Source organism: Oncorhynchus mykiss, chromosome 21, assembly GCF_013265735.2.
Source record: "Oncorhynchus mykiss isolate Arlee chromosome 21, USDA_OmykA_1.1, whole genome shotgun sequence".
Lineage (NCBI taxonomy): Eukaryota > Metazoa > Chordata > Actinopteri > Salmoniformes > Salmonidae > Oncorhynchus > Oncorhynchus mykiss.
Window position 1 is genome coordinate 45143393 of NC_048585.1, and position 60948 is coordinate 45204340.

At 41.0% G+C, this 60948-nt stretch overlaps 3 protein-coding genes, 1 long non-coding RNA gene and 2 pseudogenes across 4 annotated transcripts in view; all 6 read right to left on the reverse strand.

Annotated features, from left to right (window-relative positions):
* The window catches only part of nitr1 (novel immune-type receptor 1), a 2267-nt gene extending 762 nt beyond the window's left edge, over positions 1-1505 (reverse strand). Inside the window, 4 exon segments of the mRNA NM_001124298.1 lie at positions 90-221; positions 420-770; positions 917-1279; positions 1439-1505. Coding sequence (NP_001117770.1) covers positions 90-221; positions 420-770; positions 917-1279; positions 1439-1496 — 904 coding nt within the window. The 5' untranslated portion in view covers positions 1497-1505.
* Positions 1506-19910: 18405 nt separating this feature from the next.
* Positions 19911-24011, reverse strand: LOC110500865 (annotated as a pseudogene).
* Positions 24012-34623: 10612 nt separating this feature from the next.
* Positions 34624-36691, reverse strand: LOC110518041. The gene is made up of 6 exons (XM_036957954.1): positions 36610-36691; positions 36096-36458; positions 35590-35940; positions 35265-35381; positions 35068-35117; positions 34624-34907 (listed from the first exon to the last, which is right to left on the reverse strand). The coding sequence occupies exons 1-6, from the start codon at positions 36647-36649 to the stop codon at positions 34752-34754; spliced, it is 1077 nt and encodes a 358-aa protein (XP_036813849.1). The 5' UTR covers positions 36650-36691; the 3' UTR covers positions 34624-34751.
* A 1081-nt stretch (positions 36692-37772) lies between these two features.
* LOC118942806 lies at positions 37773-49947 on the reverse strand (annotated as a pseudogene).
* A 473-nt stretch (positions 49948-50420) lies between these two features.
* On the reverse strand, positions 50421-51377 carry LOC110500554. Its single transcript, XR_002470129.2, has 3 exons — positions 51292-51377; positions 50919-50956; positions 50421-50816 (listed from the first exon to the last, which is right to left on the reverse strand). It is a non-coding gene; the product is annotated as an uncharacterized LOC110500554 (long non-coding RNA).
* Positions 51378-52898: 1521 nt separating this feature from the next.
* Positions 52899-55075, reverse strand: LOC110500868. Its single transcript, XM_036957955.1, has 6 exons — positions 54994-55075; positions 54479-54847; positions 53982-54332; positions 53742-53870; positions 53591-53640; positions 52899-53489 (listed from the first exon to the last, which is right to left on the reverse strand). Exons 1-6 carry the CDS (start codon positions 55031-55033, stop codon positions 53418-53420), a joined length of 1011 nt encoding a protein of 336 aa, XP_036813850.1. The 5' UTR covers positions 55034-55075; the 3' UTR covers positions 52899-53417.
* Positions 55076-60948: the final 5873 nt, after the last annotated feature.

Genomic DNA, 60948 nt, shown 5'->3' on the forward strand with positions numbered 1-60948 from the left:
GATATTTACAGAATGTACATTGCATAGAGATGCATGAAACATTAGATACATCACCTATAACATCACATACATTAGATATAAAGTAATACCTCTGCTATCTCTGTTCAGAGTCTTGCACAGCGCCCAGACAAGAAGAAGGGTCACTATCCCCAGAAAGATGTTGGAGATGACCAATGACAGAACAGTAGGACTCAGATCAAATGGAGAATGATGTTCTGGAACTGTGGAAAGGGTATCAGTGAATTCATATTGTATTCATGAGCACTTAGGAAGATCATCAAACAGTAAAATATAGAATCAAAAGCTGATGGTGATATTGTATAGCTTGTTGAGACAAGATAATGAGATAATTTGGAGGTAGGCTGTTTGCATGAATATACAGTGTTGTTGGGGATATTTACAGATTAAATGGGATTTACCTTGAATGTCCAGCTTGGTCCCGTTCCCAAACAGAATCTCCCCACATGAGGCCACAGCACAGTAGTAAGTCCCAGCATCAGAGAGGCTGAGGTTCCTCTTGGGGAGGTTGTAGACACAGCTCTGTGTAGGAGACCAAGCCTCAGGGCTCTTCTCACACTGATCACTCCTGTTTCCATGGGTGTAAATGACTCCTGGAAGGGATTCTCCTGAGGCATGTCTGAACCAATAGACACTGTGTTCTCCTGCACAGGTCTCAGTGTGTATTGTACAGTTCAGAGTCACAGAGTCTCCTGGCTGGACTGACTCAGACACAGGGTGCTGGAGTACAGATATGTTTCTGGACCCTGATCCTGACAAGAAGATCAATAAACCCATTGAATCTCTAGAATATTACTGTAGACTGTGTTCAAACTCAACATTTTCTAAATAAAAATCTAATCTGATTAAGATATTAACCATATATCTGTATATTTTCACCATATATCTATAAAAGTACCTTTTACTAAGAGAATGGCTCCTTCTCCCAACTCCACCTTGTTGCCATAAGAGCTTCCACAGTAGTATGTACCTGAATCAGAGAGCTGCATGTCTGAGATCTTTAGGTGATTCTTTTCTTGGCCGTTTTCCACTGAGAATCGAGGGTTATCCCTAAACTCATGGTAAAAGGTTGCGTTCCTGTCAAACTTATAGACAGTTGAGCAGAGTTGAAGCTTATCTCCAAAGGGTTGCTTGTACCAGGAGAAATGCATGGCTATGTGGCCTTTATAGAAGCAGTGCACAATCATTGCGTCGCCAACGTTGGCTGATGTGAAACCACTGTCCTGAAGTATAGATGAGGACCCAGTACCAGTTACCACATCTATTAAAGAACATGAACAATACAGTATATTTTCTGTAACTTACCCGAAACACAACTTAGAATATTCAAAGTGTCTGTAAAGTATTACATGTGATATCTCAAGCATCCAAATCAAGGGCGGACATCTCAAAAGCAGAGAAATATAAAAGTTGGACTTACCCATCTCTACAAGAAGTGGAAATATCAGACAAAGTGTGATCCTCTTTGAAGTTGTCATCCTCCCTTCAACTTGTCTTGAGTGGAAAAAGTCCACCTATGTAGACAACACTTCAACAATGGAGTTACAGGTGATTGGTCGAACTGGACGCATCATTTTTGTTGACGCCTTATTCAGGAAGGACAATCTTCTTCACATTGTACAGAGTCACAGGCTGGACTGAATCAGACATACAAAGAGTGTATTATATTCTTATCATTGTATATTTAGTAAAAATGCTGTATTAATCATTCAAATTTGCCAGCCCTCATTCTTAATCACCACATCTACTGTTGTCTACGTCAAGAGACCCATAGTTGTGAATTTGTTGGGAGCACGCATAGATGACACTGTCATCCACTAGGGCTTCTGTCACCACACAGTCACTTCACCTCACTAAAAAACATAAATGGAAAAAAGTCTCTCATTCAGAATTTACACTCATTTGGATTGGATGGATTGAATCCATTCCCATGATGTTGTTATTGAGGAGAAAGATTCCTCTAGGCCTATAGGTGATGATAATACTTCACTAAACTGGGTTTTTTGGCTACAGATCTAGAACTACAGATCTAGTTGAAATAACCAAAAAAGTAGCTTATTGTCTTTTTTCACAGATTTCAGTCGACTATGTATAGAACAGCTGCCTCATCAAAAGAGTTGGTTTACTGTTGTTAAAATGGTCAACTTGAAGAGCAAGTAGTATAGTATACAGAATGAGAGAGCTAAGAGTTCTGAGACATCCGGCTGAAAACCACAGAAAGAAAGAAACAGAGAAAGAGAGAGAGAGAGGGACAGAGAGAGAAAGAGAGAGCAAGAGAGAGAGAGAGAAAAAGAAAGAAGAGAGAGGGAGACAGAGGAGAGACAGAGAGAGATTGGAGGGAGAAGTAGAGAGAGAGAGATCAGAGAGAGAGAGGAGAGAAAGAGAAGAGCAGAGAAAAAGAGGGGGAGCAGAGGGTCCTGTGTACAAAGCCAACAGGCCCTAACAAAGCTCAGATACATCCTCATCTCGTGTTCATCACAAACCACAGAGTAACTGTAAATATGTTGCTGTGTGTTTGAGGGTGTGTTAGTGGCATGAGAACGGTTTAACACTACAAATTAAAGCTGTAATACGTCACTTTATTTGGCAACCTGACCAAATTCACATAGACATGTGAGTTATAGATATGTCATTCTCATTGCAAGCAAGTCTATGAAGCAGTAGTTCTGTTCTATGTGCGCTATTTCTATGCTTTCCGTTCTTAACGCAACAATGTGTAACTTTCGTGTAACTTGCGACCCAACCAAATTCACATCGAAATTTGAGTTATAGATCTTTCTTTACTGACATTTTCAACCTGTCCCTGGCCAAGTCTGTAATACCTACATGTTTCAAGCAGAACACCATAGTCCCTGTGCCCAATAACTCCATGTTAACCTGCCTAAATGACTACCAACCCGTAGCACTCACGTCTGTGGCCATGAAGTGCTTTGAAAGGCTGGTCATGGCTCACATCAACACCATCTTCCCAGAAATCCTAGAACCACTCGAATTTGCATACCGCTCCAAGAGATCCACAGATGACACAATCTCTATTGCACTCAGCATTGCCCTTTCCCACCTGGACAAAAGGAAGACCTACGTGAGAATGCTGTTCATTGACAACAGCTCAGCGTTCAACACCATAGTGCCCTCAAATCTCATCACTAAGCTAAGGAACCTGGGACTAAACACCTACCTCTGCAACTGGATCCTGGACTTCCTGATGGGCCGCCCCCAGGTGGTAAAGGTAGGCAACAACACATCTGCCTCGCTGATCCTAAACATGGGGGCCACTCAGGGGTGCGTGCTTAGTCCCCTCCTGTACTCCCTGTTCACCCATGACTGCATGGCCAACCATGACTCCAACACCATCATTAAGTTTGCCGACGACACAACAGTGGTAGGCCTGATCACAGACAATGATGAGATAACCTACAGGGAGGAGGTCATAGACCAGGAAGTGTGGTGCCACGACAACAACCTCTCCCTCAACGTGATCATGACAAAGGAGATGATCGTGGACTACAGGTAAAGGAGGGCCAAGCATGCCCCCATTCTCATCGACAGGGCTGTAGTGGAGCAGGTTGAGAGCTTCAAGTTCCTTGTTGGTGAAGGGCTTGTGAGTAAGCATTTCACGGTTGTATTTGGCGCATGTGACAAATAAAAATGTATTTGATTTGATTAGTTCTCAATTAACGCAAGTCTAAGAAATGGTAGACCTGTTCTATGGTCTCTATTTCTAAGCTTCCCGTTCTTAAGTCTAGTTTTTGCGTATTTTTCTTTGGTTTTGTACACCAGCTTTAAACAGCTGAAAATACAATATTTGGGGTTATTGAAAATATATTTCAAAGGAGTTTAGATGGTACAATGATTCTCTACACATGCATTGATGGCTTTGTCACATAAACTGAAACTAGGTGAACTATTATAATTTTTGCAACCAGGAAATGGCGTAGTGATTTCTGCATATTGCACCTTTTAAAGATTCCTGAGTTTGGTCTAAACAAATACATTCAACTTCCTTTGTCTTGACTGTTGTAAAATGCTTTATTCATCTTGTCACAAGCAAGTCCATTTAAAATGAGTTTGGCAGAGAAGCAATGCACTTAATTCAAGTAGCTACAGTAATTATATGTTACAGTAATACAGATAATAATGTTAATAAAGGGAGAGTTGATACAAAGATAATTCATTGGACTGTTTCATTCATCCAGTTCTAATGTCTGATCCCAGCATACACCACTGTCTCCATGTGACCTCTTTGTCTTCCAGACCTGTTCTTCTTGTTGCTCAGATTCAGAGCTACGTAATGGAGACTGTCTCCATCTTGGTTCTGTGAGAAACAATTATAAAAGTGGGAGGGGGAAATAATTCCATATGTTATTATTTAACATAAACATTTCCATACATATTTCTATGGTAATACAAAATGTAAGGAATTCTACTTACCCCTGCATCTGTAGAAGAGACTGCTGGACATGGTGTCAGAGAGACGGATCCTGAAAAGAAACACCTCAAAGATAAAGATGCAACTCCTTCTTCCCATGCAGATACATCTGTAGACGGTAATGTTAAAGAATAGCAACTTCTAAAAGGTTGTCACTTACCTCTGCACTGCAGACACTTTCTCTGGTTCATCTTGTACATGATGCAAGCAAGGACAATGATCAGGATTAACAAGAAAGTCATTCCTACACCCAGGCAGTACGCCAAGAGAAGAAGATCTGCCCTATTGCCTGTGGACATTCAAATATTGATAGAGGACACTCAGAATAGCAAGTAAATTAATATTCTACACTGTAGATTAGTAAAACATATCAAAAGTTGCAAGCCGTATCACCTACCTTGAATGTCCAGCTTGGTCCCGTTCCCAAACAGTATCTCCCCACATGAGGCCACAGCACAGTAGTAAGTCCCAGCATCAGAGAGGCTGAGGTTCCTCTTGGGGAGGTTGTAGACACATCTCTGTGTAGGAGACCCAGCCTCAGTGCTCTTCACACACTGATCACTCTTGTCTCCATGGGTGTAAATGATTCCTGGATGGGATTCTCCTGAGCCATGTCTGAACCAATAGACACTGTGTCCTCCTGCACAGGTCTGAGTGTGAATTGTACAGTTCAGAGCCACAGAGTCTCCTGGCTGGACTGACTCAGACACAGGCTGCTGGAACACAGTCATGTCTCTTGACCATGAACCTGACAAGAGGATTTATAAGTCAGTAAATCTGTTCCCAATGTTATGTCCCAAGTTAACATTGTTGAAATCATACACAGTAATTTCTGATTATGGGAATACAGCATTATTAAGCCATTGTATCCAAAACATAAAGTGGTAAAAAACAAAAGATTGTAGTTGCAGAACATAAGATACTATTTCCTTTGTTTGTAGAATGTTTATAAGTCAGTACAACTGTCCCCAATGTTGTGTCCCAAGTTAACATTGTTGAAATCATACACAGTCATATCTGATTATGCAAATACAGCATAATTAAGCCATTGTATCCAAAACATAATGTGGAAAAATCCCTTAACATTATAAGTTCAGAAAATGAGTTACTATTTCCTTTGTTTGTAAATTCAGATGTTGTACCTTTCACAGTGAGAATGACTCCTGCTCCAAACTCCACCTGGTTGGCATACGAGTTCCCACAGTAATATGTGGCTGAATCAGAGAGTTGCATGTCTGAGATCTTTAGGTGATTCATTCCTTCACCGCTTTGCACTGAGAAGCGAGTGTTACCCTTAAATTCATGGTAAAATGTTGCATTCTTGTTATACTTGTAAAAGACTGATAAGAGTTGAGGATTGTCACCCATTGTTTGCTTGTACCACATCAAGTACAGTGCCAGGTTGCCTTTATAGAAGCAGTGCAAAGTCACAGTCTCTCCAACATTGGCCATAATAAGATGCATTTCCAAGGATTGTGCAGCAGCTAAAATACACACAGAGACATGATCCATTACTTACACAAGTCCTTAATATACCCAAAAAATACCTATATGAATTGCATCAATTAAGCACCTGAGTCTACATCCCTTAAGCAGAGAAATATCAAAGTTGGACTTACCCATCTCTACAAGAAGTGCCAGTATCAGACACAGTGCAATCATCTTTGACGATGTCCTCTTCACAACCTGTGTCTTGAGTGGAAAAAGTCCACCTACTGTATGTAGACAATACTTCAACTATGGGGTTATTGGTGATTGGTCGAACTGGACGCGTCATTTTTGTTAACACCTTTTTCAGCCAACCATGGTCTTCGTAAGTGAAAATCACTCATATAATCCATGCAAAGTGAACCAATGCTTACTGTGTAGGATATTGTGTAGAGGGTGGGTGAAGCATACACACTTTGTGATGTCTAGATGATAATTATATATATTTTTTCAACTTTGTATAGTTTGCTATTTAGGCACCAGTTGAATCAAATATGTCCAATACTGAGGCAGTGTTTAAAGAGAATATATGAATATCCTTAATTTAATTGGATGAAAAGTATAATGTTATCTGGTAAGTATGCAGTACATTTTCAAACATACATTACACATACATATATATACCTGTATCCTCTTGTTATTAAACTCAGTTGTGTGCCTAAGATAGATTTAGCCCCTCCCCATGTAACAGTTACAGGCAGTACTCCTGATGACCTATAGGGATAGAACATATCCTGACATGAAGGGTGAACAGGGGTGGAGCATTACTGTGAGGGTGTGTGGAGGAAACGCCTACAGAATGAAAGTCAGTCTCATCCCTGTCATTCAGGTACTAACTCAAGTGTAGGCTACTAGTTGAGTGTTTGGTAGGGGTGTACCTCATGGGTAGGCCTCTTCACTGTAGCCTAGTATACATTATAAAACAAAAAATAACTCAGTAAACAAAATTGTAGTTTGAATGAATTTGAATGAATTAAACCTATGATCTTGTAAGTGACAAGATATAGGCTACATGACATACAGTATACAGTATATCTAAGTGGACTGTGTTGCTTATTGTCATGGTTGTGAACAACATTGAAAGAATGAGAGAAAACAGAGTGACACCACATAGACATCCTGCTGAAAACCACATAGAGGCCCTGGACTGTGTAAAAGGCCAGCAGGCCTGTCCAACGCGTAGAGATGGCCTTGTTTTGTGCTCACAGCAGACCGCAGTGTGCAGGTACCTGTGAACATCTCGCTGTGTGGGTGCATGCATGGGTGGGTTTAGCATTTATCAGTAGGTTGAGTCTGCAGAAGCCCTCTGCACACATTCATACAGACATACTTTATGTACAGAACACAAGAGAAGAAACAAGTCTATTTCAGTCAGTATCAGTTGTTTAAATGGATATTTATTAATGCTATAAGAAGCAGCATATACAGGGGATTTCAGAAGAGTATTTAACCAACTGACATCCAACTTTTTAAACAAGGTCACAGGCCATTAATAAAAAAAATGCAACATGAAACAACTCAGCAATCTCAACAAATACAAATGTTCAATACATAGTGATGATATTTCCGACTTTTACTGCAAAAGTCCATCGACATTTGTCTTAGATTGATCTATTTCCTGGTGGTGTAGATGATGATGAAGATGGTCAGACAGCGGATGAGAACTCCAGTTCTTATGACAGAGAGAAGGACCAGGATTCTCATCTGTGGATCATCAGAGTGACCACACTCAACATCCAGCTTGATCCCATTCCCAAACAGTATCTCCCCACGAGTCCACAGCACAGAAGTATGTCCCAGCATCAGAGAGGCTTACCCATCTCTACAAGAAATGCCAGTATCAGACACAGTTCCATCATCTTTGAAGATGTCCTCTTCACAACTTGTGTGTTGAATGGAAAAAGTCCACCCATGTAGACAATACTTCTACTATGGGGTTATTGGTGATTGGTCGAACTGGACGCGTCATTTTTGTTAACACCTTATTCAGCCAACCATGGTCTTCGTAAGTGAAAATCACTCATATAATCCATGCAAAGTGAACCAATGCTTACTGTGTAGGATATTGTGTAGAGGGTGGGTGAAGCATACACACTTTGTGGTGTCTTGAGGATGTTTTTTTTGTTTTTATACATTGTATAGTTTGCTATTTAGGCATCAACTGAATCAAAGATGTCCAATACTGAGGCAGTGTTTAAAGAGAATATATGAATATCCTTAATTTAATTGGGTGAAAAGTATAATGTTATCTGGTAAGTATGCAGTACATTTTCAAACATACATTACACATACATATACCTGTATCCTCTTGTTATTAAACTATTGTACCTTAGATAGATTTAGCCCCTCCCCATGTACCAGTTACAGGCAGTACTCCTGATGACCTATAGGGATAGAACATATCCTGACATGAAGGGTGAACAGGGGTGGAGCATTACTGTGAGGGTATGTGGAGGAAACACCTCCAGAATGAAAGTCAGTCTTATCTCTGTCATGCATGTACTAACTCATGTGTAGGCTACTAGTTGAGAGTTTAGTAGGTGTGTAAGCTTCTTCGCTGTAGCCTAGTATACATTGATACAATTTCTACTTTAATCTCTGTAAACAAATGATTGTGGTTTGAATGAATTAAACCTATGATCTTGTAAGTGGCAATACATAGGCTACATGACATACAGTACATATGTGGAATGTGTTGCTTATTGTCATGGTTGTGAACAACATTGAAAGAATGAGAGAAAACAGAGTGACACCACATAGACATCCTGCTGAAAACAACGTAGAGACACAGAGTGTGTAAAAGGCCAGCAGGCCTGTCCAAAGCTTAGAGACGGTCTTGTTTTGTGCTCACAGCAGACCGCAGTGTATTATAGATGTATTCTCATAACTCAGGACCCATAGTTGAATAAACCCTGCACAGTTTAGGGTTTAAAAAATGGTTTGTATTCTTTACATACTTTGCACATATAAATGAGCAGCAGGGGTCTGGTGTTTACGGGTCGAGAGAGAGAGAGAGAGAGAGAGAGAGAGAGAGAGAGAGAGATTTCATCCCCCAGTGTCAGTTCACCTCAGCAGGTCTCACTTTACACTGAGCTGCTCCTTCCTGTCACTCACACCACAGGAAATGATGCGTACCTTCACTGGCCCCTCCTCTACCTCAGACCTCAATCAGATTCTCCTTATAAGGTGCTTCACGGAATAGGGGGCTGTGATCAGTGCAATGCCAAGACAGGAAATACTAAGTGGGGAATAACATCATGATAAAGGCAATTTTGGTTTAACTCTTTATTTGTCTTTAGAAGTGATCAGTATAATGCAATTGTCTACGCCTGGGTACTTTGCCCCTCGGGGTCACCCAATAAAAAATGACCAAATCACTAACAGACACAACAGAGATCTAAGTTAAGAGAGGCCAAAAGAGGCAACTACTCCTCTGCAGCCATTAAACAGTTGTTACTTCACTGGGTCTCAACCCCGCCCTGTGCAATTGGGTCCTGGACTTCCTGACAGGCCGCTCCCAGGTGGTGAAGGTAGGAAACAACATCTCCACTTTGCTGATCCTCAAAACTGGTCCCCACAAATGTATGTGCTCAGCCCCCTCCTGTACTCCATGTTCATCCAAGACTGCGTGGCCATGCACGCCTCCATCTCAATCATGAAGTTTGCAGATGACACAACAGTAGTGGGCTTAATTACCAACAACGACGAGATATCCTATAGGGAGGAGGTGGGGGCACTCGGAGTGTGGTGTCAGGAAAACAACCTCTCACTCAACATCAACAAAACAAAGGAGATTATCGTGGACTACATGAAACAGCAGAGGGAGCACCCCCCTATCCACAATGACGGGACAGCAGTGGAGAAGGTGAAAAGTTCCTCTGCATACACATCACGGACAAACTGAAATGGTCCACCCACACAGACAGTGTGGTGAAGAATGCGCAACAGTGCCTCTTCAACCTCAGGAAGCTGAATAAATTTGGCTTGTCACCTAAAACCCTCACAAACTTTTACAGATGCACAACTGAGAGTATCATGTCGGTCTGTATCATCGCCTGGTACGGCAACTGCACCCCAACAACCGCAGGGCAGTCCAAAGGGTGGTGCAGTCTGCACATCGCATCACCGGGGGCAAACTACCCGCCCTCCAGGACACCTACAGCACCCGATGTCACAGGAAGGCCAAAAAGATCATCAAGGACAACAACCACCCGTGCCACTGCCTGTTTACCCCGTTACCATCCAGAGGCCGAGGTCAGTCCAGGTACATCAAAGCTGGGACTGAGAGACTGAAAAACAGCTTCTATCAGACTGTTAAACAGCCATCACTAACACAGCGAGGCTGCTGCCTACATACAGACTTGAAATCATTGACCTCTTTAATAAATGGATCACTAGTCACTTGCATTACTCATCTCATTGTATTTAATACAATCTATTGCATTTTCTCTATGCCGCTCGGTCATCACTCATCCGTATATTTATATGTACAGTATATATTCTTATTCCATCCCTTTACTTAGATGTGTGTGTATTAGGTACAGTAGTTGTTGTGAAAGTGTTAGATTACTTGTTAGATATTGCTGCACTGTCAAAGCTAGAAGCACAAGCATTTCGCTACACTTGCAATAACATCAGCTGACCATATGTATGTGGCCAATGAAATTGGATTTGATTTGATGTGATTTGATTTATAACTCCTCATCTCTAACCACACCCTGTACCACTGAGCTGTGTGGCCTAACTACTTTGCAGAAGGCTACAGTAGGCCTAAGGTACAACTAACAAAGTAACACTACAGAGATTAATTGATTTACATTTCAATAGATTTAACTTAACTACACAGATACAATACAGCAAGATTTAAACATGTATTCTAAGATATGGCAAATCAATGTATTCAAAGATATGGACAACTTATTGTCCTCCTCTTCCATCCTCTTCCACTTTATCATCTTGTAGCAGCATACACTACATGGGGGTCCAGCTCCTTCTCTCTTCTCTTCTCCATCATCCTCTTCTTGGATGTGAAATTCAGGGCGGCATAATTCAATGCATCTGGATCGTGGTTTTGTAGATTTGCAAACACCATGACATAACCAACATATGTTATTTCCACGATTTTTGAACTGCTAATATTTCAGTATTTAATCATGCAGTATTTACCTGATCATTGTGTGATTGCCTTTGAGAATCAGGTCCTAAATATGATATAAAAGAGAGACGAGAGAACGGTCCAATGGATCATTCCATTCTAGTGTACACACTGACTCTGATCATCAGTGTACAGTTTGTCATGGGAAAAACATCCACATTTGAAGTGTAGTTCACAGGTCCCATATTATCATGAAATGGGTTCCTACCTGTATTGTGTCTGTTTGCGTCTCGTCTGATCTTGAGGACCAGGATGAGATTGACTATCAGTAGAACAGCAGTCACAACACCCAGGATCACAACCAGGGGAAGGAGGTACATGGTTCCATCATCTTCCTCTCCTACTAGACAGATAGTTCCATTACAGTGTCCTATTAGATGACATTTTATTAAATCACTTGGTGATCCTTTAATGACAGACTAAAAAAATGTTGCGTTATTGTTTCTTAATTATTCTTTTTTTTTTTAAATCTACATGAGAAAGAAAGATAAACTCACTCTCTTTAGATGACTCTGGTATTTCCTCACCTCCATTGTGCCCTATAACATTGAGATGAGTAAAAAATAAATAAATATTTTTTTCTCAAAAATATATTTAAAAAAGATGTCCACCAACGGTTTGCCTTTGTTTCATGATAACTCCTGACAAGGCTCTATAAACATGTTCAAATGTAACAAAAGACAGATAAAAAGCTGAACACTTAACCTGAATTCTTTAGAACTGTTGCATTGACAAAGAGCACGTGACTATGTGGATACAATCCACAGAAACACAGGCCACAATCAGTTATTTCAAATTCAGTAATTTTGAGAAAGAAAGTGGTCTTGTTGGTACTGTTGCTGAACATTTCAAAATGGCTCCTTTGAAACCATTGTGGAGATCAGGTGTTGAATTAATGCCATACATAGACGAGATACACACAGGCTCTGATCCGTTGACTTGCTTGAACCATGCTGTGTGTCCCACAACCGTTGTAACATTGGAACACTGCAAGGTGATGGTATCCCCAGTACGGACCTCCATAGTCTGATACTGAGAAACCAAAACAGAGACCAAACCTGAAACACAAAGCACAAAGTCCTACATTAATGATTAGAATCATTGATATCACATTTACATGTTAGAAATCAGGAAGAAGTGATGCACTGAACATTCTGGTTATACTTGATGGATGCAGTCAATCTTACTCTGTCTAAATTATAGATTTAACAGTAGCTTGCTTACTCATTCAGGGTGCAGTAGAGCTGGTAGGAAGGTTCTCACCATTCTGTTTGTAAATCTATTCTGCTCTGTCTGGTTGTGAGTCAGAGAACACCTCGTTATTCACGCTGAGATCACAGTGAGATCAAAAGGGATTTCATTGGTAGAGGGCGTGGTAGTTAGTATTGGACCATGATGTCTATTTGCAGAAAGCAAAATTGACACGGATGTTTTCTGTGGATTGTAAAAACAGAAATGTATCATATTTTTGTTGAATCAAAATGGAAATAGGTGTTTGGGTTCGGTGGGGTTCATATAGGTCAGTGTTTCAGAAAAAAACTGAAATAAAATGTACTAAATCGCTCTTGGCTCATAGAACTGGGGTTACGACAGTAACCTCCTGTAGCCACGAGTTGCTGTTGTAATAAACAGAGTGGTTTCTGTTTTCTTCTTACAAATGTGTGATAAACTATTATGACCCTATCCCTGAAAGATCTTCTGTTTCCCTCTACAATGCCCACAAGCACCAATGACTCATTAGAACAGAGTGGACAAGACCAGGCACGAAATAAGATTGGGGGGAAAAAACATCATCAACGCCGACATTCTTTTCTTTATTTCCCGATGATCTTCTGAACTTCCCAATACATTTCTGATGCATTTCAGTCACTTCAAACCTTACTTCCTTCAGATTGAAATACTGTCAAAAATACTGTCAACAATTAAAAAATAAACATTGCCAGTTGATTGCATCACTTTTTTTTACATGATGGGTCTCGTAAGATGTTGGATATCAAAATGAGGTCGTAGGCCAAAAAGGTTTGGGAACAGCTGATAGGTGTTTCAGTTGGGTGGGGTTCCTAGAGGACCGCAAGGCTTCACCCTACAGATGGATTATACATGTTCAAATGAACTATTCACCAGCCTTAACCTTTAACCCCAGGCCTAGCCTAACTCTAACCTAACCCTAGTCCTAGCTGTAACCCTAGCCTAATCCTAACCTTAAATTTTTTTTATTTTTCCTTTATTTAACCAGGCAAGTCAGTTAAGAACAAATTCTTATTTTCAATGACGGCCTGGGAACTGCCTGTTCAGGGGCAGAACGACAGATTTGTACCTTGTCAGCTCGGGGGTTTGAACTCACAACCTTCCGGTTACTAGTCCAACGCTCTAACCACTAGGCTACCCTGCCATGACTGAAGCTACAGCTACAAAGGTAGACAGGTCTCTTCAGGTGTTTTTGCGAGAAGGTAGCTGTAGTCCAGTATGATGACTGGAGAATGGCTGAGTGGGTGTGTGGAAAGGAAAGTAGTGGGCATGTGGAAAGGAGTTGGTGTGTTGAAAGTTATCTGCTATAGATTAGACTGTTTTGATTGAGCTATGGGTTTTTTTTATTCAGTTTCTTACCACGTAACTACAATACATTGAGCTACCGTGAGAGTTTGGAAGTCTGTTTTGAAACCAGAACATGACTCTGAGTCATATTTCACTGTTAGTTTTACACATATCCATTTTCATCATCATTGATGATGGTCCTTTTCCCCCAGTCTGAGTTAGTGCCTGGTCAGTCTGTTCTGACATCTGGGAATTGTAGAGGGAAACAGAAGATGCATATGTGTTCCTGAGAGTATTATCCTTCAGTGATGGGGTCATAATATTTTGTAGTTTAAAGCATTCCAAATATAGAGCAACATTTGTAGGAAGAAAACTGAAACCACTCTATTTATTACATCCGCATCTAGCATTTGAGTTTGTAAAAGATCCGCCCCTGTTTACATTTTAGCCTAAAATGACATACCCAAATCTAACTGCCTGCAGAGTCAAGGTAGAAGACATTATCAGTTATCTTCCAGTAAATATCTACTAAAACACAGGAGAAATGGACTAGGCAGTCTAGATATGCACATACAGTACAGTACTTAGTGAGATGCAGAATCACACAGAAATCAGAACCATGGACAGCCACATCATATTTAGCTTACGTTGATTGGACTAAATCGTTTTTGGTATATTTGAGTTGTCACGGTATTAGACTAAGCAGAGGTGATCAAATCTACTCAAATCAAAGTTTATTTGTCACGTGCGCCGAATGCTTACTTACAGGCTCTAACCAATAGTGCAATAAATGTATTAGGTGAACAATAGGTTAGTCAAGAAATAAAACAACAGTAAAAAGACAGGCTATATACAGTAGCGAGGCCATAAAAGTAGCGAGGCTACATACAGACACCGGTTAGTTAGGCTGATTGAGGTAGTATGTACATATAGATATGGTTAAAGTGACTATGCATATATGATGAACAGAGGGTAGCAGTAGCATAAAAGAGGGGTTAGCGGGTGGTGAGTGGCGGGACACAATGCAGATATCCCAGTTAGCCAATGTGCGGGAGCACTGGTTGCTCGGCCCAATTGAAGTAGTATGTACATGAATGTATAGTTAAAGTGACTAGGCATATATGATAAACAGAGAGTAGCATCAGCGTAAAAGAGGGGTGGGGTGGGGGGTGGGGGGGGGCACAATGCAAATAGTCCGGGTAGCCATTTGATTACCTGTTCAGGAGTCTTATGGCTTGGGGGTGAAATGTTGAAGTTGAAATGGTGCTGGAATAGTGGAGGCAGTTCCTGTTTTCATTGCGACTTGCGGTAACTCTCCGTGGTTCTAAATCAATAGTTGTTTAGTGGTCCGAAAATGTGAATTTATACTGCCAATGTGTCCCCCTATTGTCTCGGCCGTTAGGCTTGTGTATCACGGTCTCAAGGCATATGAATTTACAGGTTATAGAGAAAACAATGCAATTATCACAACACATAGGTTGTAATATGGCTTGGCTTCCCCAGTGTTTTTACCCATGCACCACTACTGCCTATTAGGTGTGTAAACCGACACTTCACTTCTTATAAAGCAAAGTGTATCTATGTGCGGTATGTGGAGTCAGAGAGATTCTCATGTTCTCTCCTGAAAAAAATGTATTTGTATCTCAACGAGACTAGACATAATTAAATGAAGGTTAAATAAAAAATGCACCTCTTCTGTGATAATAAATAGATGTGTGTTGGTGTTCCTCCATTTCTAATGGTGTGATGGAGCCTGACACATATTCAGCTAAACTGCTATTACTTTTAATAATTTTGTATATTTGTATATGTGGTGGCAGAGATGTTCAGTAGACAGAGAATAGAGATGAACGGAGTGTATAAATGAATGATTTATTATGTTAAAAACCCACAGTCGTACAGCAAAAATGGGATTCTCTATCAGATGATTTCGTGCAAACTGTCAAAAGTTATGGCTATTTAAGGCTGGACAGGATCATTATGGAAATCTAACAAAGACAGTGTTAAAGTTTTCTTTGTTGACTTGTAAATAACTAAGTAATTTATGTTACTAAATAATAAAATGTTGCTTCTTGTAGTCTTTGTGACAGTGGTGATATTTCACTGCTGCTGAAGGTATCTGACATCTGAGTACACTGCATCCTCTCTGCTGGTCTTCTCTCTTGCTCTTCTAGAAGAGGACTTCTTCTTGGGGGTGAAACTGACAGCTGCATAGTTCAACATGTCACTGTCTTGATTCTGAGGGGGGTGGAGCCATGAGAAAATACATTATGATGACAGCATGTTCTACTATATAGTGTTTCTATTCTCCTGTGGAAGAAAACACTCTACAAAAGACATGACTGTTCAGACTGTACACCCACTACAATGACCTGACAGTCAGTGGAACAGTGACAGACAGAAGTTTAATGATCGCAAACATAAGTAGGCTATATCTAGTACAGTGACCTATTACTTCCAAGAAAGCTTATGTTACGCGGAGTGGAACAGGGGAAACCAAGAGCAGACTCAGATGAGGAGACCGGGATGAAGTAACCAAGGCATTTATTGAAACACAGGGGGAGATGGAGTGCAGGTCAGGGGAAACTCAGTCAGGTTCTGAAACCAGGTGCGGCGGCTGAGGCTGGAGTGAGAGGGGTTGAGACAGGGTAAGCAGGTCTGGGGTGGAATTCAAGGGAGTAGTAGAGTGGGAAATCCAGGACAGAGAAGCAGGATAACGAGATGTGGGACAGGAGAAAGGGACCAGAGTCAGAGCGGGCAGAATGAGCAGAGATTACAATCTGGCAGAGTGGAAGTGGCAGGGCTGCGTATTTGTAGAGGTCTTGATTATGGAACAGGTTGCAGCTGGTGGGGATCTGTTCTGACTCCAGCATACCTGTCTACGCCAACACAATCACACACACACACACACACAGAGAGAGAGAGAGAGAGAGAGAGAGAGAGAGAGAGAGAGAGAGAGAGAGAGTACTGGGGGAGTGGCGGTAGGTCAAGGAGACACAGGATGAGCAGTAGAGGGCGTTGCAGGAGCAGATGTGACAGCTTAGTAACATAAAAAGCACAAATAAGCTGAAGACTAGCTGTAAAGAAAGTTAAATGGCAGTTTCTTGAAAATACATAAAATATACTATATTTATAAATGTTGTAAAATTTACCTGATTGCCCTGGGACATTGGGACACCTGCCCTCCCTTCAAAGAGATTGAAATAGAGGAAGCTTTTATAAGCTATTATTTTATATGACAATCTATCTCTTTTAAACTCATGTAGTTAATTAACAGTGCTTATACGTTGGCATTTAACTAATATTTACAGAATGTACATTGCATAGATATGCATGAAACTTTAGATACATCACCTATAACATTATATACATTGGATACATTAGATATAACGTAATACCTCTGCTATCTCTATTCAGAGTCTTGCACAGCGCCCAGACAAGTAGAAGGGTCACTATCCCCAGAACGATGTTGGAGACGACCAAGGCCAGAACAGTAGGAGTCAGATGAAATGGAGGATGATGCTCTGGAACTGTGGAAAGGGTATCAGTGAATTCATATTGTATTAATGAGCACTTAGGAAGATCATCAAACTGTAAAGTATGGCATCAAAAGCTGATGGTGATATTGTATAGCTTGTTGAGACAAATGTATGGGATCATTTGGAGGTAGGCTGTTTGCACGAATGTACTGTATTGTTGGGGATATTTACAGATTAAATTAGATTTACCTTGAATGTCCAGCTTGGTCCCGTTCCCAAACAGTATCTCCCCACATGAGGCCACAGCACAGTAGTAAGTTCCAGCATCAGAGAGGCTGAGGTTCCTCTTGGGGAGGTTGTAGACACAGCTCTGTGTAGGAGACCCAGTCTCAGGGCTCTTCCCACACTGATCATTCCTGTCTACATGCGAGTAAAGGATACCTGGAAGGGATTCTCCTGAGCCATGTCTGAACCAATAGACCCTGTGGTCTCCTACATAGGTCTCAGTGTGTATTGTACAGTTCAGTGTCACAGAGTCTCCTGGCTGGACTGACTCAGACACAGGCTGCTGGAGCACAGTCATGTTTCTGGACCCTGATCCTGACAAGAAGTTCAATAAACCCATTGAATCTCTAGAATATTACTGTAGACATTTTCCAATTCAACATCTCATCTGAATAAGATAATACCTCATATTTATACTGCATATATGTCAATTAAGTTATACAAAAATGTACCTTTTACTATGAGAATGGCTCCTTCTCCGAACTCCATCTTGCTTCCATAAGCGCTTCCACAGTAGTATGTGCCTGAATCAGAGAGCTGCATGTCTGAGATCTTTAGGTGATTCTTTTCTTGGCCGTTTTCCACTGAGAATCGAGGGTTATCCTTAAACTCATGGTAAAAGGTTGCGTTCCTGTCAAACTTATAGACAGTTGAGAAGAGTTGAAGTTTATCTCCCAAGGGTTGCTTGTACCAGGAGAAATACATGTCCATGTGGTCTTTATAGAAGCAGTGCACAATCACTGTGTCTCCAACGTTGGCTGATGTGAAACCACTGTCCTGAAGTATAGATGAGGACCCAGTACCAGTTACCACATCTATTAAGGAACATGAACAATATAGTATATTTGCTGTTACATACCCCAAACACAACGTAGAATATTATAATTGTCTGTAAAGTATTACATGCGATATCTCATCCAAATCAAGGGCGGACATCTCAAAAGCAGAGAAATATAAAAGTTGGACTTACCCATCTCTACAAGAAGTGGAAATATCAGACACAGTGTGAACCTTTTTGCAGTTGTCATCCTCCTCACAACTTGTCTTGAGTGGAAAAAGTCCACCAATGTAGACAGCACTTGAACAATGGAGTTACAGGTGATTGGTCGAACTGGACCCATCATTTTTGTTGACGCCTTATTCCGTTACGACAATCTTCTTCACATTGTACAGAGTCACAGAGTCTCCTGGCTGGACTGAATCAGACACAGAAAGATTTTATTATAGGTATATTCTTATCCTTATATATACAGGACAAATTTAGGTATAATCATTCAAGTTTGGAATCCCTTATTCTTTATCACTACAGATACTGTTGTCTACGTCAAGAGTCTGATAGTTGTGAACTTCACCTCACTTAAAAATATCTATGGAAAACAATCTCTAATTCAGGACATTCAGTTGGACTGAAATCTGTGAAAAAACACTAAGGTATTTATTCGGTAATTTCACCTAGAGCTGTAGTTCTTAGTCAAACACAACACAGTTTTAACAATGAAGAAAACAATCATGGGAAGGGATTCTATCCCTCCTCAATAAGGGATTCTATTCCTTCCCATGATTTTGTTATTGAGGAGGCAGATTCCTCTAGGCCTATAGGTGATGATAATACTTCACAGTTAAAACGGTGTTGTGTTTGACTAAGAACTACAGCTCTAGGTGAAATTATTGAATAAATACCTTATTGTGTTTTTTCACAGATTTCAGTCAGCTATGTTTAGGTTAGCTACCTCATCAAAAGAGTTGGTTTATTGTTGTTAAATGGTCAAATTGAAGAGCAAGTAGTATAGCCTACAGTATCGGAGAGCTAAGAGTTCTGAGACATCCGGCTGAAAACCACAGAGAGAGAGAGAGAGAGAGAGAGAGAGAGAGAGCGAGAGAGAGAGAGTAGAGGGTCCTGTGTACAAAACTAGTAGGCTCTAACAAAGCGCAGATACATCCTCATCTTGTGTTCATCACAGACTGAAGACAATGTAAATAGGTTGCTGTGTGTTCGAGGGCATGTTAGTGGCACGAGAAGAGATTAAAAAACGGTTTAACACTACAAATTAAAGCAGCAATATGTAACTTTTTGGGCGACCTGACCAAATTCCCATAGAAATGTGAGTTATAGATCTTTCCTTCTCATTGAAAGCAAGTCTAAGAAGCAGTAGATCTATTCTAGGCGCTCTAGTTCTAAGCTTCCTGTTCTTAAGTTTAGTTTTTGCATCTTTTACTTTCAGTTTTGTACACTAGTTTATAACAGCTGAAAATACAATATTATTGCTTATTGAAAAGATATTTCACAGCGGTTTAGATGGTACAATGATTCTTTACACATTGGTTGTTTTGTCACATAAACTGAAATTAGGTGTACTATTGGAATTCTAGCAACCAGGAAATGGCATAGCGATTTCTGCATATTGCACCTTTAAAGATCCTGAGTTTGGCCTAAATCAATACATTCAACTTCCTTTGTCTTGACTGCTGTTAAATGCTTTATTCATCTTACCACAAGCAAGTCCATTTAAAATGAGTTTGGCAGAGAAGCAATGCACTTAATTCAAGTAGCTACAGTAATTATATGTTACAGTAATACAGATAATAATGTTAATAGAGTGGGAGTTGATAAAAAGAGAATTCATTGGACTGTTTCATTTATCCAGTTCTACTGTCTGATCCCAGCATACACCACTGTCTCCATGTGACCTCTCTGTCTTCTAGACCTGTTCTTCTTGTTGCTCAGATTCAGAGCTACGTAATGGAGACTGTCTCCATCTGGGTCCTGTGAGAAACAATTATAAAAGTGGGAGGGGGAAATAATAACATGTGTTATTATTTAACATAAACATTTCCATACATATTTCTATGGTAATACAAAATGTAAGGAATTCTACTTACCCCTGCATCTGTAGAAGAGACTGCTGGACATGGTGTCAGAGAGACGGATCCTGAAAAGAAACACCTCAAAGATAAAGATGCAACTCCTTCCCATGCAGATACATCTGTAGACGGTAATGTTAAAGAAGAGCAACTTCTAAAAGGTTGTCACTTACCTCTGCACTGCAGACACTTTCTCTGATTCATCTTGTACATGATGCAAGCAAGGACAATGATCAGGATTAACAAGAAAGTCAATCCTACACCCAGGCAGTATACCAAGATAAGAGCGTCTGCCCTTTGGCCTGTGGGCATTCAAACATTGATAAAGGACCTTCAGAACAGCAAGGCAATGTATATTCCACACAGTAGAGCAGTAAAATATAATTAAGATACAAGCCGTATCATCTACCTTGAATGTCCAGCTTGGTCCCATTCCCAAACAGTATCTCCCCACATGAGGCCACAGCACAGTAGTAAGTCCCAGCATCAGAGAGGCTGAGGTTCCTCTTGGGGAGGTTGTAGACACATCTCTGTGTAGGAGCCTCAGGGCTCTTCTCACACTGATCACTCCTGTCTCCATGGGTGTAAATGATTCCTGGAAGGGATTCTCCTGAGCCATGTCTGAATAGACACTGTGTTCTCCTACACAGGTCTGAGTGGGTATTGTACAGTTCAGAGTCACAGAATCTCCTGGCTGGACTGTCTCAAACACAGGCTGCTGGAGCACAGACATTTTTCTGTACCCTGAACCTGACAAGAATGTTAATAAGTCAGTACAACTGTCCCCAATGTTGTGTCCCAAGTTAACATTGTTTAAATCATACACAGTCATATCTGATCATGCAAATACAGCATAATTAAGCCATTGTATCCAAAACGTAATGTGGAAAAATCCCTTAACATTATAAGTTCAGAAAATTAGTTACTATTTATTTTGTTTGTAAATTCAGATGTTGTACCTTTCACAGTGAGAATGACTCCTGCTCCAAACTCCACCTGGTTGGCATAAGTGTTCCCACAGTAATATGTGGCTGAATCAGAGAGCTGCATGTCTGAGATCTTTAGGTGATTCATTCCTTCACCGCTTTGCACTGAGAAGCGAGTGTTACCCTTAAATTCATGGTAAAATGTTGCATTCTTGTTATACTTGTAAAAGGTTGATAAGAGTTGTGGATTGTCACCCATTTTTTGCTTGTACCACATAAAGTACAGTGCCAGGTTGCCTTTATAGAAGCAGTGCAAAGTCACAGTCTCTCCAACATTGGCTGTAACAAGATGAATATCCGAGGATTGTCCAGCAGCTAAAATACACACAGAAACATGATCCATTACTTACACAAGTCCTTTATATACCAAAAAAAATAATTGATGAATTGCATCAATTAAGTACCTGAGTCTACATCCCTTAAGCAGAGAAATATCAAAGTTGGACTTACCCATCTCTACAAGAAGTGCCAGTATCAGACACAGTGCATGCAGATTCACTCACACCTGCCTGCTGCCATTCCTGAGCAAGCTCTGTACTGGTGGTGCCCCGATCCCGCAGCTGAATCAACTTTAGGAGACGGTCCTGGCGCTTGCTGGACTTTCTTGGGCGCCTTCTTCACAACAATTGAACCGCTCTCCTTGAAGTTCTTGATGATCCGATAAATGGTTTGATTTAGGTGCAATCTTACTGGTAGCAAGATCCTTGCCTGTGAAGCCCTTTTGTGCAAAGCAATTGATTCCAAGCTTCCAGTCTGTTATTCGATCTCAATCAGCATGACAGAGTGGTCTCCAGCCTCGTCTTCGTCAACATCTGTGTTAACGAGAGAATCACTGAAATGATGTAAGCTGGTCCTTTTGTGTCAGGGCTGAAATGCAGTGGAAATGTTTTTGGGGATTCAGTTCATTTGCATGGCAAAGAGGGACTTTGCAATTAATTGCAATTCATCTGATCACTCTTCATAACATTCTGGAGTATATGCAAATTGCCATCATACAAACTGAGGCAGCAGACTTGGTGAAAATTAATATTTGTGTCATTCTCAAAACTTTTGGCCACAACTGTACAGTGAACAGGGGTGAAGCATTACTGTGAGAGTATGTGGAGGAAACACCTACAGAATTAAAGTCAGTGTTATCCCTGTCATTCATGTGCTAACTCAAATGTAGGCTACTAGTTGAGTGTTTCGTAGGGGTGTACCTCATGGGTAGGCCTCTTCACTGTAGCCTAGTATACATTGATACAATTTCTACTTTAAACTCTGTAAACAAATTATTGTAGTTTGAATGAATTAAACCTATGCTCTTGTAAGTGACAAGATATAGGCTACATGACATACAGTATACAGTATATCTAAGTGGACTGTGTTGCTTATTGTCATGGTTGTGAACAACACTGAAAGAATGAGAGAAAACAGAGTGACACCACATAGACATCCTGCTGAAAACCACATAGAGGCCCTGGACTGTGTAAAAGGCCAGCAGGCCTGTCCAAAGCGTAGAGACCGACTTGTTTTGTGTTCACAGCAGACCACAGAGTGCAGGTACCTGTGAACATCTCGCTGTGTGGGTGCATGCATGGGGGGGTTTAGCATTTATCAGTAGGTTGGGTAAGCAGAAGCCCTCTGCACACGTTCATACAGACATACTTTATGTACAGAACACAAGAGAAGGAACAAGTCTATTTCAGTCAGTATCAGTTGTTTAATGGACATTTATTGATGCTAAAAGTAGCAACATATGCAGGGATTTCAGAAGAGCAATTTAGTCTACTGACATACACTACCAGTCAAAGGTTTGCACACACGCACTCATTCAAGGGTTTTTCTTTATTTTACTATTTTCTACATTGTAGAATAATAGTGAACACATAAAACATTGGAATAACACATATGTAATCATATAGTAATCAAAATAGTTTAGATTCTTCAAAGTAGCCACCCTTTGCCTTGATGACAGCTTTGCACACTATTGGCATACTCTCAACCAGCTTCACCTGGAATGATATTCCAATTGTCTTGAAGGAGTTCCCACATATGTTGAGCACTTGTTGGCTGCTTTTCCTTCGCTCTGCAGTTCTTATGAATGTCCAGCTTGGTCCTGTTCCCAAACAGTATCTCCCCACAGCACAGTAGTAAGTCCCAGCATCAGATCCTCTTGGGGAAGTTGTAGACACAGCTCTGTGTAGGAGACCCAGCCTCAGAGCTCTTCTCACACTGATTACTCCTGTCTCCATGGGTGTAAATGATTCCTGAGCAGGATTCTCCTGAGCCATGTCTGAACCAAAGGACACTGTGTTCTCCTACACCGGTCTCAGTGTGTATTGTACAGTTCAGAGTCACAGAGTCTCCTGGCTGCTGTACAATAGACATACTCTTGGACTCTAAATCTGAAAAGAGTGACATATTAATATCATGGTCTATAAATTGTATTGTCCTGCTAGATTTATTACAATTACAATACACAATTTATAATGTGTATTTAGAATATCATGGATGAAAAATTAATATCCAAAATATAGAACTAAGTTAGGTTACCTTTGACTTTGTCCATTTAAATAGCAGCAGAGTAGTATGTAGCTGAGTCCCCTAACTGACTTTTCTAGTTAAATAAAGGTTAAATAAAAATAAATAAACTGTGTCTTGGATATGGTCAGGTTAAAGCTGTCAACCCCTCTCTTCACACTCAGACGTTTAGTCCCAGTGAAGTCCTTGGTAAAGTTATATAACTTTCCCATTTGTTTGAGAATTAGAAGCATCATCAACAGTGACACCATCTTTGAATATATCATCTTGAGTGGAGAAAGTCTACCCATGTATACAACACTTCAACAAAGGGCTAGTGGGTGATTGGTTGAACAGGACCCAATCTTCTTTGTTGACACCTCATTCAGACAACCATGGTATTGTGGTCTATTGCACCATACAGAGTCACACAGTCTACTGGCTGGACTCACTGAGATACAGGAAGCTGTAGAATGCAAGTAACTGTCTTGAAGGTTTTACTTGTTTGGTGTGTGCTAGCAGAATCAGAATTAGATGTTTTATCGTCTGACCCCGTCTGACCCCTTCTGTCTCAGCCTCCAGTATTTATGCTGCAGTAGTGTATGTGTCGGGGGGCTAGGGTCAGTTTGTTATATCTGGAGTACTTCTCCTGTCCTATTCGGTGTCCTGTGTGAATTTAAGTGTGCTCTCTCTAATTCTCTTTCTCTCTTTCTTTCTCTCTCTCAGAGGACCTGAGCCCTAGGACCATGCCTCAGGACTACCTGACATGATGACTCCTTGCTGTCCCCAGTCCACCTGGCCGTGCTGCTGCTCCAGTTTCAACTGTTCTGCCTTATTATTATTGGACCATGCTGGTCATTTATGAACATTTGAACATCTTGGCCATGTTCTGTTATAATCTCCACCCGGCACCGCCAGAAGAGGACTGGCCACCCCACATAGCCTGGTTCCTCTCTAGGTTTCTTCCTAGGTTTTGGCCTTTCTAGGGAGTTTTTCCTAGCCACCGTGCTTCTACACCTGCATTGCTTGCTGTTTGGGGTTTTAGGCTGGGTTTCTGTACAGCACTTTGAGATATCAGCTGATGTACGAAGGGCTATATAAATCAATTTGATTTGATTTGATTTATCTTATTTATTGTCATTAGAATGTCTTCTTTTTGAATAATACTGTTGGCAGTTTGCAGTTATCCCTTCTCTGCTAGGGCTCAGTTACTTGGGGCCCAGAGAGGGGAGAGGTCAGGTTTGTCTTATCTGTGAATGTGTCTGTAACTATTCCTAAACCATGTGAAGGGATGGCGTGATTAATGGAGAACCAGTTAGTTGGCTCCACAATGTCTGTGTGCCAGTCACTCCCCTCCGTGAGCTTGTCCAGGAGAGGTTGTATTTAAGATGGGAGTATCTATAATTGACAATTGATATATGCCATTGTATGAGGTAATGTATTGGTCCTAAGTGGTACCAAGAACGAGATAGGAACTTCCTTTAGGAGACCATGTGAGTTGAGATGGGTGTGTCTTGGCTATAAATGATACTAAGAACTGTTTTGCAAGCACTCTCAGGGAATTCATTTATAGACACTGAATTGATCTGAGAGTCACAGGGCTATGGTGAAGCTCATGTATAATTAAAGATGGGACTTTATAATATACTCTGACTTGTGTGTGGTTTGCTCTCTCGTGATTTGGTAATACAGGAAATTTCCACGAGATTTGGCGATGAGGAAGGGATGTGAATCTTCACTCGGTGACCGTTCCTGACGATCTAGGTAAATAAATCGTGCACGAGGGATCCCTCAAACTTGGGATCTTAGGGAAACCACACTTCGGGAACGAAGCAGATGGACCAACCTTTGATCTGAGAGGAAGCGAGCTGAGTGGATACCACATCTCATACTGAGTTTTTTTCCAAGAAAGAGGTGAGCGAACCACACACACTTGAAGTCGAGTTTACGTATACTCTGAGTGTGAATTCCTTTGTAAGGAGGACACCTTGGAGGCGTAAACAGGGCAGAGTCAGACCAGAGTAATCTGAGAGTTTGTGGACTCAAAGATACTCTGCCACTGTCCGGTTGCGGTGACCAAGAGCTGTCCTGACACTGAATTGATCACAGTGGGGATTGGTGCGGTCTGTGGGGGTGAGGGGCCAGGGTGACTGTGTGTTCTGTGTGAAACATGATACTTGGTGAACCCCTATTGGAAGAAGGAACTCATTCTGTGTGTCTGTGTGGCTGTCTAAGTGACCCTCAGAAGTGGTGAATTCCAATTATTTTAAATGTGCTAGCCAGGTATGCCCGGGGTTACTCTGTGTGAGTGTTTTGTTATGGGATCGCTAGGTAATATTTGTAGGAGCGTTCTGTGTGAGCGGGGTAGGTTGACTCTGTGTGGGTAACCTTTCAAGTACTGTATGTTCTGCGTGAACGTGTGACCAGTTCTGTGTGGTTGATCCTTAAAGTTCTGTGTGAGCACCTAAGATTTTCTTACGTTTTATATGGATTCTGTGAATATTTGAAATTATGATAAATTGTATGTATGTATAATCAATTACTAGAGATTTGATAAAGTAATGCTGAGAATATAATTAGATACAATTTACACCACCCATTCGTAGACGTACATAGGTTTTGAGTTGGTATCTTTAATGGATAATTTGATAAAGATGAGGGTTTAAGCACTATTAAACTAGTCTGAAAATGTTGTTAAGGTCTGAAAATGTTATATTTTTTCTTCCCAGTATAAGAGAAGTTGCGGGATTTATTGAATGAACTGTTTTCCATAAAGTTAGAGAGAATTAGAGGGAATCTCAACGTATTTTATAATGTCATACAAAGCCTAAGGTTTTCCATCAAACTAATTATCATTGCGTGATGTAGTAAAGTAATTGAAATACGTTGCATAAGTAAACATAATCTACTTTTATTAAAAGGCGCAAGATCTGTTTCCTAGTCAATAAATGTCGATTTTATTCTTTGATTGCTAATCTATTCATTTGGCATGTGAGAATCATAGCCGGAGTAACTTTTAAGCCTTTAAACTAGGTCTATTTTTCTGGGAATTGCCGATAGTGACGTGTCCAGATTTTACGAATACAGACAATTGTAAACTGGGTTTATTTTTGGAGAATCTTAGTCATTCACATAGCATTGGTGGTATAGTGGTGAGCATAGCTGCCTTCCAAGCTGGAGGCCCGGGATCGGTTCCCAGCCAATGCGCTAACTAAAATCGGAGTATTTGATTGTAATTAAACTATTTGTATGTTTTGCCTGGAAAGTTATGTTCGCTAGTGTTTGTATAAGATATACATTTAACGTTTTAATAGATTGTTTAGGTTGATAGACTAATTCATTAGAAATAATAGCGAAGTGAATTTTGATGCAAGAAGGTGTCTGTTGCCTAAATTATCTGCTGGAATGATGTATTGAGAATTGAGTCATATTTAAATTACTGTATCAATAGAGGAGACAGTTACCTAAGTTAAAGAAATTCTAAATGGTAGCGGAGAGATAATGGCGATAGGGTGGTGCCCACCGAAATGTTTTTCATTCTTATAGATTGACTGACACATGTTATAATTTTGGCACTGTGTGTGTTATTTTTAAAATGTTGGACATTTCATAAGTGGGAAGAGGAAAGAGAAGAGAAAGTTGTAAAGTTTGGTTTTAAATCTTACGATAGAGGTAAGGAAAAACGTTGAAATGAGAGGGGTTATATTTTTTTGCCCACTGGGAAAAAAGAAATAGGATATGTTGAGGTGAAAGTGATTCAGGTGTGAATAAGGAAACATTTTGTGATAATGTATTCTGATGGTTAGTGATTCTTGGTTTGATTGTTTAGGTAACACCAGTGAATTTGAGCAGGAAAGTTCCTGTAGTCTAACATCATAATCGGTTTCCATTATGTGGAACTATGTCAGGTCATTAAAGTGGACTGCAGTTTGACTAGTTTTTATTTTTACAGGGTCAGTGCACATTAATCACAGTTGTGTGTGTCTAATGGCAGGGTATTCCAGACATGGGAAGCTCTCACACTGAAAGCAGATTGACTAAAGGTACTTTTCCTTAAGGGAGCCTGGACATTTAGAATCTTGAATACAAGATTGGAGTCAGTGTATTGAATAAGATTTTTTCCAACTCAGGACCTTATGCTTTCTATAGCTATTGGGTTTCCTAACAAGTAGTTTGAGAACCTGTTGGCAGAAGACTGAATGGGTATTAATGTTGAAAAGCAAGCTTGGGCCAAACTAGTAAGGTAGTATGTTAAGTGGGGGAGTATCATAGATTTTAATTATAGTTTTGTTACCTCTATAGTCAAAAACAATTGCATATGTTTTGGGACATTAGCTAGGTTGAATTCGGTTATTTGTGCTTTTCCCCTGATACATAGACATCAGTTGTTGTTTTTTTAGAAACATGCAGACTGTGTTTAATTTTATTGAGATGTAAACATGAGTCTCTGAGCAATTTTGTCATCTGAACCATTATAGTAGTGAGTTCTTGTGTAGTTTGTTGTTTGTTATTTGCATGAATTTATCACTGTATCATCTGCATACATTGGAACTTCAGACCCTGTACAGAGAGAAGGAAGATCATTAATGTACGAAATGATTTAGATAGCTGATTAAAGGAGTTTGTTTATTTGTTTATTGTTTATTTTAGGAGTTGATTTAACTTAATTAAACATTGTATTATCTGATGTGTTTGAGTAGGATTCCTTCTTCCGGGACGGATGGAAGTTATCTAAAGTATGTAAGTTGAAGGAGCCATGGGAGAACACGTTTACATTTTAATTAAATACCTGGGATTAAATGACTGATTCCTTACGCTGAGAAATATACTACATTTGTGACAGAGGAAAGAAGTATTACATTTAGATAGTAATGGTATCAGGATAATTGTATCTAAGGGTAGCATTTTCACTTAAGCATACATATACATTGATGTTGATTAAAATGTAAATGTAACAATTTTTTTATCATTAGGTTTGGTTTATAGTTCACTTTTGAGTTTCTGAATCGATGTAGTATAATGAATACTAACAAAGTGTTTTGTGTTTTTTTCTGGGAAAATGAGTGTTTCTTTGTCTCTCTTTGAAATGTTTCCTGGGACTATAATCTTGGGGAGAGTGAGTGAGATTGAGGCCATAAACTACCAAAGTGAAAAGGGCCTGGAAGTTTTTGTTTTTTCATTCAGTTTTGCAAATACACACACATAAAACATTTGTTATGACTATTTGTTGGTGTTTTTAAGATACTATGTTTGATTTGTTTTTTATTTCCTTTGTGTTTGGTGAGTTTTCCATTTGTTTTAGTGCAAAGGTATCTTAAAGGGGCACGCACGCACATGAGTTTTAATTAAACACGTTACTTCTTTTGATAAAGGAATGTTCTGGGAACCTGAGATACAACAAGTAGGAAATATTTGATTATTTTTATAATTTGTCTAATATAGTAAAATAGACTTCTTTGAAGGGTTTTGTATGACCTCTATAATGACCTTCCGTTGTGGCTTGATCACCCTCATTGGAAAGCCATTTGGATAATGAATTTATGGTCATTTGTAATACTGAGTTCAAGATAATTTGTGTAATTTATAAATATGTTTGAGTTTGTAGTTCTTAGCCATATTTGTAATTTGGACCACTGTGAAGAAGGAGAGGGCATTGCTTTTAACTAAGGGTATGCTGCTTTAAGTCTATTTTCCTATGACCATAGGGGTTAACTCAGTTTTTTGCTCTGTGGAGTTTTTTCAGTTTAGTGATTTTAATTTGATTAGGTTATTTGAAAAAAAAAAAAAAATCCAGTGGTAGTTTTGTTTTTTACATTACTCTCATGGAGAGATATGTGTAAAAAAAATGGGGGAGGATTCAGTTTTTTGAGGTTTTGAATTGAAGTTTATACACCTTGAGTGATATGTGAAGGAGTGTATTGTATTGTTGTGTTTGTTTTGCTCTATTCCCGAGGGGTATAGGTCTAACTTCTTGATCCTTGGCTCTACGATGGAGTTGACAGTGAGATGGGGAGTATAAACCAATTTGAAAGAATAGTTTCAATAGAATGTGTTGTTATTCTCTTTGAAATATGTTTAGACATTTGTATTAAGAATAATTGGTAAAAGTAAACACTCTCAGGGAATTCATTTATAGACACTGAATTGATCTGAGAGTCACAGGGCTATGGTGAAGCTCATATATAATTAAAGATGGGACTTTATAATATACTCTGACTTGTGTGTGGTTTGCTATCTCATGATTGGTAATACAGGAAATTCCCACGACAGGTGGTTTGTGGTTTTCTCACCTCTTTGGAGAACCCTGGTTCAAAATATTAGACTATTTTGTTTTTCACCTCTCTGGAGAAACCTGGGTAAAAAATAGTAGGCTATTTGTTTTCTCACCTGTCTGGACAGCCCTGGGTCAAAATAGTAGGCTATTTGTTTTCTCACCTGTCTGGACAGCCCTGGGTCAAAATAGTAGGCTATTTGTTTTCTCACCTGTCTGGACAGCCCTGGGTCAAAAAAGTAGGCTATTTGTTTTCTCACCTGTCTGGACAGCCCTGGGTCAAAATAGTAGGCTATTTGTTTTCTCACTTGTCTGGACAGCCCTGGGTCAAAATAGTAGTCTATTTGTTTTCTCACCTGTCTGGACAGCCCTGGGTCAAAATAGTAGGTTATTTGTTTTCTCACCTGTCTGGACAGCCCTGGGTCAAAAAAGTAGGCTATTTGTTTTCTCACCTGTCTGGACAGCCCTGGGTCAAAATAGTAGGCTATTTGTTTTCTCACCTGTCTGGACAGCCCTGGGTCAAAATAGTAGGCTATTTGTTTTCTCACCTGTCTGGACAGCCCTGGGTCAAAATAGTAGGCTATTTGTTTTTTTCACCCTTACTTTAGTTACACTCTATTACATTTTTCTCCATTGTAGAAGACAAGCAAAACCAAATGTACCTATAGTATTTGAAGGAAAACTATTATTATTTTGAACAGACCAATCAACAGTTACTGTACTCCAGGAGGGCTTCTATACATTGAACATGTCTTGTCTAGCTGTTAAGAGCATTGGGACAGTAACTGAAAGGTTGCTGCTTCGAATCCCCTCACCGAGGATGTGCCCTTGCGCAAGGCCCTTAACCCTACTCAATCCGGTAAGTTGCTCTGGATAAGAGCATCTTCTAAATTACTAACATGTAAATGTATAAGGGTGACCAGGGGTAGAACAGTGGAAGTGTATCTTGGATAAACACCTACAGAATTAAACAAGTCATGTCAGTCTCATTCTTTGTATGTCAGTCTCATTGCCTATCATTCACAGAAACATGCATTAACTTTAGTGTAACACCTGTGAGTGCATCACTGATTGGACTCACCAGCCTAATATAACCAATACACATGACACGCTTTATCCACTCTGTATCACTCTACTCCATGATTGTCGAAAACTTCAACAAGCATTTTTCAACGGCTGGCCATGCCTTCCGCCTGGCTACTCCAACCTCGGCCAACAGCTCCACTCCCCCCGCAGCTACTCGCCCAAGCCTCTCCAGGTTCTCCTTTACCCAAATCCAGATAGCAGATGTTCTGAAAGAGCTGCAAAACCAAGACCCGTACAAATCAGCTGGGCTTGACAATCTGGACCCTCTATTTCTGAAACTATCGCCATTGTGGCAACCCCTATTACCAGCCTGTTCAACCTCTCTTTCATATTGTCTGAGATCCCCAAGGATTGGAAAGCTGCCACAGTCATCCCCCTCTTCAAAGGGGGAGACACCCTGGACCCAAACTGTTACAGACCTATATCCATCCTGCCGTGCCTATCTAAGGTCTTCGAAAGCCAAGTCAACAAACAGGTCACTGACCATCTCGAATCCCACCGTACCTTCTCCGCTGTGCAATCTGGTTTCCGAGCCGGTCACGGGTGCACCTCAGCCACGCTTAAGGTACTAAACGATATCATAACCGCCATCGATAAAAGACAGTACTGTGCAGCCGTCTTCATCGACCTTGCCAAGGCTTTCGACTCTGTCAATCACCATATTCTTATCGGCAGACTCAGTAGCCTCGGTTTTTCTGATGACTGCCTTGCCTGGTTCAGTGTGTCAAATCGGAGGGCATGCTGTCCGGTCCTCTGGCAGTCTCTATGGGGGTGCTACAGGGTTCAATTCTCGGTCCGACTCTTTTCTCTGTATATATCAATGATGTTGCTCTTGCTGCGGGCGATTCCCTGATCCACCTCTACGCAGACGACACCATTCTATATACTTCCGGCCCGTCCTTGGACACTGTGCTATCTAACCTCGAAACGAGCTTCAATGCCATACAACACTCCTTCCGTGGCCTCCAACTGCTCTTAAACGCTAGTAAAACCAAATGCATGCTTTTCAACCGTTCGCTGCCTGCACCCGCACGCCTGACCAGCATCACCACCCTGGATGGTTCCGACCTTGAATATGTGGAAATCTATAAGTACCTAGGTGTCTGGCAAGACTGTAAACTCTCCTTCCAGACTCATATCAAACATCTCCAATCGAAAATCAAATCTAGAGTCGGCTTTCTATTCCGCAACAAAGCCTCCTTCACTCACGCCGCCAAACTTACCCTAGTAAAACTGACTATCCTACCGATCCTCGACTTCGGCGATGTCATCTACAAAATTGCTTCCAACACTCAACTCAGCAAACTGGATGCAGTTATTCACAGTGCCATCCGTTTTGTCACTAAAGCACCTTATACCACCCACCACTGCGACCTGTATGCTCTAGTCGGCTGGCCCTCGCTACATATTCGTCGCCAGACCCACAGGCTCCAGGTCATCTACAAGTCCATGCTAGGTAAAGCTTCACCTTATCTCAGTTCACTGGTCACGATGGCAACACCCACCCATAACACGCGCTCCAGCAGGTGTATCTCACTGATCATCCCTAAAGCCAACACCTCATTTGGGCGCCTTTCGTTCCAGTTCTCTGCTGCCTGTGACTGGAACGAATTGCAAAAATCGCTGAAGTTGGAGACTTTTATCTCCCTCACCAACTTCAAACATCTGCTATCTGAGCAGCTAACCGATAGTTGCAGCTGTACATAGTCTATCGGTAAATAGCCCACCCATTTTTACCTACCTCATTCCCATACTGTTTTTATTTATTTACTTTTCTGCTCTTTTGCACACCAATATCTCTATCTGTACATGACCATCTGATCATTTATCACTCCAGTGTTAATCTGCAAAATTGTAATTATTCGCCTACCTACTCATGCCTTTTGCACACAATGTATATAGACTCTCCTTTTTTTCTATTGTGTTATTGACTTGTTAATTGTTTACTCCATGTGTAACTCTGTGTTGTCGGTTCACACTGCTATGCTTTATCTTGGCCAGGTCGCAGTTGCAAATGAGAACATGTTCTCAACTAGCCTACCTGGTTAAATAAAGGTAAAAAAAAATTTAAAAAAATCACGGTCTGGTTAGTGTGGTTCTCATAAGAGGCAATCTATCAGGAGGATCCTCCTCTATTGGTCTCCTTACAGAGAACCCTGCAGTAGTGTACTGTTCCTAGGCCGTCATTGAAAATAAGAATTTGTTCTTAACTGACTTGCCTGGTTAAATAAAGGTAAAATAAATATATATATATAGAATAGATGGTTCTGTATTACACATGACACACAGATGCTAAACTTGGAGAGTTCATTAGCTGTTATTTGTGGTTTGTAACTGATTTCAGAAAGCTAGTAAATTTATAAAAATCTGGTTTGCTGTGACTGCAAGCTGTCAGTAGAAACATGAACAACAATAACAAATGTGAAAACAACTGACTGACACCAGAATAGACATCCTGCTGAAAACCACAGAGACACAGAGAGCAGGTAGGAGGGTCCTGTGTGTACAAGGCCAACAGGCCAATTACAAAACTACACCCTCAAACAAATGAGTCATTGTCTTCATAATACAGTTCTCTACTGCCTGTTTCATTTTGAGTGATTGTTGCTCCTTGTTACTAAGCTACACTTTATTATAACTATGTTGAGGTTAGTAGTCATGATCCAGGGATGATGACTGTTTGGCCTGTTTGGTGGCTGCTATTTAAAGATGCTGGAAATGATTTCTAACATGTTATATATGTGTAATAAGCATTTAATAACTATATTACCTTGTTATAGATTCTTCATAGCCGCATATAGTATTTTCTGGAATTTAATTGACTGCAAATTTCAGCTAGACACATGAACTATCACAGAAAAGCACGCTGGTAATGATACTTCATCAAATTCGTGGACATTTTGAGCCCTTCTACAAGTTGCTGCCAACTCTACTGTTGAGACAGTTATGGGGACTTCCACGTTCACTTCTGCTCCCTGTTGAAAAATAAACGGATTGCAGTTCTGCAAGGTGCACTTATACATATTCACATTTTGTCCATGGTTTGTGAAAACTTCTGTTACAAAGTGAACATTGTCATATTTGAAATCAGTCTCTTAACCATATCAATTCTGTTCAGGGTATATTTAGCTAAGAAGTACATTTTTAGTTCAGTCTTTTGTTATGGAGAGAGAGAGAGTTGGGCTCTAAGTGACATGGATGTTGGTGGTTTTGAGGGTGTGTGAAAAGAGAGTGTGGTGAGGACTGACGGTCATTGCTGGGGGTTAGAGTTGAGTTTACGTGAGTGGATAATCTATTCAGGGCAGTCAGAACACCACAGAGATCTGAGATACAGGATACAGCTAAAATAAGACAGTTTGAGAGGCTCAAACACCAGAAATAGATACATATTTACAGTTATTTTGCAACCAACCTTCTTTTTTTACCTGAGCAAAGGCTTGATATGGTTGTTGCACACTGAATCTGTGGGTGAAAGTGTGACATTTAAGGACAGAGAAAATATGAATGAAAATCAAACAATTCCTCTCTATGAAAGTAGTTGAATGTTTTATTTGATCAAAATGGAACAACAGTATCAATGGAAGTAATTGTAACTTACAATGAAAAAGCCACAATCAAACATACAGTGTAGAAAACACAGAATCAATGCAAGTTATTAAAGAGGACAAGTTGACATTGTTTGTTTTTTGTTTTGGCGTCTCACATCAGAGTACACAGTGTCTGTCTCCATGGCGCTCCTCTGTCTCCCGGACTTTGGTTTCTTGTGGACGACGTTCAGAGCGGCGTAATGGAGTGTAACAGGCTCTTGATCCTGAGAGGAATAACAAAAATGTAAATCCAAATATTTGGTATTATACTAAATATTGCGGTATAGTGAAACAATCCTTGAATAAAATTAATATTTTCATATATTGATTGAAGGAAAAATACATTGATTCAGCAACAACTAAACAAGTGTTAGATCAGGTTACCTGGTTATCATGACTGGGGACTGCAGGAGTACTTGCATGACGGTGGGTTCCTTTTAATCAAACACATTAATCAATATAATCATCATCCTCCTACAATGAAGGGACTTTATGACCAATTTTGACCAAATCATGTCAACTAATGTAACTGTACCAACAATTGAGAAGCATACTGGATCTTGCACAATATTGTCGCTTACCTATGCACTTGCTCATCTTGTACAAAACACAAGTAAGGACAATGATGAGGAGGACACACAGACCCAACACTACGCCAAGGCAATACATGAACAGAAGATGGTCCTCCTTACAACCATCTGTGAAATGTCAAATAGGGATGGAGACACTGAGACACTGAGGGATAAAGCTATGACAATGTTAGAGGCACCAACAAGACTCGGCCTGATCTGAATCATATTTTATTCTCTCATATACAAAGATATCTGAATAATATAGAAAAACAAAAGTATCCAAAATTTGATTATGTAGATTATTATAAAACAGAATGTCAGACGTATCACCTACCTTGAAAGTCCAGCATGGTCCCGTTGCCAAACAGCATCTTCCCACATGAGGCCACAGCACAGTAGTAAGTCCCAGCATCAGAGAGGCTGAGGTTCCTCTTGGGGAGGTTGTAGACACATCTCTGTGTAGGAGACCCAGCCTCAGGGCTCTTCTCACACTGATCACTCCTGTCTCCATGGGTGTAAATGATTCCTGGATGTGATTCTCCTGAGCCATGTCTGAACCAATAGACACTGTGTCCTCCTGCACAGGTCTCAGTGTGTATTGTACAGTTCAGAGCCACAGAGCCTCCTGGCTGGACTGACTCAGACACAGGCTGCTGGAGCACAGACATGATGTTGGACTCTGAGTCTGAAGAGAGTGAGTAACTAAAGTAAAACTAAGATGTTGATGAAAAACTTGAAAAGCCATGTATTCATCAGGAGCATTTGATGAAGCAGCTGTACAAACATACCAACATACAGGGACACACATTTTGAAATTAAAGAAGCAAATGTTTAGTTTACCTTTGACAATTAAAACAGTTCCCTCTCCATATGTGAGCTCATAGATGACTGTAGTGGAACAAAAGTACGTAGCTGAGTCCCCTGGCTCTGTCTTGGATATGGTCAAGTTACAGCTGTAGTCTCCTCTCCTCACACCCAAACGTTTGGTCTCAGTAAAGTCCTTGATAAAGTTGATGGAATAATAATGGCCACCATAAAAAGAGGACGTCATGTGGAGGGGTTTCTGTCCAAAACTCTGCTTGAACCAATGAAACCTGTTCACCGACACATCAGGACAAAAGCAAGTGAGAGTCACAGTGCCTCCCGGCTCAGTAACCATCACAGGGGTCGGTTGGATTACGTTTGGTTTGGTAAAAGCACAAACTGTCAAAGCAAACAAACAAAATTGATCAAAGACAAAGACATGGATAAACCATTTCTACCCATTACAGACAGAACATCCACTTCACTCATATTCAAACGACATACTACAAATGATTAAATAAGGAACTAAATTCAAATGTCTTACTCTTACCCAAGTTGATGTAAAATATAAATACTTCTCTATTCATCATTGTAACATTAGTCCCTTCTGCACTGTATAGTGTGTGTGTCTGACAGTGGGACACTTTATATGCACCTAATATAAGACGGCACTTTACATGTACCTTTCATGCAGTAGGAGGGAACACTGAAACTAGAGATTTTATTGGCCAACTACAATCTTAGTGTGTCCTCTGGCTTACCATAGTCTGAGCTTCCTGGGAGTTACTTTTTAAGAAGACATTACAAAGTAACTCAGAGTTACTGGATCAACCAGTCGAATATTTGCTTGATACAACTGTTTGTTTTTTGAGAGAAATGAAACATTTACTGAAATTATTTCTCTTTTGATGTTTGGACAGAAAACATTTAGAAACGAAACATGACAATTTGAACAATAAGCCACGGGAGTTTTTTGAGCGAGAATAAAGACTATTTTCGAGTAGTAAAACATGTATAAAAGCAACCGATACCATTAATAAGAAGGGGCTAGAAGAGTCTTGTATGGTGAGCTACCGAGTGGCAAGGACAGGCAAGCCCCATACTATTGTGGAGGACTTAATTCTTCCTGCTGCCACATATATGGCTGGGACAATGCTGGGGGAAAAAGGCAAAAAAAACTATACAGACAATGATTTCATCAAACAACACTGTTTCACGACACAGTGACATGGCAGGAGATGTTTTGAAACAATTACTGCTTTGCATACAAGCCAGTGAATTCTATGCGTTACAGCTGGATGAGTCAACAGACGTGGCGGGCCTGGCACAGCTCCTGGTATATGTCCATTACGTTTATGGGGGGTGTGAACTGACACTGCACTTCTTACAAAGAGAGCATCTATTGTAAATCGTATACATATATATCTATGCGGTATATGGAGTCAAAGAGATTCTCATGGTCTGTGAGAACCAGGTCTCTCCTGAAAAATCCATTTGTATGTCATCTAGACTAAACATAGCTAAATAAATGTTCAAATAAAAGGCTCTGCTACTCCTTTTAATGACATTGTATATGTGGTCGCAGAGATTTACTGTAGACAGAGAATAGAGATGTACAGAATGTAAAAATTTACAGTTTATTATGTTAAAAACACATAGTAATAGAGCAAAAATGGGATTCTCTATCATATGATTTCTTACAATAAAAAGCTGTAAAAAGTTATGGCTATTTAAGGCGTTACAGGATCTTTATATACATCTAGCATACAGACAATGTTAAAACAACAGTTTATTTGTTACATTGAAAATTCCATAGTAATTGTTGGTACTAAAAGCAGTTTTATTATGCTACAAATTGTAAAACGTATTTTTGTAGTCTGTGACAGTGGGGATATCTTTCACTGCTGCTGAAGGTATCTGACATCAGAGTACACTGCATCCTCTCTGCTGGTCTTCTTTCTCGCTGTTCTAGAGGAGGACTTCTTCTTGGGGGTGAAACTGACAGCTGCGTAGTTCAGCACGTCACTGTCTTGATTCTGAGGGGGGTGGAGCCATGAGAAAATACATTATGATGACAGCATGATCTACTATATAATGTTTCTATTCTCCTGTGGAAGAAAACACTCAACAAAAGACATGACTGTTCAGACCGTACACCCACTACAATGACCTGACAGTCAGTGGAACAGTGGCAGACAGAAGTTTCATGGAAAAATGAACAACAATCACAAAGATTAGAAGGCTTTATCTAGTACAGTGACTGTACAGTTACTTATTACTTCCAAGAAAGCTTAATAACACAAAATGCATAAATAAGCTGAATACTAGCTGTAAGGAAAGTGAAATGGCTGGTTTCTTATAAAAACTGAAAAAATACTATATTTATAAATGTTGACAAATTTACCTGATTGCCCTGGGACGTTGGGACATCAGTCCTTCCTTCAAAGAGACTGAAATAGAGGAATGCCAGCTATTATTTTGTATGACAATCCCATCTCTTTTTAACCCCATGTAGATAATTAACAATGCTTATATGGATGGACATTTACAGAATGTACATTGCATAGAGATGCATGAAACTTTAGATACATCAGTTGTAACATCACATGCATTGGATACATTAGATATAAAGTAATACCTCTGCTATCTCTGTTCTGAGACTTGCACAGCGCCCAGACAAGTAGAAGGGTCACTATCCCCAGAACGATGATGGAGATGATCAAGGCCAGAACAGTAGGACTCGGATCAAATGGATAATTATTTTCACTTTTCACCTTTATTTAACCAGGTAGGCTAGTTGAGAACAAGTTCTCATGTACAATTGCGACCTGGCCAAGATAAAGCAAAGCAGTTCGACACATACAACGACACAGAGTTACACATGGAGTAAAACAAACATACAGTCAATAATACAGTAGAAACAAGTCTATATACGATGTGAGCAAGTGAGGAGAGATAAGGGAGGTAAAGGCAAAAAAGGGCATGGTGGCGAAGTAAATACAATACAGCAAGTAAAACACTGGAATGGTAGATTTGCAGTGGGAAAATGTGCAAAGTAGAAATAAAAATTATGGGATGCAAAGGAGCAAAGTAAATAAATAAATAAAATAAAATAAATACAGTAGGGAAAGAGGTAGTTGTTTGGGCTAAATTATAGGTGGGCTATGTACAGGTGCTCTGACAGCTGGTGCTTAAAGCTAGTGAGGGAGATAAGTGTTTCCAGTTTCAGAGATTTTTGTAGTTCGTTCCAGTCATTGGCAGCAGAGAACTGGAAGGAGAGGCGGTCAAAGAAAGAATTGGTTTTGGGGGTGACCAGAGATATATAAATGCTGGAGCGCGTGCTACAGGTGGGTGATGCTATGGTGACCAGCGAGCTGAGATAAAGGGGACTTAACCTAGCAGAGCCTTGTAGATGACATGGAGCCAGTGGGTTTGGTGACGAGTATGAAGCGAGGCCCAGCCAACAAGGGCGTACAGGTCGCAATGGTGGGTAGTATATGGGGCTTTGGTGACAAAACGGATGTCACTGTGATAGACTGCATCCAATTTGTTGAGTAGGGTATTGGAGGCTATTTTGTAAATGACATTGCCGAAGTCGAGGATTGGTAGGATCGTCAGTTTTACAAGGGTATGTTTGGCAGCATGAGTGAAGGATGCTTTGTTGCGAAATAGGAAGCCAATTCTAGATTTAACTTTGGATTGGAGATGTTTGATGTGGGTCTGGAAGGAGAGTTTACAGTCTAACCAGACACCTAGGTATTTGTAGTTGTCCACGTATTCTAAGAATCATGCTCTGAAACTGTGGAAAGGGTATCAGTGAATTCATATCGTATCATCATCAAACAGTAAAATATGGAATCAAAAGCTAAAGGTGATATTGTATAGCTTTTTGAGACAAATGAATGAGATCATTTGGAAGTAGGCCATTTGCACGAATATACAGTAATGTTGGGGATATTTACATATTAAATGGGATTTACCTTGAATGTCCAGGATGGTCCCGTTGCCAAAGAGTATCTCCCCACATGGGGCCACAGCACAGTAGTAAGTCCCAGCATCAGAGAGGCTGAGGTTCCTCTTGGGGAGGTTGTAGACACAGCTCTGTGTAGGAGACCCAGCCTCAGGGCTCTTCTCACACTGATCACTCCTGTCTCCATGGGTGTAGAATCCTGGAAGGGATTCTCCTGAGCCATGTCTGAACCAATAGACAGTGTGGTCTCCCACACAAGCCTCAGTGTGTATTGTACAGTTCAGAGTCACAGAGTCTCCTGGACTGACTCAGACACAGGCTGCTGGAGCACAGTCATGTTTCTGGACCCTGAATCTGACAAGAAGATCAATAAACCTATTGAATCCCTAGAATATTACTGTAGACTGTGTTCAAACTCAACGTTTTCCAAATAAAAATCTAATCTGATTAAGATATTAACTCATATTTTCACAATATATCTGGTAATATACCTTTTACTAAGATAATGCGTCTCCAGCTTCTACATCTATTAAATGCTTTATTCATCTTATTACAAGCAAGTCCATTTAAAATGAGTTTGGCAGAGAAGTAATGCACTTAATTCAAGTAGCTACAGTAATTATGTGTTACAGTAATACAGATAATAATGTTAATAAAGGGAGAGTTGATAAAAAGAGAATTCATTTGACTGTTTCATTCATCCAGTTCTACTGTCTGATCCCAGCATACACCACTGTCTCCATGTGACCTCTCTGTCTTCCAGACCTGTTCTTCTTGTTGCTCAGATTCAGAGCTACGTAATGGAGACTGTCTCCATCTTGGTTCTGTGAGAAACAATTATAAAAGTGGGAGGGGGAAATAATAACGTGTTATTATTTAACATAAACATTTCCATACATATTTTTATGGTAATACAAAACGTAAGGAATTCTACTTACCCCTGAATCTGTAGAAGAGACTGCTGGACATGGTGTCAGAGAGACGGATCCTGAAAAGAAACACCTCAAAGATAAAGATGCAACTCATTCTTCCCATGCAGATACATCTGTAGACGGTAATGTTAAAGAAGAGCAACTTCTAAAAGGTTGTCACTTACCTCTGCACTGCAAACACTTTCTCTGGTTCATCCTGTACATGATGCAAGCAAGGACAATGATCAGGATTAACGAGAAAGTCAATTCTACACCCAAGCAGTACATCAAGAGAAGAGGGTCTGTCCTATGGCCTGTGGAGATTCAAACATTGATAGAGGACACTCAGAAGAGCAAGTAAATATATATTCTATACAGTAGATTTGAAAAATATATAAAAAGATGCAAGCCATATCACCTACCTTGAATGTCCAGCTTGGTCCCGTTCCCAAACAGTATCTCCCCACATGAGGCCACAGCACAGTAGTAAGTCCCAGCATCAGAGAGGCTGAGGTTCCTCTTGGGGAGGTTGTAGACAGAGCTCTGTGTAGGAGACACAGCCTTAAAACCTCTCTGGGATATGTGGGACGGTAGCGTCCCACCTCGCCAACAGCCAGTGAAATTGCATGGCGCCAAATTCAAAATAACAGAAATCCCATTATTAAAATTCATCAAAACATACAAATATTTTACACCATTTTAAAGACAAACTTCTTGTAAATCCAGCCACGGTGTCCAAATTGAAATAGGCTTTACGGCAAAAGCACACCAAACAATTATGTTAGGTCAACACCTAGTCACAGAAAACCATACAGCCATTTTCCAGCCAAGGAGAGGGCTTACAAAAATCAGAAATAGTGATTAACTTTTGGTGACTGGGGGGCAGTATTAGGTAGCTTGGATGAATAAGGTGCCCAGAGTAAACCTCCTGCTACTCAGCCATAAAAGCTAGAATATGCATACATATATTAATAGTATTGGATAGAAAACACTCTGACGGTTCTAAAACTGCAGGCGAAAACCAGAGAAAAAATTCCAACCATGAAGTGGGAAATCTGAGGTTTGTAGTTTTTCAACTCAGCCCCCATTGAAGACACAGTGGGATATTGGTTATGTTGCACTTCTCAAGGCTTCCACTAGATGTCAACTGTCTTTAGAAACCCTGTTTGAGGCTTCTACTGTTAAGGAGGGACTCATAAGGCCTGTTTGAGTCAGTGGTGCCACGAGCTGTTCACGCGCATTCACATGAGAGGTAGCTCGTGTTCCATTGCTTTTCTACAGACAAAAGAATTCTCTGGTTGGAACCTTATTGAAGATTTATGTTAAAAACATCCTAAAGACTTATTCTATACATCGTTTGACATGTTTCTACGGACTGTAACGGAACTTTTTTACATTTTGTCTGCTACTAGTGAACGCGCTTTGTGAGTTTTGATTTGTTTACTAAACGTGCAAACTACTGAACTACTGAACATAACACGCCAATGTAAAATGAGATTTTTGGATATAAATATGCACTTTACCGAACAAAACATACATGTATTGTGTAACAATACAAAGTAGAATCTCAATTCAACGGCTCAGACACAAGAGGCATGTGGCATGTGGCAGGGTCTACAGTCAATCACGGACTACAGGAAGAAATCCAGCCCAGTCACGGACCAGGATGTCCTGCTCCCAGGCAGACTAAATAACTTTTTTGCCCGCTTTGAGGACAATACAGTGCCACTGACACGGCCTGCAACGAAAACATGCGGTCTCTCCTTCACTGCAGCCGAGGTGAGTAAGACATTTAAACGTGTTAACCCTCGCAAGGCTGCAGGCCCAGACGGCATCCCCAGCCGCACCCTCAGAGCATGCGCAGACCAGCTGGCCGGTGTGTTTACGGACATATTCAATCAATCCCTATACCAGTCTGCTGTTCCCATATGCTTCAAGAGGGCCACCATTGTTCCTGTTCCCAAGAAAGCTAAGGTAACTGAGCTAAACGACTACCGCCCCGTAGCACTCACTTCCGTCATCATGAAGTGCTTTGAGAGACTAGTCAAGGACCATATCACCTCCACCCTACCTGACACTCTAGACCCACTCCAATTTGCTTACCGCCCAAATAGGTCCACAGACGATGCAATCTCAACCACACTGCACACCGCCCTAACCCATCTGGACAAGAGGAATACCTTTGTGAGAATGGTGTTCATTGACTACAGCTCGGCATTCAACACCATAGTACCTTCCAAGCTCGTCATCAAGCTCGAGACCCTGGGTCTCGACCCCGCCCTGTGCAACTGGGTACTGGACTTCCTGACGGGCCGCCCCCAGGTGGTGAGGGTAGGCAACAACATCTCCTCCCCGCTGATCCTCAACACTGGGGCCCCACAAGGGTGCGTTCTGAGCCCTCTCCTGTACTCCCTGTTCACCCACGACTGCATGGCCACGCACGCCTCCAACTCAATCATCAAGTTTGCGGACGACACAACAGTGGTAGGCTTGATTACCAACAACGACGAGACGGCCTACAGGGAGGAGGTGAGGGCCCTCGGAGTGTGGTGTCAGGAAAATAACCTCACACTCAACGTCAACAAAACTAAGGAGATGATTGTGGACTTCAGGAAACAGCAGAGGGAACACCCCCCTATCCACATCGATGGAACAGTAGTGGAGAGGGTAGCAAGTTTTAAGTTCCTCGGCATACACATCACAGACAAACTGAATTGGTCCACTCACACAGACAGCATTGTGAAGAAGGCGCAGCAGCGCCTCTTCAACCTCAGGAGGCTGAAGAAATTTGGCTTGTCACCAAAAGCACTCACAAACTTCTACAGATGCACAATCGAGAGCATCCTGGCGGGCTGTATCACCGCCTGGTACGGCAACTGCTCCGCCCTCAACCGTAAGGCTCTCCAGAGGGTAGTGAGGTCTGCACAACGCATCACCGGGGGCAAACTACCTGCCCTCCAGGACACCTACACCACCCGATGTCACAGGAAGGCCATAAAGATCATCAAGGACATCAACCACCCGAGCCACTGCCTGTTCACCCCGCTATCATCCAGAAGGCGAGGTCAGTACAGGTGCATCAAAGCTGGGACCGAGAGACTGAAAAACAGCTTCTATCTCAAGGCCATCAGACTGTTAAACAACCACCACTAACATTGAGTGGCTGCTGCCAACACACTGACACTGACTCAACTCCAGCCACTTTAATAATGGGAATTGATGGGAAATGATGTAAATATATCACTAGCCACTTTAAACAATGCTACCTTATATAATGTTACTTACCCTACATTATTCATCTCATATGCATACGTATATACTGTACTCTATATCATCGACTGTATCTTGCCTATGCTGCTCTGTACCATCACTCATTCATATATCCTTATGTACATATTCTTTATCCCCTTACACTGTGTACAAGACAGTAGTTTTGGAATTGTTAGTTAGATTACTTGTTGGTTATTACTGCATTGTCGGAACTAGAAGCACAAGCATTTCGCTACACTCGCATTAACATCTGCTAACCATGTGTATGTGACAAATAAAATTTGATTTGATTTGATTTGATAACATGAAGTCCTATGAGTGTCATCTGATGAAGATCATCAAAGGTTAGTGATGAATTTGATCAATATTTCTGCTTTTTGTGACTCCACTCTTTGGCTGGAAAAATGGCTGTGTTTTTCTGTGAATTGGTGGTGACCTAACATAATCGTTTGTGGTGCTTTCGCTGTAAAGCCTTTTTGAAATCAGACACTGTGGCTGGATTAACGAGAATCTTATCTTTAAAATGGTGTAAAATGCTTGTATGCTTGAGGAATTTTTGTTATTTTGAATTCGGCGCCCTGCACTTTCACTGGCTGTTGGGTGGGACGCTACTGCCAACATCAGCGTGAGTTTTGGGTTGTGAATGGTATGAACTTTGAACTCTTATTCACTACAGAAGTGATATCTCCTAGCCGTTAAGTTAGCAACAGCAAATGCAAACGAGGGTTAGGAAGGAACAGACACAGTATCCCGTCTATCACCCAACGACGTTACTACAACGTATCCAATTGACAACCAGAGACATTCTTCAAAGGACTCGGTTGGGCAACATGGTCTTCCATCTACCACCAACCTACCGAAGCGCAGCTCAGAGTAAATATTTATTGCATTTTCCTTTTCCAAATGGGCGGTAATTTAGAATGCATAAGACTGTATTTACGATAGCACAGCTTCTCCCTGTGTCCCTCAGTCTTCCCGCGCTTTCACTCAAACCCAGCCCTTTTCCTTTGTGTAACAAGCTGTCATATCTGTTCCGCCCGCTAGTGACATTTTCCTTTATGACGTCATTTGTAATCAAGTTATGATTTAATTATGTGTATGTGTCATTCTGTGTGATTAGTTAGGTATTTAGTAAATAAATAATTAAACCCAATTTTGTATTGCTGATTCAACTTGTTAGCCAGGGTTCGTGCAGATAACCAAGAATGTACAACTTTCAGATGAGACTGAATTAAGATGACAATTAATTAACATTGACTGCTATTGATGTCATATATTACTAGGTCTTTAAGAGTTTATTCGGAAGATAACTGCTCTATAAATATTATTTTGTGGTGCCCGACTGTTGGGAAAATTATGATTAAATGACTGAACAAATCATTTTAAATGGAACTGTAAATAAGTCAAACTTATACTCTGTTTTATTATATCCGATTAACAATTTGAGTTCAGAAGAAGGGATTGTGAGACACGGACAAGGAGTAATTAAAGTTAATGAACACCATTCCAACTGGGAATAAAGGAATGGTCTGTGGATTAAGTAAACAGATAATGCAGTTAACCTATGGTTGAACCGACGAAACTGAGCTCTGGGGTTTTTAGATAACCTAGGAATGCACTCACTTCCTTTTCTGTTAATTAGAACTGTCAGCTAAGTGGTGATCGATAATTTTGGGGGGTCAAAAGTTAATTCAGTTATGTTGTGTGACCTGTGAGTGTGTTAGTAAGTTAGAATGAACTATTAACCTCACTTTGTCCCGGTCGAGAGGAGGGGATTCTGTTAAGCAATGAAATGACGTCATGTTATTGTATATAAACTGTTGCTCGTGGTAAAGTGGGAGCACGCTCCGAGAATAAATTCTGTTACCTATTATTGAAATGGCTGGTCTCCGTCTATTTTATGCAAACAAGAATCTTACAAATTCTCATAAAATATATTAAGGGTTTTCAATTAATGAAAACACATTGGCATAATTCAATTTCAGTAACACCGACTCTCTAGTTATTAGCATTTACATGATTAGCTCAATCAGGTGATATCAATTATGGAGAAATTATTTTATAGAATAGCATGTCATATCACTTAATCCGGCATAGCCAAAGACACGACAACACAGAGGAGGGGCCCATGGATCCCACTCCCTTACTCCCGGCCTCTTGCCTGGTGGCACCGGTAGTGTGGGAGCTGGACGCGGACATTGAGCAGGCGTTGCGTACAGAGCCCGCTCCCCTTCAGTGTCCGGCTGGGCGTATGTACGTTCCGTCTGCTGCCGTCATCCTGGTATCAGTCGGACGGTGCTCTGTCTTAGTGAGAAGTACTGGTGGCCCAATTTAGCTAAGGACGTGAGGGTTTATATTACCTCCTTCTCAGTGTGCGCTCAGTGCAAGGCTCCTAGACACCTGCCCAGAGGTAAGCTACAACCCTTACCCGTTCCACAACGGCCATGGTCGCACCTGTCAGTGGATTTCCTGACTGATATTCCTCCTTCACAGGAAAACACCACTATCCTGGTCGTTGTGGATTGTTTCTCTAAGTCCTGTCGTCTCCTCCCTCTGCCCGGTCTCCCTACGACCCAACAGACTACAGAGGCCTTGTTTACACATGTCTTCCGGCACTATGAGGTGCTTGAGGATATAGTGTCTGATCGAGGTCCACAGTTCACTTCAAGGGTCTGGAGGGCGTTCATGGAACATCTGGGGGTCTCGGTTAGCCTTACCTCAGGTTTTCACCCTGAGAGTAGCGGGCAGGTGGAGAGAGTAAACCAGGATGTGGGTATGTTTCTGAGGTCCTATTTCCAGGACCGGCCGGGGGAGTGGGCAGCGTTCGTGCCCTTGGCAGAGATGGCCTAGAACTCGTTCCACCACTCCTCCACAAACCTCCCCATTCTTCCAGTGTGTATTGGGGTATCAGCCTGTTCTGGCTCCTTAGCATCAGGGTTAGGGTTAGGGTCCTGCGGTGGACGACTGATAAAAGATACAAGTGTTATTCACAGAATAAACTGAAAATATTCTGTATTTAAAAATGTTGACAAATTTACCTGATTGCCCTTGGACGTTGGGACATCAGTCCTCCCTTCAAAGAGATTGAAATAGAGGAAGCTATTATAAGCTGTCATTTTGTATGACAATCCATTTCTTTTTAACCTCATGTAGTTAACCTCTCTAGGGTATGTGGGACGCTAGCGTCCCATCTGTCCAACATCCAGTGAGGTTGCAGAGCGCCAAATTCAACTACAGAAATGCTCATTATAAAAATTCAGAAAACAAAACATATTTTACATAGGTTTAAAGATTAACTTCTTGTTAAACCAACCACAGTGCTTTTCGGCGAAAGCATACCTAGCCCAGAACATAGCCCAGTTGACAAATTATTACAAACAGTAACCAGCCAAGCAGAAGCGTTACAAAACTCAGAAATAGAGACAAAATTAATCCCTTACCTTTGATGATCTTCATATGGTGGCAATCAGAAGACATTAATTTACTCAATAAACGTTCCTTTTGTTTGATGAAGTCTCTTTATATCCAAAAACCTCTGTTTTGTTAGCGCGTTTTCTTCAGTAATCCACAGGCTCAAACTCAGTCAAAACAATCAGACAAAAAATCCAAATTGTTTCCGTAATGTTCATAGAAACATGTCAAACGATGTTTATATTCAATCCTCAGGTTGTTTTTTAGCCTAAATGATCTATAATATTTCAACCGGACAATAACGTCCTCAATATAAAAGGTAAACAAGAAATGCACATGCGCCTGAAAAAACTCTGCGACACGACATGTTAGGGTCGACTCATTCAGACTGGTCTTACTCCCTCATTTAAAAGAATACAAGCCTGAAACGATTTCTAAAGACATCTAGTGGAAGGCATAGGAACTGCAAATGGACTGCAAATGGAGTCCTAAGTCAATAGATACTGTAATGGCATTGAATAGAAAACTATTGCTTCCTGAATGGCTTTTTTTCAGGTTTTCACCTGCTAAATCAGTTATGTTATACTCACAGACCAGTTATATGCATATCATATCTTCTGGGCCCGAGTAGCAGGCCGTTTAATATGGGCATGCTTTTCATCCAAAATGCTGCCCCCTACCCTAGAGATGTTAACCCCCCCGCAACAGCCAGTGAAAGTGCAGGGCGCCAAATTCAAAACAACAAAAATCTCATTAAATTCCTCAAGCATTCAAGTATTTTACACCATTTTAAAGATTAAGTTTAAGAAATTCCAGAGTGTTTTCTATCCAAATCTAGCTTTTACGGCGGAGTAGCAGGCAGCTTAATTTGGGCACGTTTTTCATCCAAGCTACCCAATACTGCCCCCTACCCCAAATAAGTGAATTAACAATGCATATATGTTGGGCATCAAACTGATCTTTACAGAATGTACATTGCATAGAGATGAAACTTTAGATACATCAGTTATATCATTAGATACAATGCATACATTAGATATAAAGTAATACCTCCGCTATCTCTGTTCTTGCACAGCGCCCAGACAAGTAGAAGGGTCACTATCCCCAGAACGATGTTGGAGACGACCAATGACAGAACAGTAGGACTCAGATCAAATGGAGGATGATGCTCTGGAACTGTGGAAAGGGTATCAGTGAATTCATATTATATTCATGAGCGCTTAGGAAGGTCATCAAACAGTAAGTAATCAAAAGCTGATGGTGATATTGAATAGCTTTATGAGACAAATGTATGGGATCATTTGGAGGTAGGCCATTTGCATGAATATACAGTATATTTTGGGGATACTTACATATTAATTGGGAATTACCTTGAATGTCCAGCTTGGTTCCGTTCCCAAACAGTCTCTCCCCACATGAGGCCACAGCACAGTAGTAAGTCCCAGCATCAGAGAGGCTGAGGTTCCTCTTGGAGAGGTTGTAGACACAGCTCTGTGTAGGAGACCCAGCCTCAGGGCTCTTCTCACACTGATCACTCCTGTCTCCATGGGTGGAAATGATTCCTGGATGGGATTCTCCTGAGCCATGTCTGAACCAATAGACACTGTGTTCTCCTGCACAGGTCTCAGTGTGTATTGTCTCCTGGCTGGACTGACTCAGACACAGGCTGCCGGACAACAGTATTACTATTCAACTCTTCACCTTTGAAATGAAATGTAACTGATTTATCGTAAAAATATATGTTTTTTTATATCATGTCACATATTATATTTCAGCATATCATTCATTATTCAGCGTATGACTTCAAGCTTTGTTCCCTTCTTACAAGTAATTGCATTACCTTTAAGCTTCAAGGTGGTTCCAGGTCCAACCTCTATGAAGTTTAAGTGCAAAACTCCACAGTAGTATATTCCAATGTCCTCTTGCTTTGTTGAAGACATATTTAGGTGAAATATCCCAACTTTTATCAATCCACCAAAACGGCCATTTATATAGTCACCAAAATAATGTGCATGTTTGGTAACGATCTCTGCCTTTGCCACACACTGCAGTTTATTGCCAGTGGTCATCTTGTACCACACCATGTGATCAACATTACTGGTTACATGGCATTCAACTGTCACGTTGTCCCCCAACTTTGCAGCTAGGAATGGAGCAGGCTGAGAAGTCTCAGATGATTTAGTCACATCTGAAACAAAATCAGGTATTTCCATTGAGACAATATACCAAACACATATTATTGGACCCAGATTGAAAGTAGACTTTCTTAGGAAATGTGTCACTTACATGAGTTGCAGAGAAGAAGAAAGACCAATGGCTCAACCATCTTGTCCTCACCCCTAGCTTTTCTGGATCAGGGGTGATTCGTAGTGTGCAACTTGTAAAAAGACATTGAATCACACATCTGTGGTCTGATTGGTTAGATCGAGGTGGGGTCTGATTGGTCTAATAAATGTGTTCAGCTGAACACCTGATTGGCTGTTCAGTTGGTCATATGTGGAACAGAAACAGTCCTTCTATGAAGATTGAATCAGTGTCACTTTGCGAGACTGGATACAAGAAAATACAACCTGAAAATATGATGTTTGGATCAGATGGTAACCCATGTTGTGAGTAAGGAAACTCAAACCTACTTAGGAACTTCCCAGTCTTCACTTTGACTTTACAGTTCAACTTCAGGATAAAAATTGTTGACAGTTTAACATATCTAAACGTCAACATATAACATGTGATGAAAATACACTTGGATGTAACAACAAACTAAATTAAATTAAATTAAATAAATAAATTAAGGAGTGATTTTTGATCACCAACATTTATTCAGTTAAGAGGTAATTTGCATATTTAAGACATTGGAGAAACAATGAAAGCCTACTCATCGAATATTCTAATACATGTTTCTTCTCCAGGTTACAAGTAGAGCTATTTCCTATTTTATTTAGCTATTATTTACATACTAAAAGCAGTTGTTTTACCAGTCATCACAATGCCTTCAAAGTTATCTCTATTGTAAATGGATGTGGTTTCCGTTCAATGTGGTGAGGTTCTTCCCATATCTCACTCCTGCTGAAGGTACCTGACCTCAGAGTACTCTGCATCCTCTCTGCTGGTCTGGGCACTCTCTCTTCTGGAGGAGGGGCTTTTCTTGGTGGTGAAACTCACAGCTGCATAGTTTACCACGTCACTGTCTTGGTTCTGTGTGAGAGAGGTGGAGCCATAACAAGACATTATACTGGTCACTTCTCCTAGATAAACCCTTTTGAGATGGAGGAAAAAGTGATACAACAAAGAGTTTACCTGATTGACTGATGGGGTTGGTGATCTATCAGTTGCATCTTCAAATTAAAAACAAGTAGATAAAAACTTGCTACATATACAAGCTATCTCGCTGAAACAATCAATATGGTTTGGACATCGTAAAAAATTATAGTCAATGAAAAATTCCACAACAGCAAGTATATTACTGTAACTAGTCATATGCTGGAAACATGCAAAACAGCAGCAAGGATATTAGTGTAACTACTCATATGCAGGCCTCTCTCATCTTTTTAAGTGGGAGAACTTGCACAATTGGTGGCTGACTAAATACTTTTTTGCCCCACTGTAGGAAGAACCTGTAATGTATGTTTAACAGTTATAAGATTAGTAAATTGACCTAGATGTTACTTACAAGCTTTCCAGATGAAAAGAAAGATGAAGAGTTGGTCCATCTGGCTTGTTCCTTCAAGTGATGATATTGACCTGTGTGAAATGCAGTCTCTCTACAGAAGAGAAAGGGAACTTGTGTTTGCTTTCATTGGTTGATCTCAGGTACCGTCTGATCTGGATGGTCAGATTTGATTGGCTGGCCAGTAGGTCATGAATGCAACAAACACTGTGTATTCATGTTGTTGTACAGCTTGAACATGTGTTGCACAACTTTATCACATTGCAGGTTTGAATATGACTATGTTCATTTTATTTTTGAAACTGAATGTGACTAGTGTGGATTCATCCTTTATTAGACCTAAATACAGCTCATACTGTCTACAATACTATGTACTACAGCCATCCACCTGAGGGCTTGTCCACCAGAACGTATAAGACATAACCACAAACATCAATGGATCACTTCACTTCATCAGTTGTTCTTGCCGTTGTTGTCCATGGGAGTCATACAGTAGTTGTGACCTTGTTGGCCACATTTTATGACCCTGTCATCCTCGAGGGCTTCTATGACCACCACACAGTCACTTCATTACACAGAGAAACATCTACAGAAAACATGGTAATAGTCTTATCTCATATACAATTTATTCTCCAAAGTATGGACGGAAAGGAACCTCACCCATCACATGATATAAATATGATATTTGCTTAGCCAGCAATATCTCATCTACATTTTATTCTCCAATGTATGGACAGATAAAAGCCCTCCCATGATATAAATATGAGGAGGCTCTTTCTTCTTGTCCCAGATTATGATGATACTTTACATCACACTTAAAACTGTCATGTGTGTTAGGCAAAGTACCTCAGATGTCTTGGTCAAATGACCGAATAGAAAGTTCATCTGAATATATATACAGATAACAAGCTGCATCATGAAAATAGTGGTCTACTGTTGCTCAAATGGGCAACTTGAAGAGCAAGTATAGAGTATGTGAAACAACTGACTGACACCACTGAGACATCCTGCTGGAAACCACATAGAGAGAGAGAGAGAGAGAGAGAGAGAGGTTCGGTAGGTCCTGTGCAGAAGCCCAACATGCCTCACCAAAGTACATCTAGCTACAACCTCGTGTTTTGTTCATAGCAGACCACAGACTACCTGTAAATAGGTTGCTGTGTATGTGAGTTTGTGTGTGGCATGCAATCAGTAGTCTTAACAAAAACAACAAAAAAACTAACACTACAACAGAATGAGGCCTAACTATGGCCTGCCCTTCTTCTGTGGTATTGGCTATTGTGCAACTTTCACTATGAGTAGTTATGTTGCAAGAAGCCTAAATCATTTACCATGTGGAACTGCTAGACTTTGACCTACACATTTGTGTTGAGAGACCCTTGAAAGTCTGTTTCACACTAAGGGGTGTGAACAATACAGGGCCCTAAGGGACAATGTAGAGAGTAGTGTGGGTGCAGGTCAGTCTTCCTGTGTTAAATGTCTATAAGAGGTTAGTTTCCATCAGTGGAAAGTTACTGCAACACTTCCACCTTCACCACAAGGCTTTGTAAACAGACCATAATGTCTGAGACAGTTGAGAGCATCCGTCTGTACAACGTGCCACATCATCATAGTATGCAGTGGGTTCAATTTATTCAAATTCAAACAGTTGGAAACGCAATCAACTAGTTTATTGTTGCTAAAATGGTCACAACAAATACAATAAATAAAAAAAAATCCGTCGCTGTGCCCTTGAGCAAGGCACTTAACCCGAATTGCTCCCGGTGTGCTGTACAATGGTGACCCTGGCTGTGAACCCACTCCCTGCTGGTGTCTCAGGGGGGATTCGGGTTAGCAACAAACAAACAAAAACATTTTCATTACACACTTGTGTACCAAGACAAATATAAGCACCACCCCTAATTATTATTATTATTATTATTATTTATTTTTTTAAGTTTGTCAGAGAAGCAATGCATTCAATTTTTTCAACATTGAATAACAAAAAAGCCATGACCACTGTTTTCATCACATTTGACTGCTTATGTGTTCATAGATAGTTAATGAAGCTATAACTAGTTAATAAAAAGTTCATTCATCCAGTTCTACTGTCTGATCCCAGCATACACCACTGTCTCCATGTGACCTCTCTATCTTCTAGACCTGTTCTTTTTGTTGCTCAGATTCAGAGCTACGTAATGGAGACTGTCTCCATCTTGGTCCTGTGAAGCACAAAATAGCATTGTTGACATTAAATTAGTTAAGTTGGTTAAAGACAAGCTTCACAATAGACTTCAGACAATATACAAGTATTTCTGCTTACCCCTGCATCTGACCTGGTAACTGCAGGACCTCTGGTCTGAGAGACGAGTCCTAAAATGAATGGCAAAAAATATTAGGATACTTCCTCTTCTTCTACTACTGAAACAGCAACAAATGGTGACATCAATGAATATCAAGGGATAGTAACTTACCTCTGCACTGCACACATGTTGTGTTGTTCATCTTGTGCATGATGCAAACCAGGACAATGATCAAGGTGAACGTGACACCCAATACTACACCCAGGCAGGACACCAAGAGAAGAGGATCTGCTCTATGGTCTGTTGATATTCAAACAGTAATAGAAGAAACCCAGAATAGCAAGTAAATGTATGTTCTACATAGTAGACTATACAGTAGATATAAACAAAAATAGAAGCTGTATCACCTACCGTCAATGTCCAACTTGGTCCCGTTCCCAAAGAGTATCTCCCCACATGAGGCCACAGCACAGTAGTAAGTCCCAGCATCAGAGAGGCTGAGGTTCCTCTTGGGGAGGTTGTAGACACAGCTCTGTGTAGGAGACCCAGCCTCAGGGCTCTTCTCACACTGATCACTCCAGTTTCCATGGGTGTAAATGATTATTGGACGGGTTTCTCCTGAGCCATGTCTGAACCAATAGACACTGTGTTCTCCTGCACAGGTCTCAGTGTGAATTGTACAGTTCAGAGTCACAGAGCCTCCTGGCTGGACTGACTCAGACACAGGCTGCTGGAGCACAGACATGATGTTGGACTCTGAATCTGAAGAAGGTGAGTAACTAATGTAAGACTAAGTGGGTGAAAAACAAGCCATGTATTCATCACTAGCATTTGATGAAGCAGCTGTACAAACATACCAACATACAGGGACACACATTTTGAAATTAAAGAAGCAAATGTTTAGTTACCTTTGACAAATAAAACAGTTCCCTCTCCAAATGTTTGCTCATAGATGTCTGTAGTGGAACAAAAGTATGTAGCTGAGTCCCCTGGCACTGTCTTGGATATGGTCAAGTTACAGCTGTATTCTCCTCTCCTCACACCCAAACGTTCGGTCTCAGTAAAGTCCTTGATAAAGTTGTTGGAATAATAACTCTCTTGGCCAACATAAAGAGATGATGCCATGTGGAGGGGTTCCTGTCCAAAACTCTGCTTGAACCAAATAAATCTGGTCACCGACTCATCCGGACAATAGCAAGTGAGAGTCACAGTGTCTCCCAGCTCAGCAACCATCACAGGGGTTGGTTGGATTACGTTTGGTTTGGTAAAAGCACAAACTGTCAAAGCAAACAAACAAAATGGATCAAAGACAGAAACATGGATAAACCATTTTTACCCGTTACAGACAGAACATCCACTTCCCCTATCATATCAAACTACATACTATAAATGTATGAACTCAATTAAAATGTCTTACACTTACCCAAGTTGATGTAAAACATAAATACTTCTCTATTCATCATTGTAACATTAGTCCCTTCTGCACTGTATCGTGTGTGGGTCTGACAGTGGGGCACTTTATATGCACCTAATATAGGACGGCACTTTACCTTTCATGCAGTAGGAGGGAACACTGAAACGAGAGAGTTTATTGGCCGACTACAATCTTAGAAGTGTGTCCTCTGGCTTACCATAGCTTGAGCTTCCCAGGAATGACATTTAAGACATTATAAAGCAATTCAGAGTTACTGGCTCAAGGCAATCATATATTGGCTCGATTTGTAAACATTTATTTAACCTTTATTTATCTCGGCAAGTCAGTTAAGAACAAATTATCATGTACAATAACGGCCTACAATACAGCTGTTTATTTTCTGAGAGAAACTACATATATACTGAAAGGATTTCTCTTTTGATGTTTGGACAGGAAACTATATATATTTAGTGAAATATCTATAGTGCTGCTAATACTACCAACCCCAACCCAACTCAGGCCAAGGGTTAAAGTGATCCATAATGTACATTTACCCACCATTGCATTAAAGCTGCATTTCTGGCTCTTGGTTTTCATCATAAGCCCACAACATTAAATACTAATATTAGTTGTTAAAAGAAACTACAGTCCATCATTATTTTAAGACACGAAGGTCAGTCAATAATACGTTTCTTCAAGTGCAGTCGCAAAACTATCAAGCTCTATGATGAAACTGTCTCTCATGAGGACCGCCACAGGAATGTAAGACCCAGAGTTACCTCTGCTGCAGAGGACAAGTTCTTTAGAGTTACCAGCCTCAGAGAAATTGCAGCCCAAATAAATGCTTCACAGAATTCAAGTAACAGACACACCTCAACATCAACTGTTCAGAGGAGACTGTGAATCAGGCCTTCATGGTCAAATTTCTGCAAAGAAACCATTACTGAAGGACACCAATAAGAAGAAGAGAGACTTGCTTGGGCCAAAAAACAGGAACAATGGACATTAGACTGGTGGAAATTTGGCCTTTGGTCTGATGATTTTTGGTTCTAACTGCCGTATCTTTGTGAGACGCGGTGTGGATGAAAAGATGATCTCTGCATGTGTGGTTCCCACCATGAAGCATGGATGAGGAGGAGGAGGTGTTATGGTGCTTTGCTGGTCACACTGTCTGTGATTTATTTAGAATTCAATGCACACTTAACCAGCATGTCTACCACAGCATTCTGCACCGATACGCTATCCCATCTGGTTTGTTCTTAGAGGGACAATCATCAAATCAAATCAAATCAAATTTATTTATATAGCCCTTCGTACATCAGCTGATATCTCAAAGTGCTGTACAGAAACCCAGCCTAAAACCCCAAACAGCAAGCAATGCAGGTGTAGAAGCACGGTGGCTAGGAAAAACTCCCTAGAAAGGCCAAAACCTAGGAAGAAACCTAGAGAGGAACCAGGCTATGTGGGGTGGCCAGTCCTCTTCTGGCTGTGCCGGGTGGAGATTATAACAAAACATGGTCAAGATGTTCAAATGTTCATAGATGACCAGCATGGTCGAATAATAATAAGGCAGAATAGTTGAAACTGGAGCAGCAGCACAGTCAGGTGGACTGGGGACAGCAAGGAGTCATCATGTCAGGTATTCCTGGGGCATGGTCCTAGGGCTCAGGTCAGTTGAAACTGGAGCAGCAGCACAGCCAGGTGGACTGGGGACAGCAAGGAGTCATCATGTCAGGTAGTCCTGGGGCATGGTCCTAGGGCTCAGGTCCTCCGAGAGAGAGAAAGAGAGAAGGAGAGAATTAGAGAACGCACACTTAGATTCACACAGGACACCGAATAGGACAGGAGAAGTACTCCAGATATAACAAACTGACCCTAGCCCCCCGACACATAAACTACTGCAGCATAAATACTGGAGGCTGAGACAGGAGGGGTCAGGAGACACTGTGGCCCACTCCGAGGACACCCCCGGACAGGGCCAAACAGGAAGGATATATATATATATATATAATTTCTTTTTCAACAGGACAATGACCCAACACAACTCCAAGCTGGGTAAAGGCTATTTTACCAAGAAGGAGAGTGATGGAGTGCTGCATCAGATGACATGGCCTCCCCAATCCCCCGACCTCAACCAAATTGAGATGGTTTGGGATGAGTTGGACTGCATAGTGAAGGAAAAGCAGCCAATAAGTGCTCAGCATATGTGGGAAGTTCTTCAAGACTGTTAGAAAATAATTCCAGGTGAAGCTGGTTGAGAGAATGCTAGGAGTGTGCAAAGCTGTCATCAAGGCAAAGGGTGGCTACTCAAATATAGAATATATTTTGTTTTGTTTAACACTTTTTTGGTTACTACAAGATTGCATATGTGTTATTTCATAGTTTTGATGTCTTCACTATTGTTATACAATGTAGAAAATAGTACAAATAAAGAAAAACCCTTGAATGAGTAGGTGTTCTAAAACTTTTGACCGGTAGTGTATACAGATGAGACGAGTAATGCAAGATATGTAAGCATTATTAAAGTGGCAATACTAAAGTGACTAGTGATCCACTTATTAAAGTGGCCAATGATTTCAAGTCTGTATGTAGGCAGCAGCCTCTCTGTGTTAGGGATTGCTGTTTAACAGTCTGATGGCCTTGAGATAGAAGCTGTTTTTCGGTCTCTCGGTCTCAGCTTTGATGCACCTATACTGACGTCACCTTCTGGATGGTAGCGGAGTGAACATGCAGTGTCTCGGGTAGTTGTTATCCTTGATGATATTTGTCCTTCCTGTGACATTGGGTGCTGTAGGTGTCCTGGAGGGCAGGTACAGTAGTTTGTCTGCGGTAATGCGATGTGCATACTGTACCACTCTCTGGAGAGCCTTACGGTTGTGGGTGGTGCAGTTGTTGTACTAGGCGGTGATACAGCCCGACAAGATCCTCTCAAATGTGCATCTGTAAAGGTTTGTGAGGGTTTTAGGTGACAAGCCAAATTTCGTCAGCCTCCTGAGGTTGAAGAGGCGCTGTCTTCACCATACTGTCTGTGTGGGTGGACTGTTTCAGTTTGTCCGTGATGTGTATGCCGAGGAACTTAAAACTCTTCATCTTCTCCACTGTTGTCCCATCAATATGGATAGGGGGATGCTCCCTCTGCTGTTTCCTGAAGTTCATGATCATCTCCTTTGTTTTGTTGACGTTGAGTGAAGGGTTGTTTTCCTGACACCACAGCCGTCTTGGTGTTCGCTTGAGGGGGGATGTACACAGCTGTGACTATAACTGACTAGAAGTCTCATGGCCGACATTTGATTGTAAGGAATTCTAGGTCGGGTGAGCAGAAGGACTTGGTTGTTAGTTGTTAATCATAAAGCATACACCCCCGCCCTTCTTCTTCCTAGAGAGGTGATTATATCTCTTTCGGCGCAATGCATGATGATGGCCATCTTGAAACATGTGAGAACGGCAGACTGGGATAGGGAGAGATTTAATATGTCCGTAAACACACCAGCCAGCTGGTCTGCGCATGCTCTGAGGAAGCGGCTAGGGATACCATCTGGGCCGGGAGCCTTGCGAGGGTTAACACGTTTGAATGTCGGACTAACGTCGGCCATGGAGAAGGAGAGCCCACAGTCCTTGGTAGCAGGCCGCGTCGGTGGCACTATATTATCCTCAAAGTGGACAAAGAAGGTGTTTCATTTGTCTGAAAGCAAGACGTCGGTGTCCGTACGTGGCTGGTTTTCCTTTTGTAGTCCGTGATTGTCTATAGACCCTGCCCCATACAGTACGTCTCGTGTCTGGGCCATCGAATTCTGAATCAGTGTATATGTTGATATTATTCTCTGAGGCTACCCGGAACATGTCCCAGTCCGCGTGATCAAACCAATCTTGAAGCGTGGATTCCAAATGGTCAGACCAGCATTGAATAGTCCTTAGCACGGGTATAACCTGTTTGAGTTTCTGCCTATAGGAAGGGAGGAGCAAAAGGGAGTCGTGGTCAGATTTGCCGAAAGTAGGGTGGGGGAGGGACTTGTATGCATCGCAGAAGTTAGAGTAGCAGTGATCCAGTGATTTACCAGCGTGAGTGCTACAGTCAATATGCTGATAGAATTTAAGCACTATTGTTCTCAAATTTGCTTTGTTAGAATCCCCAGCTACAATAAATGCAGCCTCAGAATATATGGTTTCCAGTTTGCATAAAGTCCAGTGAAGTTCTTTGAGGGCCGTCATGGTATCGGCTTGAGGGGGGATACACACGGCTGTGACAATGATGAAAGCAGAATTCCCTTGGGCGATAATACGGTCGGCATTTCATTGTGAGGAATTCTAGGTCAGGTGAACAAAGGGATTTGAGTTCCTGTATGTTGTTACAATTACACAATGAGTCGTTAATCATGAAACATACACCCCCGCCTTCTTCTTCCCGGAGAGATGTTTATTCCCGTCGGGCGCGATGTACAAAGAATCCAGGTGGCTGGAATCAGTTAAAATGCCCTGGATGGTTCGGAAAAAGGATTCCGCTTCGGGAAAGTCGTATTTCTGGTCGTAGTGCTGGTAAGTTGACGTCGCTCTGATATCCAATAGTTCTTCCCGGCTGTATGCAATAACACTTAAGAGTTTCTGGGCTAACAACGTAAGAAATAGTACATAAAAAAACAAAATACTGCAAAGTTTCCTAAGGACTAGAAGCGAGGCAGCCCTCTCTGTCAGTGCCACCTTGTAGAGATCTTCTTTATGGTTCTTGAATGTTTTCAACTCGAGATCCAAATGAGAAATTGACCCTAAATAAATGACCCTAAATAAAAATAAAAAGTGTGTGATTATAGATCTATTCTCATAACTCAGGACCGATAGTTTAAGAATGCACATTTATGCACATTTTAAGGTTGGGAAAATGCTTTTGGCTTTGCACATCTAACTGACTGGCACTGGTCTGGTGTTTACCGTCCAGATGAACAGATGAAGAGAGCTGTGAAAAGAGTCATCTTTTCGGTCTCAAAGCCATCTTTTGGCTGGTTGACTGGAAATCTAATGAGACATACTGAGAGAGAGCGAGAGAGAGAGAAAGAGAGAGAGAGAGAGAGAGCATAAGAGACATTTCATCCCCCAGTGTTAGTCTATGAGAGACCCAGTGATGTTCACCTCAGCAGGTCTCACTCTACACTGAGCTGCTCCTTCCTGTCACTCACACCACAGGAAGTGATGCGTACACTTACTGGCACCTCCTCTACCTCAGACCACAATCATATTATCCTTATAAGGTGCTTCTCGGAATAGGGGGCTGTGACCAGTGCAAAGCCAAGACAGGAAATACTAAGGGGGGAATAACATCATGACAAAGGCAATTTTGGTCCTCTCTAACCACACCCTGAACCACTGAGCTGTGTGGCCTAACTGAGTTGGAGAGGGCTACAGTGGCCCTGAGGTACAACTCACAAACACTGCAGAGATATTTACTGATTTACATATCAATACATTTTATTTAACTACACATACCATATAGAATGATTTAAACATGTATTCAAAGATATGGACAACACATTTTCCTCCTCTTCCATCCTCCTCCATTTTGTCATCTTGTAGCAGCATACACTTAATGGGTTCTGACTTCTAAACTTTAAAGATTGTTAATTATCAGGTATCCTATGGAAAGGAGAAGGGCAACAGTCTGGTTGCTACACCAAAAGTTAATGGTCATCTGTAGGAGGAATGTATATGGTGGAGTCAACTAAGGTTGGATATGAGCCAGGGGTTTGAAATGTTACAGATTGAGGAAAAGGCAATCAGGTGGTTGCGGTCACTGATAAAGGTGGAGAACTGTGGATTAGTGAGGAATGGGGGTCGAGGTCAGGTCAAGTCACATTACGGGAGAAGGAACAGTTTATTACCCACATCACTTAACTTCCTGCCTGACAATAAAGATGTCATGTTTCGAGGGAAGGAGGAGACTTCACCAAAATTGGGGTATGTATACTTGTGCTGGTG

Bases quoted from the DNA above. Each gene is read 5' to 3' on its own strand.
- LOC110500868 (XM_036957955.1), bottom strand. From the start codon at position 55,033: ATGATGAATAGAGAAGTATTTATGTTTTACATCAACTTGG. The intron at 54,333-54,478 runs GTAACTAAACAT...CACCTTCTTCAG, and splicing joins AACTGTTTTATTTGTCAAAG to ATTCAGAGTCCAACATCATG. The intron at 53,871-53,981 runs GTAGGTGATACA...GAATATCAACAG, and splicing joins GACCAAGTTGGACATTGACG to ACCATAGAGCAGATCCTCTT.
- LOC110518041 (XM_036957954.1), bottom strand. From the start codon at position 36,649: ATGATGAATAGAGAAGTATTTATATTTTACATCAACTTGG. The intron at 35,118-35,264 runs GTAAGCGACAAT...TTTGATTAAAAG, and splicing joins CAAGATGAGCAAGTGCATAG to GAACCCACCGTCATGCAAGT. The intron at 34,908-35,067 runs GTAACCTGATCT...TATTCCTCTCAG, and splicing joins TCCCCAGTCATGATAACCAG to GATCAAGAGCCTGTTACACT.